This window comes from Bos javanicus, chromosome 15, assembly GCF_032452875.1.
Source record: "Bos javanicus breed banteng chromosome 15, ARS-OSU_banteng_1.0, whole genome shotgun sequence".
Lineage (NCBI taxonomy): Eukaryota > Metazoa > Chordata > Mammalia > Artiodactyla > Bovidae > Bos > Bos javanicus.
The window spans coordinates 1,393,412-1,454,359 of record NC_083882.1 but is presented as its reverse complement, the minus strand read 5'-3'; the positions used below and the strand labels follow the sequence as shown (position 1 = coordinate 1,454,359).

Sequence of the window (60,948 nt, the reverse complement as noted above, 5' to 3'; positions counted from 1 at the left end):
GATATGTGAGACAGCCTATTTCTCCATAGCCTCACCATTAGAATTTATTGTCAAGCTTTTGATTTTTTTGCCAATCTAGTGGATGAGCATCTCCATATAATTTTAGTTTGCATTTCTGTTATGAACCTGTAAATATATATATTTCAGGGCCATCTTTGGTATATTGCTTGTTCATGTATTTAACCCCTTTTCCTAAGATGTTTAGTTCTTCCACCCCCACCAATTAATAAAAATACTTTTATGTTAAGGATATTAGCCCTTTGTCTATAATGCATTACTTTCTTTTTGTGCTCTTAGTTTCATTTGTCCACATTTAGATCTCTGATCCACTTAGGGTTTGCTCTTGTGTAAAGTTGTAAAGAATAGATTTAATTTTCTCTTTTACAAATGACTATCCAGTTGTCTGTCCATCATTTATTAAAGCTGCCTCTTTGCCCCAGTGATGGGCTAGGTTTCCATATGTTGTATGGTCTATTTCTCAAGTTTGTTCCCTTCCATTGGTGCTCTTCATGCACCAATAGCACAAAGTTTAAATATGAAGACTGTATAGTATGTTTTAATGTGTAGTATTAAAGACTAGAGATCTCTTCAAGAAAATTAGAGATACCAAAGGAACATTTCATAGAAAGATGGCCACAATAAATTGGACAGAATCATATGGACTAATAGAAGCAGAATATATTAAGAAGAGGTGGCAAGAATAGAACTGTACAAAAAAGATCATGACCTAGATAACCATGATGGTGTGATCACTCAACCTGGAGCCAGACATCCTGAAGTGAGGAGTTAAGTGGGCCTTAGGAAGCATCACTATGAACAAAGCTAGTGGAGGTGATGAAATTCCAGCTGAGCTATTTCAAATCCTAAAAGATGATGCTGTGAAAGTGCTGCACTCAATATGCCAGCAAATTTGAAAAACTTAGCAGTGGCCACAGGACTGGAAAAGGTCAGTTTTCATTCCAGTCCCAAAGAAAGGCAATGCCAAAGACTATTCAAACTACTGCACAATTGCATTCATCTCACATGCTAGCAAAGTAATGCTCAAAATTCTCCAAGCCAGGCTTTAACAGTACATGAACTGTGAACTTCCTGATATTCAAGCTGGATTTAGAAAAGGCATAGGAATCAGAGATCAAATTGCCAACATCTGTTGGATCATTGAAAAAGCAAGAGAATTCCAGGAAAACATCTACTTTTGCTTTATTGATTATGCCAAAGCCTTTGACTGTGTAGATCACAACAAAGCGTGGAAAATTCTTCAAGAGATGGGAATACAAGACCACCACCTTACCTGCCTCCTGAGAAATCTGTATGCAGGTCAAGAAGCAAGAATTAGAACCAAACATGGAACAACAGAGTTGTTCCAAATTGGGAAGGGAGTACATCAAGGTTGTATATTGTCACCCTGCTTATTTAACTTATATGCGGAGTACATCACACGAAATGCTGGACTGGATGAAGAACAAGCTGGAATCAAGATTGCTGGGAGAAATATCAATAACCTCAAATATGCAGATGACACCACACTTATGGCAGAAAGTGAAGAGGAACTGAAGAGTCTCTTGATGAAGGTGAAAGAGGAGAGTGAAAACCTGGCTTAAAACTCAGTATTCAAAAAACTAAGATCATGGCATCCGTCCCATCACTTCATGGCAATAGATTGGGAAACAATGGAAACAGTGACAGACTTATTTTCTTGGGCTCCAAAATGACTGCAGACATGAAATTAAAAGATGCTTGTTTCTTGGAAGAAAAGCTATGACCTACCCAGACAGCATATTAAAAAATAGAGACATTACTTTTCCCACAAAGGTCCATATAGTCAAAGCTATGGTTTTTCCAGTAGTCGTGTATGGATGTGAGAGTTGGACTGTGAAGAAAGCGGAGTGCTGAAGAATTGATGCTTTTGAACTGTGGTGTTGGAGAAGACTCTTGAGAGTCCCTTGGACTGCAAGGAGATCCAACCAGTCCATCCTAAAGGAGATCAGTCCTGGGTGTTCATTGGAAAGACTGATGTTGAAGCTGAAACTCCAATTCTTTGGCCACCTCATGCGAAGAGCTGACTCATTAGAAAAGACCCTGATGCTGGGAAAGATTGAGGGCAGGAGGAGGAGGAAACGACAGAGGATGAGATGGTGGGATGGCATCACTGACTCAATGGACATGAGTTTGAGCAGGCTCCTGGAGTTGCTGATAGACAGGGAGGGCTGGCATGCTGCAGTCCGTGGGATTGCAGAGAGTCAGACACGACTGACTGAACTGAGCTGAACTGAGCTGAATGTAATAGGGCTCATTACCCCTCATAGCTTTTCATTTTCAATGTTTTCCTAGGTATTTTGTGTTTGTTTTTCCAAAGTAATTTAAGTATCACTTTTGTAGCTTCAACAGCAACAAAAACTGTTTTGGTATATTTTTTTAGAATTTTATTAAATTTACAAATTAGGAAGAACTGATATCTTTTAAGGATATCCTATCTAAGAACAAAGACTAACATTTATTCAAGTTTATTTTATGCGTCTTAAAAATGTTTAAAATGTTCTTCATAGAGGTTTTGAACACTAAAAATCTAATCATCAGTATTATTTCATCTTGTCATGCTGGTACTGTGATTATAGTTTTTCTCCTCCATTATATCTTATAACTTGGTATTATTTTTATATATGAATCTATTTGTTTTTGTATAATAATTTTATATCCTGCTAATTTGATGAATCCTATCACTTAAATTTGTTTTATCTTTGATACATTTGGCTTTTTCAGGTGTAATTTTATGTGATCTGCCAATGAAGATATTTTTAGGTCTTGTTTCAGTTTTTATGCCTTTAATGTTTTTTGTCTTATCTAAGTGCACTGGCCTCCAGTGTAAATATATCAAAAAACTTCAAAGTACAGACAAGGAACATAAAATTTTAGCTTCTTCTCCAAATTTTATAAATTTAGCAAATGATAACTTCATTCAAATGGGCTCATACAGTGTGTACCTTTTTTTGTGTATAACTTCTTTTTCACAATGTGATATCTGAGCTACAGCCATGTTGCAGCATTTCCCTACTTTTTCATTGCTTATAGCAGTTCCCACTCCCACCAGCCACATAGCATGGTCCATGTCCTTATAAAATACTTGATATTTTCACCCTTTCTCATTTTAGTCATTCTGATGGATATGTAGTACTGTCTTCTGTTTTTATTTTCATTTTTCTGATAACTAATGATGTTAAGAAACATACATGCATATTTTTTTCACAATTTTGATGTCTTTTGTAATATATGTATTCAAATATTTTGCCCATTTTTGAGTGAGTATTCTGCTTTTTTTTTAAACTGATTTCTGAGATGTATGTTTTATATAATTTCTTTATTGTGTGTATGTATTGAAAATTCTCTCCAATGGCTTACCCTTTCATTCTGTAAGTGATGTTTTGTTGAAAAGAAGTTCTTCATTTCAACAAAGTTCAGTTTATCAGTGATTAACGTTTTTGTGTCTTATTTCTCTATCCTAAGATCTTAGGATCTGGAGGTTCATCTGTGTTATCTCCCAAAAGTTTATCTGATTTGTCTTTGACATGTAACTCTACAGTCCAGCTGGGCATTTATTTTTATGTGTGGTCTGAGATATGAATCATTTCATTCTACTCCACATGGAGACGCCCTTGCCCCAACACCATTTGTTGATATCACTTGTCATTTTCCCCTGCAGTGCAGAGCTCTCTTAGTCATTAATTAACAGACCACATATACATATGTGGATTTATTTCTGACCTTTTTATTCGGTTCCATTACTCTGTTTCAAATTCATTACTATACTTTTATAATGAGCTTTTCATCTACTAGAACATGCCTTCCCTCTTTGTTTTTTATTTCCCCAAAAATATCTTGGTAATTCTTGGCTCCATAAATTTTCAAGTAAATTTTATAATCATATATACTGCTTGTGAGTTAATATAAGTTTTTAGCAAAAATACTTCTGTAGTTTCAGTTTGGTTATAATTTTTTAATTGAAATATAGTTGATTTACAATGTTACGTTAACTTCTCCTGTACAGTAAAGTGATTCATACACACACACACACACACACACACATTCTTTTTTCTTTATTCTTTTCCATTATGGTTTATCTCAGGACATTGAATATAGTTCCCTGTTCTACATGGTTGGTTATAATTCTTAACTGTTATCGATTGTAGTTTATTTAATTCAAACTTTGATCTTATTCCCAGACTTGACATTTCCTTTGATAGTCAAAGAAACCAATTTGGGTTGCTAAGAGCTAGCTAATGTTTGTGACATTAAGAAAATATCCTATTCTTGCTGTTATTTTTCTGTTTCTTACCTGAAATGTTACCAACCTTGTTTACCTGGCCTAATGTTCCTTTGCCTGTTGGTGACCTAGCCTGTCAGGAGAGAGTAGTAATGATTCCCATGCCCCAACCTCACCCACCTTCCTTTCTTCCAAGCTGTGTAAGCCAGGTGGATTACCCTCCTCTCCCGAGACCCTTTGTTCATTTACAAAACAGCCAGTCCAGGCTTTCTGCCAGTTCTGACCCTCACTATCCAACCCCCTCTGTCTCTCCAGCTGTTGGTTTCCTTCCGTCTTCATGTCCACTCCCTACGTGACATCCCCTTGTATTCTGCAGGGGTCCCTTCTCCCCAGGGGTCACACCAGGGAATGAGGAGCGGTGGACGATGAAGGAGAGTGATGTTCATTGAGTTGCCCTTCCCTGCCAGGCCCAACTGTGTATGAAAGTGTTACTCGCTCAGTTGTGTCCAATTCTTTTTAACCCCATGGATTGTAACCTGCCAGGCTTCTCTGTCCATGGAATTCTCCAAGCAAGAATACTGGAGTAGGTAGCCATTCCTTTCTCCAGGGGATCTTCCCAACCCAGGGATCAAAGCCCGGTCTCCTGAACTGCAGGCAAACTGTATCGTCTGAGCCACCAGGCTTCCAGGTGTGTATATGCGCACTCATTATTCTCATAACACTAAAAGTAGGAATTATTACCCTTTTTAAAGAGCATAAGATCACAACAAACGGGAACATCCTTAAAGAGATGAAAATACCAAACCACCTTACCTGCCTACAGGGAAACCTGTATCCAGGTCAAGAAGCAACAGTTAGAACTGGACATGGAACAACAGACTGGCTTAAAATCGGGAAAGGAATACATCAAGGCTGTATGTTGTCACCCTGCTTATTTAACTTATATGCATCATGTGAAATGCTGGGATGGATGAATCAAACAAGCTAGAATCAAGATTACCAGGAGAAACATAAACAGTCTCAGATATGCAGATGACACCACCCTAATGCCAAAAACCCAAGAAGAACTAAAGAGTTCTGATAAAGTTGAAAGAGAGTGAAAAAGCTGACAAAATTCAGCATTCAAAAACGAAGATAATGACACCCAGTCCCATCATTTCAATGGCAAATAGATGGGGAAGCAATGGAAACAGTGACAGTGATTTTATTTTCTTGAGCTCCAAAATCACTGCAGACATTGACTGCAGCCATGAAATTAAAAGACACTTAACTCCTTGGAAGAAAAGCTATGAAAAACCTAAACAGCATATTAAAAAGCAGAGGTATCACTTTTCTGATAAAGGTCTGAATAGTCAAAACTATGGTTTTTCCGGTAGTCATGTATGGATGTGAGAGTTAGAGTATAAGGAAACTGAGCAATGAAGAATTGAAATTTTTGAACTGTAGTGTTGGAGAAGACTCTTGAGAGTCCCTTGGACAGCAAGGAGATCAAACCTGTCAATACTAAAGGAAATCAGTCCTGAATATTCCTTGGAAGGACTGATGCTGAAGCTGAAGCTCCAATACTTTGGCCACCTGATGTAAAGATCTGACTCATTGGAAAAGATCCAGATGCTGGGAAAGATTGAAGGCAGGAGGAGAAGGGGACAACAGGAAGACATCATCAAGTCAATGCACATGAGTTTGAGCAAACTCTGGAAGATGGTGGACAGGGAAGACTGGAGTGCTGCAATCCATGGGGTCACACATGGAGTGAGGCGTGATTTAGCAACTGAACAAGATCACACAGCTAGTAAATGAAGAGCTGAGATTTAAATCCGAATCCATATCTTGTTCTTTCTGTATGACCACACTGCCTCCCATGAAACTGAGGCATGTCCTGACTTAACAACCTAAAACAGTAGTCTCAAATCCTGGTGCATCTTTGAACAGAGATTATATAAAAAAGAAGGGCAAAGTACAAAGGAAACTGTGAGCTGGATCTCATGTTGGTGACTGGCCCAGACAGAGTAAACACCCAGAGGAGAGCTTTCCCGTGGAGAGAGACTTTTCAAATGGTTACAAGGATTCATATTAAACAATAAGCAGTAAATATGGGTGACTCATTGACCAAGTTCTTGTGAAAATTGAAAAGTAAATGGTGTCCAGTTGGGTCAGATAAAATCTATAATAGATAATAGATTATAGAATGGGTGACCACTGGGATTGTCAGGATTAATTCAGTTAGGTTTAATGTGTCCAGCAACTAAAATTATTTAATAATTTCCTATGGAAATTTTTCTATTTTTTGGTTTTCTCCCCAAATCACATTGATTATTTTTTTCTGATTATAAAAAAATTGGAAATATATAATTAATATAATAAATATATATGTATTTGTGAATATACTTTGTTTCTTTAAGATAAATTCTTAGACATGAACTTTTTGAATATAAAGTGTGGTTACATTTTAAAGACTTGGTAAAAGCTAACAAATTCCCTTGTTGAATGGCCAGAGGACATGCATTTTAAAGTGATAGATAGGAAATGCAAATAGCTAATAAGCCCAGGACGTTATTAGTAATTAAATTAACCTTAAGGGACATGTCATTTTTAACTGTCAAAATAGAATTTGTTTTATTCATTTGATACACACACACATATATATGTGTATGTATATATATATATTTATATTTGGCTTCAGGACATGTTTAATTACTCCAGTTACAGATAGATAGCACTGAGGCTACTGCCCTAGCCTTGAGGATTCAGTGGAACACAGACTCTTTTTCAAATATATTTTTGAATTTTTACAATGTTGTGTTGGTTTCTGCCATACACATATCAGCCATAATTATGCAATACATCCCCTCCCTCCTTAGCCTCCCTCCCCTCCCCACATCTCATCACTCCAGATCATCACAGAGCATCAGGCTGGCTCCCTGTGCTACACAGCAACTTCTCACCAGCAGTCCCTCTTACACCTGATAGTGTATATATGTCAGTGCTGCTTTCTCCATTCGTCTCACTCTCTCCCTCCCTGACTGTGTCCACAAGTCCATTCTCTTCATTTTCATCTCCATTTCTTCCTTGCAAATAGGTTCATCAGTATCACTTTTCTAGATTTCATATATATGTGTTAGTATACTATATTTGTTTTTCTCTTTCTGCCTTTCTTCTCTATATAACAGGCTCTAGATTCATCTACCTCATCAGAACTGACTCAAGTTCATTCTTTTTTATGGTTGAGTAATATTCCATTGTATATATGTACCACATCTTCTTCATCCATACATCTGTTGATGGACATCTAGGCTGCTTCCATTTCTTGGCTATTGTAAACCATGCTGCTATGAATACTGAAGGTACATGTGTCTTTTTCTGTCATGGCTTTTTCAGGATATATCCCAGTAGTGGGATTGCTGGGTCATAATGGTAGATTTATGCCTATTTTTAAAGGATTTTCCATACTGTTTTCCATAATGGCTATATCAATTTACATTCCTACCAACAGTGTAGGAGGGCTACCTTTTTTCCATATCCTCTCCAGCATTTATTGTTTGTATATTTTTTGATGATGACCATTCTGACTGGTGTGAGACAATACCTCATTCTAGTTTTGATTTGCATGTCTCTAATAATGAGTGATGTTGAGCATCTTTTCATGCATTTATTTGCCATCTGTATGTATTCTTTGGAGAAATGTCTATTTAGGGTCTTCTGCCCATTTTTTGATATGGCTGTTTTTTTTTTCCTGATACTGAGCTGTATGAACTGCTTATATATTCTGGAGATTAGTCCTTTGTCAGTTGTTTCATTTGCAATTATTTTCTCTCTTCTGAGCATTGTGTTTTAATCTTATAGTTTCCTCTGCTGTGCAAAAGCATTGAAGTTTAATTATATCCCATTTGTTTATTTTTGTTTTTATTTCCATTACTCTAGGAGGTGGGTCACAGAGAATCTTGCTGTGATGTATGTCAAAGGATGTACTGCCTATGTTTTCCTCTAAGAGCTTTATAGTTTCTGACCTTACATTTAAGTCTTTAATCCATTTTGAGCTTATTTTTATGTATGATGTTAGGAAGGGGATATTGACTTTTCATTAAGAAAATAGACCATGTATTACTAATACAAAGTCACTGCATTTTTCAGGCAAGTCAATTAGACAAGCTCCTCCTTGAAAAAAGATAAGTAGTTCTCAGGAAAAAAAAGGAGCCATCATTTCTCTGAACCACCCATGAGCATTCCAAAGACGAGGTAGAGAGAGAGTTAAATTCTAGAATGGAAGGTAGGCAGGAGCTAGGCCTTCACATAGGTGGTGATGTTCAGCAGAAATGCCACAGGAGCCCCAGGCATCCCTGGTCCTAGCAGAATGCTCTGGACCAGAGGTCTGTGAGAAAGGCCAAGCCACACCTCCAGTTCTCACAGACTGACTGGCCTGCATCCGGCCGGCCCTGTGCCCTGTTCCAGCTATACAGAGGATGCCTCCCTCTGGGACTCAGTACACAGGGGCACAGAGCAACTGGGGCTTCTCTTCTCACACCAGCCTGTTCACCAGCATCAGGGAAGAAGCTGCACTCTCCCTACTAGCTGAAGCCACAGCATCCAAGTCAGGTGTTATATTACAGGTATTGGTGAGGTCCAAACTCCCATGAAGTGAATCTGGGGCCAGGCAGCATGCATGAAACACTCTGGTGGGTCCCTGCACTGTCCCCCAGAGCTGGGTGGTGTCCTTGAGGGCAAGGACATAGGCCACTGGCCATAAACTTCCCCAGCCTCTGACAGAGAAAACACCCTTCATGTTCTTGGTAAAACTTCTGGCAATATCCCTTTCTCTACAGAGCTTCTCTCATTCGTACAGTGAGGACCTTGCTGCTCTGAATCTGCAGATGAACAGCCTCCAGGATCAGTGAGAGCAGCTGCAGGCTTGGTCAGGACCAGAGTGAGCTAGAGGGCCTGAGGCTCCGCAATACAAGGGTCACCTCCCTCCTGCTGTCAGAGAGACTGACTGGAGACCCATCAGGGCTGTACTCCTCACCCTTCCTCATCTGAGCCCTCAGGCATGGGTTATTGAGTGCTAGCTCTTCACTGGACACTAAGTGAAGGCAAAACAACAGCAATAACAACAAACAACCACCCACAATAGACATGACCTCATGGGATTTTTAGTCTAAAATAGGCATTTTTTTTAACTATTTGCCAGGACCATGCTAAGCACTTTATAAATATTATTACATCTAATCATCACAAAACTCTATGTGGTATGTATTTTTATCTACTGAATGAGGAAGCAGATGTTCAGAGACTGACTCACATATCATGGGGCTACACAGGCTAAGGATTGAATCTCAGCCTTGACTGACTCCAAAGACCTCACCGTTAACTTCTGGGTGAAGAGGATTCTTTCAGAGTGCATTTCAAACTATCGGTTCAATGACTGGGTGTTGGTTAGGGTGAAGGAAAATGGGGCTCTCCTGTTGCTCATGGGAGTGAAGATGGATGAATGTTTTCAGCAAAGCAATCTGGCGAGATATCATAATCCATCAAGAGCTTTCATCTTTACCCAGAATTCCATTTTTTAACATTCTATCCCAAGGAGAGAATCAGAAATGTGATCAAAGATTTATGTACAGACATGTGAGCATGTGTGCTAAGCCACTTCAGTAGTGTTTGACTCTTTGCAACTCCATGGACTGTAGCCTACCAGGCTCCTCTGTCCGTGAGGATTCTCCAGGCGAGAGTGGGTTACCCTTACCATGTCCTCTTCCAGGGGATCTTTGTAACCCAGGGGTCAAACCCCTGTTTTTTGACTCCTGTATTGGCAGGTGGGTTCTTTACCACTAGCACCACCTGGGAATCAACAGACATACCTCAGAAATATTGTGGATTCAGTTCCAGACCACTGCAATAAAACGAATACCATAATAAAGTGAGTCACATGAATTTTTTGGTTTCCCAGTGCATGTAAAAGTTATGTTTACACTATACTGTAGTCTATTAAGTGCGCAACTGAATTATGTCTTTAAAAAGTACATTCCTTAATTTAAAAATACTTCATTGTTAAAAAATGCTAACTGTCATCTGAGCCTTTAACAAGTTGTCAGTCTTTTTTTTTTGGTGGAGGGTCTTGCCTTGATGTTGATAGCTGCTGACTGATCAGTGTTGTAGTTCCTCAAAGTCGGGGTAGTTGCTGTGGCAATTTCTTAAAATAAGACTAGTGAAGTTTGCTCCATTGATCGACTCTTCCTTTCAGGAGCAATTTCTTTGTAGCATGCAGTGCTGTTTGACAGCATTTAACCCACATAGAACTTCTTTCAAAATTAGAGTCAGTCCTCTCAAATCCTGATGCTGCTTTCTCAACTTAGCTGATTTAATATTCTAAATCCTTTGTTGTCATTTCAACAACCTTCACAACATCTTCACCAGAAGTAGATTCTAGCTCAAGAAACCACTTTTTTTGCTCACCCATAGGAAGCAACGTTTCATCCATTAAGTCTGTATCACGATATCACAGCAATTCAGACATATCTCCAGGCTCCACTTTCAGTTGTCTTGCTGTTTCCGTCACATCTGCGGGTACAGCTGCCACCGAAGCCTTGGACCCCTCAAAGTCATCCATGAAGGCTGGAGTGAACTTCCAAACTCCTGTTCATGTTGATATTTTGGCCTCTTCCCATGAATCCTGAATGTTCTTAATGACGTCTAGGATAGTGAGTTCATTCCAGAAGGTTTTCAATAGATTTTGCCCAGATCCATCAGAGGAATCACTATGACAGCTATAGTCTTATAAAGTGATGTTTCTTAAGTAATAAGACTTGATAATCAAAACTGGAACCCCTGATGACTCAGACGGTAAAGAATCTACCACCAGTGTGGAAGACTGGAGTTCTATCCCTGGGTCAGGAAGGTCCTTTGGAAAATGAAATGGCAACACACTCCAGTATTCTTGCCTGGAGAATCCCATGGACAGAGGAGCCTGGTGGCCTACAGTCCATGGGGTCACAAGGAGTCGCTTCACTTTCAGTCAAAACTACTCCTTGATCCATGGGCTGCAGAATGGACCTTGTGTTAGCAGGCATGAAAGTAACACTAATCTTATTGTATATCCTCATCAGAGCTCTTGGGTGACCAGGTGCCTTGTCAATGAGCTGTCATATTCTGAAAGGAATCTTTTTTTTTTTTTTTTTGAGCAGCAGAATCTCAGCAGTGGACTTAAGACATTCAATAAAGCATGTTGTAAATAAATGTGCTATCATCCTGAACTTGTTCCATTTGTAGAGAGCAGGCAAAGTAGATTTGGCATAATTATTAAGGGCCCTAGGAATGGTAAATGGGCATTCACTTCAACTTCAAGTTACCAGCTGCATTATCCCCTGTCCTTTGAAGCTTTGAAGTCAGGCATTGACTTCTCTCTAGCTATGAAATTCCTAGATGGCATCTTCTTCCAATATTAGGCTGTTTCATCTACATTGAAAATCTGTTATTTAATGGTGCCACCTTCACTAACTATCTTAGCTAGATCTTCTGGATAACTTGCTGCAGCTTCTACATTAACACTTGTACTTTTATGTTATGGAGATAGTTTCTTGCCTTAAACCTTATGAATCAGCCTCTGCTATGAGACTTTTCTTCTGCAGCTTCCTTACCTCTCTCAGCCTTCAGAGCATTGAAGAGAGTTAAACTTTGCTCTGGATTAGGCTTTGGCTTAAGAGAATGTGGCAGCTGGTTTGATCTTCTGTCCAGACCACTAAAAACTCTCCATATCAGCAATAAGACTGTTTCTCTTAACCATCTCTGTGTGTTCACTGGAATAGCACTTTTAATTTCCTTCAAGAACTTTTCCTTTGTATTCACAATGTGGCTAACTCTTTGGTGCAAGAGGCCTAGCTTTCAGCCTCCCTCACTAAGCTTAATTATTTCTAGCTTTTAAAGAAGAAATGTGTGACTTTTCCTGTCACTTGCACACTTAGAGGCTTATAATTGGCCTAATTTCAATATTGCTATGTCTCAGGAAATAGGGAGGCCCAAGGAGAGAGAGAGTGATGGGGAAGGGCTGGTTGGTGAAGCAGTCAGAACCCACGTTTATCAATAAGTTTTGCCATCTGTGTGCATGGTTTATAGCACCCCAAAACAATGACAATAGTAACATCAAAGATCACTGATGCCAGATCACCATAACAAATATAATAATGATGAAAAAGTTTGAAATGTGAGAGCAAAATATAACAGAGACACAAAAGAAGCATATGCTGTTGGAAGGACAGCATTGATAGACTTGCCTGATACAGCATTGGCACAGAACTTCAATTTGTAAAAAAAAACACAGTATATGCAAAGTACAATAAATGAAGTGCCATAAAATTTGGTATGCTTGAACAACTGATTGGATATTTGATTTTAAAATTGAGTATATATTATACTCTAACAATATGTATTATTATAAAAACATAATATATGTAAATACATAGAATATATGGAATAATTTATTTCATAAATAAAAGTAAATTACATCATAATAGAATGTCTAGAATTTGCCTTAAAACAATTTGGACCAGAGGAAGGGAAATGGATTGGACCTGGCTAATGGATACATGTAAGTGCATTATATCATATTTCTATATAAAAAGGCTTAAAATATTTATGTAAAAGATGATTCCATCAAGCATTATTTATTGCAGTGAAAAATACACTGTAGTATGGTATTCCTTGAGGCAAAATATATGCAGCTATTAAAAGGGATGTTTTTGAGAAAAATATAGTAACATGGAAAATGCTCTCAGAATGATGTAGTCCAGACACAAAACTGATAAAATTAAACTTCAATTATTTTAAAAATGTAAAGGAAACACCAAAAAGTTAATAGAAAGATTGTGGTGATTTTTTTTATCTTATTTATATGTTTTTATATTATTTTATAAATACCATTTATACTCAGAAAAAAAGAGAGTGATGTATAGAACAATGCAGGCAATCTTTACATCTAACAGGTCCCTTACTATTGTCACTGTCAGAGACGGGTTATTGGTCTCATCAGCCAACTGAACCAATGTGACCTGGGTGACAGGTTTTGGTTACATGTAAGGAGGCCGTTGGAAAGGAAATAAAACTACTGGCTTTATAAGTTACACCCTGTACTTCTGCAGGACACAGCCAGTTGTGTTTGTGAGAGACAGTTCCATTTTCAAGGAGTGATGATGAACAGCTCTGCTTTAGTTGTATGAATGTTTGGAGTTTTTTGTCTTTAAAAACACTCTATTGATGTTTTCATATATAGATTCATTAAGTATTTAGTAAGAGCCTGCTCTATGCTAGGTACCATGCTAGGCATGGTTTAAAAGATGAAGAGATACACCCTGAAGAAACCAAAATTGAAAAAGACACATGTACCCCAATGTTCATTGCAGCACTATTTACAATAGCTAGAACATGGAAGCAACCTAGATGTCCATCGACAGATGAATGGACAAAGAAGCTGTAGTACATAAACACAATGGACTATTACTCAGCCATAAAAAGGAACCCATTTGATTCAGTTCTAATGATGTCAACAAACCTCTATAGAGCCTATTATACAGAGTAAGTCAGAAAGAGAAATGTGAGTATTGTATACTGATGCATATATATGAAATCTAGAAATATGGTACTGATGAATTTATTTTCAGGGCAGCAGTTGAGAAACAGACATAGAGAACAGACCTATGGACACAGGGGGATGGGAGGAGGGTGAGGGTGTGATTTATGGAGAGAGTAACATGGAAACTTACAATATCATATGTAAAATATACAGCCAATGGGAATTTGCTGTATGACTCAGGGAACTCAAACAGGGGCTCTGTGACAACCTAGAAGGGTGAGATGGGGAGGGAGGTGGGAAGGAGTTTCGGGAGGGAGGGGACATGAGTGTATGGCTGATTCTTGTTGATATATAACAGAAAACCACGAAATTCTGTAAAGCAATTATCCTTCAATTAAAAAAAATAAAGTGAAAAAAAAAAAGATGAAAAGAGCAAAGTGCCTGTATCTAAGAAAGTTCAGTCTAATAGGAGAGGCTGAGGTAAATAGTTGTTACACTGGATAGAAAGGCTGAGGTAGGGCTTCCTAGAGGTTGTCTGGGGGTTGAGAACCCACCGGCCGGTGCGGGGGCCACGGGTTCAGTCCTTGGTCGGGGCAGATCTCACAAGGAAGCACCTAAGTCCATGCACTACAACGACTGAGCCCATGAGCCACAACTACTGAGTCCACGTGTCTGGAGCCTGTGCTCCACAACGAGAGAAGCCACTGAAATGAGAAGCCCATGCACCACATGAAGGGTAGCCCCCGCTCCCTGCAACTAAAGAAAGCCTGTGTGCGGCAGCAAAGACCCAGCACAGCCAAAAATAAATAAGGAAAAGCTGAGGCAGAAGTAAGCTCAGGATGAACCATCAAACCCACGCTGAGGATCCACACGCTCTTCCGAACTCACTTGCTGCTAAGATCTTTCACTTAGCAATTAAACTTTCAGGTATAGAATAAATGGTAGGGTCTTTCTCATCTCACAATTTAGATTACATATTACTCTTCTGCCCTTAATGTCAGGCTTTTATGGTATCCTTAATGTGATTTTTAAAAATAATCTGACTGATTGCCCAGGATCTGACCTTTACATTATGATCTAACATGTTTATTCCATTGCAAATAGTTTCTTCTTCAAAGATGTATGATCATCATATTTCAAACACCACAAACCTTCCTTGGTTCCCTCGACTGCAAGCTGAATTTTCAATTGTAATTACTAGAATTTGTCTTTATCATGGCATGAACTTTATAAAATAAAAGTCAATGTAAAATTAATATGAGAAAAGAATTTTTTTCTGGTGCTCAAAACCAATGGCTTCATTGGTAATTCAAAAAAAAAAAAAAAAGTCTTATTAAAGCATTTTTCAAAGTGTATCAATGATAGCTATTACTTATATCCTGTGAAAATAAGTTGCAGATCCAGTAATGCTTTCTAGAAATAACTTCACAAAATTTTCATTTGGTATTGCTATAAGAAAAAAAACTAGTCATCATTCCTCCCTCTATAAAATGTAAATTAATAAAAAGGCTTAAATATCAGGCTTAATTATCCTCTTTCACTTTGTGAGGATCTGGTTTGAAACAAAGCGCACAGCAGAAGTAAAAGAGAAAGAGGAAAAAATAGCTCAAGAGCAATTAAGAGCATAGAATTAGAGCTGGTGCTAAGAACATGACTCAACCTGTAGGATTACAGAAAATCTCCTTGTAACATCCATTCCATGGCTCTACCAATAGAGGAACTGTATCTTTTTCTCTTTGCCTCCTCAGAGATTTACTGAAGAAATCCTCATTTAAGTGGTTAACCATCAGTAGAACCAGAAAATATAGTTATTTTCATAGAAAGTAGACTTTATATTGAGTTCAGAAGATACAGTTTGTATAATTTTAAATGATTAAAATGTAGCTATGTCTCTGAACCCTACTAGATAGAAAAAGGAGTATTCAGAAAAATTAAGGCTTGCATCCTGGGTTGTCTGATTCCAAGTTCAAAATCTCTGCTACAGTTCTGCTCATTTCCCCTATCTGGGTCCTGGGCTAGGGTCTAGGAGGTAATAACAATGAGATACACAGAAGAGCTGACAATCAGAAAGACAGATAAATTACAAATTGACAACCACAAGGTAAAGGAGACGTCAGAGAACAGACAACATGGTATGGGAGCAGTTTTAAATGAGATCTGAGGGCACAGACTCTGCTTGTTCTGAGATGGTGGCAGTCGAAGGGGTCGGTGAATCTGACGAGAGAGCCCTTGAGCTGGATCTTAGAGAAAGAAGAGATGTTTCCCTGGCTCAGGGGTGGGAGAGGATGATTCCAGACAGGGAAATAGTATCTTCAAATACATAGCATCATGAAATTGGTGGGCTGCGATAAGACCCCAAAATTCTATCCATAGTGAGCCGTGAAGAAGAAAAGGGGCAAGTTTAAGAAAATGAGGGAAGAGTAGGATATGTTTAGTTTAAAGCTGGTTGAACTCTAAAGGCATGTGGATATTCCAGGTGGAAATGTCCAACCAACAGTTGAATATATAGCATTGATCTGGAGCTTTCAACAAAAGTGTAAGAGGAGGTATAATTCGGAAAGAATAGTGAGTGATGGTTCAACCAGTAGAGATGGTTGAGATCACTCTCGGATGTTTAATTCAAAAGGAGCAGATAACAGAGGATGGCACCCTGGATCACCAACACTAACTAGCAGCCCTGTGGTGGTTACAACAAATGCCACCATTTATCCACATCATGGTTTAAATAGGCTGATATGAGTTGGTTCAGTACCAACACCATTTATTTATTTGGGGGGGGGTACAGTTTATTTTTTATTTTTTGTGTATGTTTTATTTTTTTATTTTTAATTTATTTTAACTGGAGGCTAATTACAATATTGTGGTGGTTTTGCCATACATTGACATGAATCAGCCACAGGTGTACATGTGTTCCCCATCCTGAACCCCCTTCCCACCTCCCTCCCCATCCCATCCCTCTGGGTCATCGCAGTGCACCAGCCCTGAGCTCTCTGTCTCATGCATCGAACCTAGATTGGCGATCTATTTCACATATGATAAAATACATGTTTCAATGCTATTCTATCAAATCATCCCACCCTCGCCTTCTCCCACAGAGTCCAAAAGACTGTTCTATACATCTGTGTCTCTTTTGCTGTCTCGCATATAGGGTTATCACTACCGTTTTTCTAAATTCCGTATATATGCATTAGTATACTGTATTGGTGTTTTTCTTTCTGGCTTACGTCATTCTGTATAATAGGCTCCAGTTTCATCCACCTCATTAGAACTGATTCAAATGTATTCTTTTTATGGCTGAGTAATATTCCATTGTGCTTTCTTATCCATTCGTCTGCCAGTGGTCATCTAGGTTGCTTCCATGTCCTGGCTATTATAAACAGTGCTGCGATGAACATCGGGGTACATGTGTCTCTTTCAGTTCTGGTTTCCTCAATGTGTATGCCCAGCAGTGGGATTGCTGGGTCATATGGCAGTTCTATTTCCAGTGTTTTAAGGAATCTCCACACTGTTCTCCATAGTGGCTGTACTAGTTTGCATTCCCACCAACAGTGTAAGAGGGTTCCCTTTTCTCTACCCCCTCTCCAGCATTTATTGTTTGTAAACTTTTGGATAGCAGTCATTCTGACCATTGTGAGACGGTACCTCACTGTGGTTTTGATTTGCGTTTCCCTGATAATGAGTGATGTTGAGCATCTTTTCATGTGTTTGTTAGCCATCTGTATGTCTTCTTTGGAGAAATGTCTGTTTAGTTCTTTGGCCCACTTTTTGATTGGGTCATTTATTTTTCTGGAATTGAGCTGCAGGAGTTGCTTGTACATTTTTGAGATTAATTCTTTGTCAGCTGATTCATTTGCTATTATTTTCTCCCATTCTGAAGGCTGTCTTTTCACCTTGCTTATATTTTCCTTCATTGTGCAAAAGGTTTTAAGTTTAATTAGGTCCCATTTGTTTATTTTTGCTTTTATTCGCAATATTCTGGGAGGTGGGTCATAGAGGATCCTGCTGTGATTTATGTTGGAGAGTGTTTTGCCTATGTTTTCCTCTAAGAGTTTTATGGTTTCTGGTCTTACATTTAGATCTTTAACCCATTTTGAGTTTATTTTTGTGTATGATGTTAGAGAGTGTTCTAGTTTCATTCTATTTCAAGTGGTTAACCAGTTTTCCCAGCACTGCTTGTTAAAGAGATTGTCTCTTCTCCATTGTGTAGTCTTGCCTCCTCTGTCAACGATAAGGTGTCCATAGGTGCATGGATTTATCTCTGGGCTTTCTATTTTGTTCCATTGATCTATATTTCTGTCTTTGTGCCAGTACCATACTGTCTTGATGACTGTAGCTTTGTAGTATAGCCTGAAATCAGGCAGGTTTATTCCTCCAGTTCCATTCTTCTTTCTCAAGATTGCTTTGGCTGTTTGAGGTTTTTTGTGTTTCCATACAAACTGTGAAATTATTTGTTCTAGCTCTGTGAAAAATACCATTGGTAGCTTGATAGGGATTGCATTGAATCTATAAATTGCAATAATTGTAGTATACTCATTTTCACTATATTGATTCTTCCAATCCATGACCATGGTATATTTCTCCATCTATTTGTGTCCTGTTTGATTTCTTTCATCAGTGTTTTATAGTTTTCTATATATAGGTCTTTTGTTTCTTGAGGTAGATATATTCCTAAGTATTTTATTCTTTTCATTGTAATGGTGAATGGAATTGTTTCCTTAATTTCTCTTTCTGTTTTCTCTTTGTTAGTGTATAGGAATGCAAGGGATTTCTCTGTGTTAATTCTATATCCTGCAACTTTACTATATTCATTGACTAGCTCTAGGAATTTTCTGGTGGAGTCTTTAGGTTTTTCTATGTAGAGGATCATGTCATCTGCAAACAGTGAGAGTTTTACTTCTTCTTTTCCAATCTGGATTCCTTTTATTTCTTTTTCTGCTCTGATTGCTGTGGCCACAGCTTCTAAAACTATGTTGAATAGTAATGCCAGACCACCATTTTAAAAGCTCCTATGTAAACATGTAGAGTGAAATCAAACAATTTACAAAAAAGAAAAACAGAAAAAGAAAAACCTGGAGCCACAAACTGTAGGTTGCTTGTGTGTACTTCCTTTTGCTTATCCTAAATATACCATTTTACCCTATGGCTCCAGTGTATTAGAACTTGGAAGCCAATTCCTTGCATAACATTTCCACTTTTATTGCTTTTGAGATGATCTTCAGCCATGGTTTATATTTCAGCCCTACTTGGTTTATTTGTAGTTTAAGTAACATGACATTCAACTTTTGCCATGAAAACAGACAGATTCTGTGTGACTATCATGTACTGGAAGTGATGCTAAGTGCTCTTTCTTTCCCTCTGCCACTGTGATTGTCACCAGAGAAGGAATGTGGGGGTGATGACTTTTTTAATCAAGTAGGGATTTTCAGGAAACAATATTGGTGTTAAGTGAGCAATTGCTTGTGGTACCAGGAATCTTGGTGTGGTGCAGCTGTCAGAAACAACTTTCTAAGGATCTGTGTGATATTGTTATTCTTTATCTAGTTTTTATTAAAAATATTTGTGAAATGATTTGTTATTTTTCTTTTTGGTTTCAAGTCCATTTGAAATAGTTAAACACTAAACTCGGCTCTCTGGTTTGTTCAACATGTATGACTATTATTAGAGATGAAAATATAATTACTATTTGAAAGATTTCAGAATGAATGTCCCTAAAATATGCCACTTACACTTATTGATTAGTTTGAACTGAAGTCAATTAAGGTACAAAAGACTCGGGAAGAGTTGTTGCTGCTATTGTTGTTTTACCTCCCCCTTAACTGCCTAAAAGAATTCAGAGGGAGAGTCTGGTCCAGGAAGATAGCTTTTGCCAGAGGTAACTAAGAGCAGTGGGCTGTTTGGAAAGCTGGGGGAAACCCAGCAGAGCCTCTCTGTTCAAAGTCCTTTCTGTCCCACTGTCTCTGTGAGGCACAGCAAGCACTGATTGACCAGCATTGGCTCTTGCTGTCTTGCTGTGAATTGTCTTCCTCCCCTTTTAAACTCCAGACACCTATTGCCTTCTTCTTATTTCAGAATATGGCCTCTCAGCCTCAACTGCCCGACTTTCAGGGAGCCTCTCACTATCTTTCTTTGGGCTCCCATATGTATGTAATTAAATGTGATTTTCTCATGTTAATTTGTTTTCATTTGTTTGTTGGTTCATGAGTGCTCAGTCGTGTCTGATTCTTTGCAACCCCATGGATTATAGACTGCCAGGCTGTGCTGTCCATGGGATTCTCCAAGCCGGATTACAGGAGTGGGTTGCCATTTCCTCCTCCAGGGGATCTTCCCAAGCCATGGATCGAACCCGGGTATACTGCATTGCAGGCAGATTCTTTACCATCTGAACCACCAGGGAAGCCCGTTAATCTATTTTATGTCAATTTAATTAATAGACCAGCCCAAAGAACCTAAATGGGTAGAAGAAACTTTTTTGTCCCCAACAGCATGTACTGACTGTACACAGCATCCTTGGTTCTATTCAGAAGGCACACAAGAAGGAGCTGCTTCATTCTGGAAGCTCCGTGTCTTCTGAAGTCTCCTTTAGCTCAGTTCAGTTCAGTCACTCAGTCGTGTCTGACTCTTTGCGACCCCATGAACCACAGCACGCCAGGCCTCCCTGTCCATCACCAACTCCCAGAGCTCGATCAAACTCATGTCCATTGAGTCGGTGATGCCATCCAACCATCTCATCCTCTGTTGTCCCCTTCTCCTCCTGCCCTCAATCTTTCCCAGCATCAGGGTCTTTTCAAATGAGTCAATTCTTTCCATCAGGTGGCCAAAGTACTGGAGTTTCAGCTTCAGCATCAGTCCTTCCAATGAACACCCAGGACTGATCTCCTTTAGGATAGACTGGTTGGATCTCCTTGCAGTCCAAGGGACTCTCAAGAGTCTTCTCCAGCACCATAGTTTAAAAGCACAAATTCTTCAGCGCTCAGCTTTCTTTATAGTCCAACTCTCACATCCATACATGACCACTGGAAAAAACATACCCTTGACTAGACAGACCTTTGTTGACAAAGTAATGTCTCTGCTTTTAAATATGCTGTCTAGGTTGGTCATAACTTTCCTTCCAAGAGGTAAGAGTCTTTTAATTTCATGGCTGCAATCACCATCTGCAGTGATTTTGGAGCCCCCAAAAATAAAGTCAGTCACTGTTTCCCTATCTATTTGCCATGAAGTGATGGGACCAGATGCCATGATCTTCGTTTTCTGAATGTTGAGCTTTAAGCCAACTTTTTCACTCTCCTCTTTCACTTTCATCAAGGCTTTTTAGTTTTTCTTCACTTTCTGCCATAAAGGTCATCTGCATATCTGAGGTTATTGGTATTTCTCCTAGCAGTCTTGATTCCAGCTTGTGCTTCATACAGCCCAGCATTTCTCATGATGTACTCAGCATATAAATTAAATAAGCAGGGTGATAATATACAGCCTTGACCACTGGAAAAACCATAGCCTTGACCTTTGTTGACTAACTAATGTCTCTGCTTTTAAATATGCTATCTAGGTTAGTCATAACTTTCCTTTCAAGGAGTAAGCATCTTTTAATTTCATGGTTGCAATCACCATCTGCAGTGATTTTGGAGCCCCCCAAAATAAAGGCAGTCCTTTTCCTATTTGGAAGTCTCCTTAGTTATAGACATAATAATGCTGCAGAGCCAACAAAGTGTCTGAGGAAGGCTTAATAGTTTAGTCTTAACATGGAATGAGTGGGAGATGTTCTTTCACTAAGCACTGGACTGCTCCATCAGTTCAGGGGAAGTCAACGACAGTGCTGCTGGACTGGGAACTCGGGAGGCCCAATCCTGGCCAACTGGAGAGCTGGAAGCCTGGAAAAGAGAAAGTGTTCTAGAATTTATACCTCCCCTTGGATATAGGGCTTCCCAGGTGGCTCAGCTGGTAAAGAATCTGCCTGCAATGTAGGAGATCTGGGTTCGATCCCTGGCTTGGGAAGATCTCCTGGAGAAGGGAACAGCTACCCACTCTAGTATTCTGGTCTGGAGAATTCCATGGACAGTATGGTCCATGGGGTCGCAAAGAGTCGGACATGACTGAGCGACTTTTACTTCACTTGGATATTGGGGGCTTCCCTAGTGGCTCAGATGGTAAAGAATCTGCCTGCAATGCAGGAAATTTGATCCCTGGGTCAGGAAGATCCTCTGGAGAAGAAAATAGCAACCCACTCCAGTATTCTTGCCTGGGAAATCCCATGGACAGAGGAGCCTGGCGGGCTACAGTGCATGGGGCTGCAAAGGATCGGGCATGACTGAGCGACTAATATTTTGGGTTTTGTGAATACTCCTGACCCCTTCAGAGCACACCGGTCCAAATTCCAACTGCAGCCTGAGGGCCTTCTCTGGCTTCTGAGGCTCACTTCAGCCACCCACTTGGCAGGCAGGAAGTAGAGGAAAATTATCACACCCCTGGGAGCAGCCTTCAACCCGTAGTTAAAGGAGGTGGTGTGTAGATACTCCGGCTCTCTCGCAGAGCTTGCACAGCTGCTATGCATGCTTTGTATCAGCTTCCCCAGCAGGACTACGCCCAGTCGCCCACAATGGTAACTGGTCTAACAATACGCTCTTTATCGGCCACCTTCCTTTCCTTGTCTCGTTTTTCCACCTTTCCCTACTCCTGTTTGCTTCCACTTCCCTAGTAAACTTGCATTAAAAACTTTGTCTCAGGATTTACTCCTGTGGAAAGGTAAGGACTGAAATATGTCACCTCATCTTTCAGAAAAAGAGTTTCAGGCCTCCGGCACAAATGCTGTCACATCCACAAGGTGGGCACGGCAAGCAGGAAATCACCATGAAGGCATGAGTGCTCCAGACTAGTGTGCGGTCCAGAGCACCAAGCAAAGTACTTAGATAACAGAGCTCAGAAGGCAATGCCTATCTTGGGTTTCTTTCTCTGTGCTTGATGCTGACTAGCCTTCTTCTGCCCATACCTCTTCCTCAATGCTGAGATTAATTCAATTAACCAGGGTTCCGTTTTCTAAGCCACCATCACATTTGAGCCTTGCCTCCCTGTAATACTGGCAAGTCATCTTGAGATACTGGCAAGCATCCAATCTACCTGGGCTCTTAAGTTGCATGTTCACAGGCAGTCTCTTGGTTTTTTTCCTGATATTTAGATTCCTAAGTATCTATTATCTCATCAGTCTGGCACCCCTGTCGCTTCTCCTAGGATCAGTTACATACTCCCCTATTCCAACCACATGACTCCATGAGACCCACCAGGTCCATCAGCAGAATCAGAGGACATCTGCATATCAGCTTCTGCTCCCAGACATAGTTGTTTACCAAGGGAATGTAAAGTGATGAAATAAGAGTGGACCTCTTTGAACTTCTGATAAAATAATGGAGAAAGGTAGGCTAAAAGCTCTGGGAGGGAGCTAAGGTCCAAGGAGGATCTTTTGTGTTTCTTGTATTTGACCAAGAATGTGGCAATCATCCTTGCTTCCCCGCTCCAGTCTCTGTCAACCCTGAGCCCCACCTTGCTGGCACCAGGATCCAGGTCTCCAGTCTGCTCCTGAATCACTTGAACAGCCTTCCCTCTCTATTTTCCCGTTGCCAGAGTGTTCTTTCTAAAATGCAAATCTGATCTTATCAGTCTCTACTTGTAGCCATTCTGTGAATTCCTGTTGCTCTCTGGAAATCATTCAGATCTTTATGAGGATTTCAAAACTGATGGGACCCTTTTTGTCTGGCCCCCTGCCTACCTCTCCAGTCCTCTCTCTCCACTCAACTCTTCAGGAAAAAAAAAAAATGTTGCCTGCCATTTCAGCAAACAAAGACTTGTCTGCCATCAAGCCATAGCCACTAAGGAGCATTCAGAATGAAGAAGAGGATACTGGCCCTAGATAGTTAAGATGTATGTCAAAGGAATGATTTCAATGAGCCCAGACTCTTGCATCTTCCCATACATAGAAGAGCACGAAACTCATTAACTTGAGATGTCTGTTTTCTTGATTAGCAATCATCTTTTGATATTTGACAACTTGCTTATTTGTTTTTATTTAAACAAAAACTCCTATGTATCCTGGGCTTCCCAGGTGGCTCAGTGGTAAACAGTCCACCTGCAATGCAGGAGATTCAGGAGATGCAGTTTCAATCCCTAGGTTGGGAATATCCCCTGGAGGAGGACATGGCAACTCACTCCAGTAATCTTGCCTGGAGAATCCCATGGACAGAGGGGTCTGGAGGGCTACAGTCCGTGGGGTCGCAAGAGCCAGACACGACTGAGCACTCACCACTACCACCACCTATATATATATCCTGCCCTCTCTTTCCTCTTTGGAGCAGCTTCTCAGAGCCATCTGAGAGTCTGTATCCCAGGCTATAGTCTTCAATAAGGTCCCTGAATAAAGCATAACTGGCATTTTCTAAGTTGTACGTTTTCCTTCAGTCCACATCTCTTTGCATAACACTCAAGCGCTTCCTGCTCCTGCAGTTGAATGAGTCAGACTCACAGTCATCTCCGTGCCTCCGCATGTGCCACACAGAGACTCTCTCCTTATGGAATTCTCCATCTTCTTCCCTCTGCCTCCTCCATGACCTAATGACTCTTGCTGGTCCCTTGGGACTGAGTTGAAGTGTCACTTTCTCTGAGAAGACTTCCCTGATTTCCTCTCACGTAGATCAGGGCACCTTGTACTTTACTCTGGTGACACTTAATCAAACTATTTTCTATTTGCTTATTGACCTGTGTCCCTGGAGCTCAAGGGGGTACAGAAGCTCATGTCCAAATTTCCTAGAAAATTTCCAAAATGAGAGGTGGCTAGGCTTTCCCTCAGTGAGAAAAGAGGACTTGGGTGGGAGGAGTCTGTTCTCCAGGGATTGGGTAAGACAAAGGATTTCTCCTGAAGGAAAGGGACATCTCAGAAGGGACCTGGGCTTGAGTCATTTGATGGAGACCTAAGGGCACTTCTCAGCAGGGCGCCATTACAAAAAAAAGTCTGCTTGGGCTTTGCCAATAAAACAAGCGAGGGGGCAGTTACAAGTAGTCAACCAATTACTACATACAGAGCCCAGAGCAATGTGGTGGGGTAGCCCTGTGGGACTGAAAACTCCACATAAAGGAAAAGGAAAGCTTTCCACTAAGGCCAGAAAAGTGAAGCAACTTGCTTAAGATTTCAGAGCTAGGTTGCTGCTGCTGCTGCTAAGTCGCTTCAGTCGTGTCCGACTCTGTGCGACCCCATAGACGGAAGCCCACCAGGCTCCTCCTTCCCTGGGATTCTCAAGGCAGGAACACTGGAGTGGGTTGCCATTTCCTTCTCAGAGCTAGGTAGGACATGACAACACTAGGATTTGACTCTGATTCAACAGGATTGTATGGAATGGATGGCAGGGCAGGAGTGACTTGGGTGGGTGTTTGTGTGTGTATGTGTGTGTGAAAGACCAGGTGAGTAAAATACCAAGATTTCGTGGAGAAGTAGGTGGGAACAGAAAACAACATGCATAACATCCCTTATAGATACAGCTTCAGAAACGCCCATGGCAGAAAACTCCGTTACCCAAGAAGTGGGCACAGAGCTATTTACCTCCTTTGATTCCTGGATCACACCAGGAGAATTGCTTTGAAGTGTTTCCTGGAAAAACAAGCCCACACCCCCCATTAAATCTTAGTGAAGGGAAGGAAGCGAAGTCTAAATCTTAGTGAAGGGAAGGAAGCGAAGTCTGGCCAGCCTCCCAGGACATCTTAAGTCTGGTCACCGAAGACGCTAGGAGAAAGTCTACATCGATTTCATTGTTCACATTGTGCCAGAATCCCCAGGGCCCAGGGACACACCTCAACCTGCAACCTGCCAAGACTGACACTCAGACAAGATCAGAGCAGCCCCAGCGCGGAACCAGGTGCTGCCTGGAGCAGGCACACCCAGTCGCTGCCGCGCGCCCTCCGAAACCCCAACTGCCCCGGGGCGCATTCCTCCCGCTTCCTTTCAGACGGCTAGGCTTAAGCAGAAGGCAGGCGGATACGAGTCTTTAGCGAAACAGCCCTGAAGCCCAACTGGAGTTTTATTTCTAGAGCCAGAGCGGGCTGGGGCAGGGGGTGGAGAGGAGCTCGCCGAGCCAGAGCGCGTCACCGTCGCCCGGAGAGACGCCGCGCCGCGCGATCTGCAGAGGCGCTCGTTCTCCCGCAGCCGGAGGGCGTAGCGGAGACACGAAAGTGGCGCGGGCGGCCCGGAGCGCGCGATCGCGGGCGGGAGGCAGGCGGGGAGGGGCCGCCCACCGAGCGCGGCGAGGTCCGGGGTCCCGGGACGCACGGCCCACGCGCTCCTCTCCCTGTGCCCGAGCGCACGTGCGCGGCCCGCGGGGCGTCCGGCCCGGCCGGCCCCGGGCGCGGGGCTCCGGCAAAGATGACCCCTGGCTGGGTGCTGCTCTGCCTGCTGCCCGCGGTGCGGGCCGCGGACGAGCGGAGCCCTGGGGCGGCCCTAGCGGGCCCCAATGCCTCGCACTTCTTCTGGAACAACTACACCTTCTCAGACTGGCAGAACTTCGTGGGCCGGAGGCGCTATGGGGCCGAGTCCCAGAACCCCACGGTGAAAGCCCTGCTTATCGTGGCTTACTCTTTCATCATCATCTTCTCGCTCTTTGGCAACGTTCTGGTCTGTCATGTCATCTTCAAAAACCAGCGGATGCACTCGGCCACCAGCCTCTTCATCGTCAACTTGGCCGTCGCCGACATCATGATCACGCTCCTCAACACCCCGTTCACTTTGGTGAGGCCGAGGGCTGGGCTCTGTCTCCCTGGGTCCCCTCCCTCTCGCCGCCCGATTTCTCCCTTTTCCCGTCTGTTCCCTTCTCTGCCTGTCTTCCTGCTTCATGTTTCCTAGTCTCTCTCTCATCGACTCATCTTTCATCGCTCTGCCCTGCTGTTTGTCTTTTAGTGTGTCTGTTTCTGACGCTGTCATTCCGTGTTTGCCTTTCTGCCTGCCTGTCTCTCCAGCATCGTCTCTTTCCTCTGTCTCCGGTTCTCTGTGTCTTCATCTATTTTTTTCCTGCCTGTGACTCTCTGCCTCTGTTTGTCTGTCTCTATCTCTCTCCTCATGCTTATCCTTAACACTTCTTGTCTGTCTCTCTAGCCTTGTCTTTCTGTGCTCTCTCTCTCATCACCTAAGCCAGAGCTTCTGCAGCTCTTGGCACTGGGGTCAATGATTCGAGTGTCTGCAGCCAGCTGTGAGTCAATGACCATTTCCTGTGTAATGTCACTGACCGAGAGTCTGCATGATGATGGAGCAGTAAATCAAAGCCCTTTGAAATGCCAGCATAAGATTGTTAGGTCACCCCACTCCCATTAAATATAGCCCATTAAATGTCCCCCCACCATGGGATGCTGCTTGAAGCCATCTGAAATATGAAACAGTTGCTAGTTGTTAATGGAACCTTGGGTGCATTTTCCTAGACCACTTAGTTAAATTGCATTTCCCTTCTGTGGTTTGCCAGTGAGGTGGTGTATGAAGTCTGTGTGGTTGAGGACATGCGGGTGAGGTGGGCTTGGGACCCAGGGCAGGGGTGGCCTGGGGGCACTTGCACATGGGTAGAGGGAGAGCCCCTCCCACCCCGCCTCTCTTCCCCAACTTCCACTGAGCCCCGACTGCTGAGTTCTAGTGGTGTCACTTCTCTTCCGTGTCTTGGGACTCTGGTGCCCATGGATGATCGAAACTGGAAGAACTGTGACCAAGCAATCATCATGACAGGAACACCTTCTATTTCTGCAGCATGAGTTAGGCTTTTTTCCAAGTTATGAACAACCTTATTGATACTTGAGTTATTACCAAACTCTATCTGTTCATATGTCTTTCTCTCTCTTTCTTACACACACCACTCACACTCAACCAGAAATAACAGACAAGCAAAAAGAAGGTGAATTCACACAAGCCTATACACGTGTGTGAACATCCTTTCAAATCTTATATTTAAAAACTGTGTCCTCTGTCTTGTCTTTGCTTATGAGAGCATCACTCCCATTTGGCAGATGAGAAAACTGTGGTACAGAGGTTCAGTCCCTTGTCCAGGTCGCTTGGCTGGTAACTGGCAGAGCCAGCATGAGAATTTGGTCCTCTGACTCAGGTACGGCCAGAGGTCTGTCCATGAAGCCACTTAACTGGGGGTAGGGGGTGGGACCTCTTGGACCACTGCTCTCAACCACGGACTTTTCCTGCTCTCCTTTCTGCCCACATTTACTGGATTCCTCAGGATGCCATGGGCAGTAGCCAGGGGCAAATAGACTTCCAGATACCTTCCCCCTACAACACACACACACACATCCACTCCCCACCGACTGCCTTAAAGCACAAGAAGTGCATATCTGGCTCCTCTTGGCTTCCCCTTAGCTTCTGACTTGACCGTCTGCAGTCCTGGGGGGTGGGCTGGGCCGCCCAGAATAGGAGCCCCAGGGCACAGCCCTCTGCTGCTGCCCAGAGCAGGGTGCGTGGCTGGATCTGCACACAGGGCAGGTGGGGGGAGGGGGAAGCCAGACTGCAGATCGGAGCTGAGAGGATCTCCTGCAAAAGAGGGGGTGTCAAGGCTTTGAGGACCCAGCCCCTGCTCCAGGTTGATCCAAACCAGCTTGGCCTTCAACCTGACCCATGCAGCCACTCCAGTCCAATTTCCTATCAGAGCTTCCAAGGAGCTGGCAACCAGGGTGAGTGAAAGGGTTGAGGGGAGGGTCTTCTACACCTCAGCTGGGCTCCTCAATGGGTAAGAAATCCTGTCCTTGGGCTAGTTGATGTCAATATCCCTCCTCCCTGGTCTCCCTTCCTGTCCACTTTACATACTATGGTCAGCATGAAAACCAGTGCTGGTCGATGAGAGAAAAGCAAACAATTATTCACAATTACTGTGGCAGAGGTGGGCACAGAGTGTGGTGGAGCCAGGAGTCAGTCCTTTATTTTGATCTGCCAGAGTCCCATGGGCGGGTCAAAGGAGACTTTTCAAAGAACTCGACATTTCAAAGGGGCTAGGATGAATAGGAATTTCTCAGGGTGAGATGAATGTTCAGTACAGGCAGAGACTGGAGAAGACAAAGGCAGGGATGTCCAGGTTCGTGGTGTGTTGAGTGCTCACTGCAGCTGCAGCGTCAGGGCAGGAAGCACCATGGAGGAGCTGCGGGGCAGGAAGAAGCAGAGGCGGCCAGGGGAAGGCGAGCCGGCTGTGAGCAGCATGGATGCTTGGAGGGTATCTGGCTCCGTCTTGAAGGCCGTTGATGATTCTAAGCAGAAAGGTGACAGTAACCTGACTTTTGGTTAAGAAAGTGCTGTCAGCGGTGTGAAGGCTGAATTACAGGGGGGCAGACTGGAGGACTAGAAAGCTGACTGGAGGCTGTGATAATCCAGGTGAGAGATGAGGGGGCTCCAGGAAGGCCGTGGCCTGGGGGCTGAAGAAGAGGGAGTGGATTAGGAAACCCTTCAAGCAGCACTGCTTGGCTTTGGTTTTGCATTGACCGTGGGAGGTGAAAAGCGGGGTTACCTAAGCATTTCCTGCTGGGTAGTGTCACTGGGCTGCTCACATCCCCATGGAGCTCCTACCTGCCTATTCCATAGAGAATAGTGTCCATGGTTTGTGTACCAGGTTCATGATCAGGTTAGACTTGTCCCCCGTGTTTCTCATGCACATACTCTAGTCAAATCATTCCAACCCTTATTCCCCAAACAGCTCCTGAGATTCCTGACTTTGTGCCACGCTCTTTGTTCTTACCTGCACACGGGCAAATCCTACCTATTCTGTAAAGTGTTAGTCGACTCTTTGGGAACCCATGAGCTATAGCCCTCCAGGCTCCTCTGTCCATGGAATTCTCCAGGCAAGAATACTGGAGTGGATCGCCATTCCCTTCTCCAGGGGATCAAACCTGGGTCTCCTGCACTGCAGGTAGATTCCTTACCATCTGAGCCACCAGGGAAGCCCATTCTGTAAAGCTCATCTCAAATGTCTCGTATCTTATAATAATGGCAGCTAGTAGTTAAGTACTTGCTATGTACCAGGCAGTGTTTTATCTGGTTTACTCATGTTATCTGCTTTACAGGTACTTGATTTTTATAGTAATCATGTGAATAAGGGTTAGCCCAGGAAAGTGAGGCTCACTGGGCCTAAGTGCCTTGCCCAAGGTAACAGCTATCAGTAGCAAATACGCTGCTGTAAATCACTGCTCGACATTCTTCCTGTCGAGCTGACTTGCTCCATTTTTTTGTGTCACCTCTCTCTCTCTCAGCCTCAGCCCACTCCCACCCGCCCTGGTGGCCCTTTGGGCCTTCTGTGGGGCAGGGGTCCCAACCCCTAGGCCACGGACCAGTACCTAATGGGACCCAGGCCCCACAGTAGGTGATGAGCGGTGGGCAAGTGAGTGAAACTCTGTCTGTGTTTACCTGTAACCTTCACGTGTTACCTCCTAAGCACCTCCTCCTGTCCATCAAGGCAGCATTAATTCCCCTTGGAGCATGCATCCGACTGCACTTGAATCATCCTGAAAGCCTTACCCCCCATGAATTATCTTCCATGAAACTGGCCCCTGGTGCCAAAACAATTGGGGATCCCTGCCATAGGGCATTGAATATTTTCTATCTTGCATCTGAGATACCTGAGACCTCCTCTTCCCAAGTTGGGAGCTCCTTGATCAGAATCAATGCCTGATCCTTTTTGGGTGTGGAACATCACTCAGGAGCTCAGGCACTGAGTGAGCAAAGAGCTGTGGAAGATGTGGGTTGAGGCCTCTGCCTGCTCCCTGAGCCCCACACACCCTGAGAGCTGGTCTCCTCTCTCCGCCCAGACCCTGGCCCCTGCTCCCACCTCTGCAGATCCCTGGATCTCCTTCCCAGATGACGTGTCTCAAGGCCTGCTTAGTCAACATTCCAGGGCACAGCCCACACCCTATGTTGTGACTCTGTAGACATGTCTCCTCTGTGAGTTTGAACTCATAGGAACCAAAAATGAATTTGGTTATTATCATAAAAATAGCTCCTATTTATTTCTAATCATATCTTTCTAGCAATCTGCCAGATATTATATTCCATGCATTGTAGTCTTTCTCTGAAAATAAAAAAAAAAAGCTAATCCTTAAAATAAGATATATTAGAAATAAGACTCATTAGAAAAGACCCTGATGCTGGGAAAGATTGAGGGCAGGAAGAGAAGGGGACGACACAGGATGAGGTTGGATGGCATCACAACTCTATGGACATGAGTTTGATTAGGCTTCAGGAGACAGTGAAGGACAGAGAAGCCTGGCTTGCTGCAGTTCATGGGGTCACAAAGAGTCGGACATGACTGAGCAACAGAACAACAAAAGAGATTTTTGAGCCTTTTTTTTTTTTGCAAATGAGGAAACTGAGGTTCAGACAGATTACTTACCTTGCCCAAGGTCACACAGTTCAAAAACATTAGAGGCAGGAAATCTGACTCCAGAACCCATGTCCTTCCCACTCTGTCCTGGCACCTAGCAGGGCCCGGCCCCAGTAGTAGGATCAGAGTCTGCTGAATTGGGTGATGGAGACTGAGTTATGCTGGAGAAAAGCATGTGAGACCCACAGTCCAGCAGTGCAGAGTGGAGCGAGGCAGGGAGAGGCCTCCTGTGGGACGCTGCCCAGAGACACAGGGTGGGGGAATCAGGGGCCAGAACCGTCTGCCTCCTGACTCCTGAGGGTTCATCTGCAGGTCCGCTTTGTGAACAGCACGTGGGTGTTCGGGAAAGGCATGTGCCACGTCAGCCGCTTCGCACAGTACTGCTCCCTGCACGTCTCTGCCCTGACGCTGACGGCCATCGCTGTGGACCGCCACCAGGTGAGGGCCACCCCCCACCCCCCGCGCGCCCTGCCCTACCGCCCTGGCGTTGCTTACCAGGGCGCTCAGGACAGTGCTTCAGCCCATTTATTTTTAAAGACTGTTTCTGATATGGACCGTCTTTAAAGTCTTTATTGAATCTGTTACAATATCTCTTCTGTTTTATGTTTTGGCTTTTTGCCCGCCAGGCATGTGGGACCTTAGCTTTGTGACCAGGGATTGAACCCGCACCCCCTGCATTGGAAAGCGAAGTCTTAACCACTGGACCGCCAGTAAAGTTCCCTAGACCATTTTTCAAAGATCCTATTTGTCTTCTTACTGACCAATATGAGCACTAAATTAGGCATATTAGGTCGTTTGTGTTAGAGGCTGCAAAACATTACTCCCCATTTGTTATTCCAGTGAAGACTCCCTGCTGGCATTCTGTGCATCAGAAGTGACTGAGCTTGTTTTCGGGGGTAGGAAGGCAAATCTGGAAAATGACAGATGAAAAGAGAGTGGCAGATAATTGCAAGTCAGAGGCAAGGCTGCTGGCTGGGAGATGAGGTGGATATTCCTGGGCCTGGTTGTAGAAGAGGTACACCTGGGGTTGCAGACAGGGAGGTGTGCAGGCGCAGGAGTCCAGCGGGGTGCTGAGGCACTGCTCACTGTCCTGCCCCTTCAGGCGCACATGGGCAGGTATGGTGAAGGGAGCCGAAAGGACCTGATAGCACCTGTCATGGAGAAGGGTGGTTCCACACAGATGCCTGGCTTATGCTGATTCAGTGAACCTTGGTTATAACACTTGGGTCTGTGCAGAGTCACTGATCGCAGATTCAGGGAAGGGCATCATCGCCTGCACAGCACCATATGCCTGGTGACTGATGAAGGGAGGAACAGCCTTGAGGCATGAGGCTGGCTGCCTCAAGGCTGGCTGCAGGCTCATGCTCAGATTTCTAGAAGATCATTAGTCTGCTCTGAGAAGACACAGGGGCACCTTCAGGCCAGTATCATAAGGACAATCAAGACAAAAAGAGGGAAATTTAATTCTAAAGAGCTCCAAGAATTACAACAACAGCCAAGGGATAGGAAGCTTCTAAGGTACAGACTCATCAGGGAGAATCCTCAGTGGCTCAGCAGGTAAAGAATCTGTGTGCAATACAGGAGACCCAGTAGATTTGGGTTCCATCCCTGATTTGGGAAGATTCCCTGGAGGAAGGCATGGCAACTCACTCCAGTATTCTTGCCTAAAATCCCATGGACAGAGGAGCCTGGTGGGCTACAGTCCATAGTCACAAAGAGTTGGACATGACTAAAGCAGCTTAGCACCCATGCACACTGTCCCTTTGGCATTTATGTTAAGATGTTTTGGTGCAAAATATCAAAAGGTTGCATACAAATATTTCCTGCCTTTTCTTGACCTTCTCCCCTAATTCAACAAGAAGGACTCTGGATCACCTTTACTTGGGCTATACCTACTTCACTTAACACAGCTAACTGAGGGTCCACCCTTGGACCAAAGGTGGGTCTGAGGAACAAGGGGGAGGTCTTGCACACACTGGCCACACTACTGTGATATAAACCCACACATGGGATCCTGTCCCAGAGGCTACAGGTTCTTGGAGCATCCAAGGTCTCTGACCCAGGCTTCCACTCCCTTTATTGACCTGAGCCATGAAGGAGTGTGAGAAGCAAGGATGGCCGAGTCCAGAATGGAGATGTGCTGGGCAGCTTCTGAAGCCTAGTCCATTCCTCCGATAAACCTTAAGAGATCAGGAGAAGACTGTGGAAGAACACGGTAGAAGGTCCAGTGTGTCCTGGGATGGCATCCTGAGGTGGTGGCAGCTCTTTATGACCTCTCCTCCTGACCCAAACACCCCAAACATCTTTTTCAGGAAATAATGATTCTAATCTAGCCACCTGGGTGTCCATCAACAGACAGATGGATAAAGAAAATGTGGTGTGTATATATATATACGGAATACTACTCAGCCATAAAAAAGAATGAAATTTTGCCATTTGCAGCAAGATGGATGGATTTGGAGGGTATTATGCTAAGTGAAGTATGCCAGATGGAGAAAAACAAATACTGCATGATATTACTTATATTAGAATCTAAAGTAATACAGCAAACTAGTGAATATAACAAAAAAGAAGCAGACCCCCAGACATAGAGAACAAACTAGTGGTTACCAGTGGGAAAAGGGAAGGAGGAAGAGGCAATGTCTGGGTAGAGGATTAAGAGGTACACACTACAGGTATAAAATAAGCTACAAGCATATATTGTACAACACAGGGAATATGACCCATATTTTACAATAACTATAAGTGGAGTATAACCTTTAAAATTATGAATCACTATATTGTATACTTATAATTTATATATTATACATCAATTATATTTCAATTTAATAAAAAGAAATAATGATTCTAACCTTAAAATGAGGCTGCTGTGAAATTCTCAAGTCTTTATTTAAACCTTTTAGGAGAATTGATTGGCATATAGTAGCAATTGGTTCTAAGATGCTTTTCAGCCCAAAGCTTCTAGCACTGGTTTTATTTGGGGCTTGGGAAAGCTGGGCCCCACTGCAGTTTTATTGGATTGGCCAGATAGTTCGTTCAGTTAATGAGTATGTTGTTCAACACAGTTCTTGGTGAAAATGAAAAATATGTCTTTTATTAGTACTTAAAGCCAAATGAATTTTTTGGCCAGCTCAGTAGAAACAACTTTCAGAAACAGCAGTGACCCCCAGATAAAGGTCGATGCAGCTTCCCACAGTAATTGGTAAGGACCTCACCCTGTGTGTGTCACCTTCCGACCCCTCAGAGCCCTTCATAACCTAAAGGATCTGGGCAGACGGAATGAGGCCCTGAGGTGGAGGCTGACCGTGGCTGCCCCTCTGCCCACTCTGCTGTGAGTGTCATGGGGACAGACCTCTCCCTTCACTGCTCCCTGACTTTCTCACTGCACGCTGCTTCGGCCAGGCATGACCTACCTGCATGAGCCATTTGAACTGCCTGGAGTCTCTGAGTCCAGATGGCATCCTCTTTCTACCCCTAGAGCTGGGCGGTAGGGTGGTGTAACCCAGGGGCTCTACAATGAATTAAGGGGTACTTGATTTTGTAAGTAGGACCTACCTGCCTCGTTGTGACAAGTGAGCCACATCATCTGGATTTCTCATTTGCTTCAAGCTGTATTCTGCCAATGATGCCCAGTTTTGTGTGTTTTCCAGGTCATCATGCATCCGTTAAAACCCCGGATCTCAATCACAAAAGGTGTCATCTACATCGCAGTCATCTGGACCATGGCAACGTTCTTTTCACTCCCACACGCTATCTGCCAGAAATTATTTACCTTCAAGTACAGGTGAGATGGACTAGTAGAGAGCAGCCCGGGGGCCTGGAGGACTTTGACAGATGGAAACTTGAGCCTCCTCTGAATCTCAGAGTTACTAGCACCAAGTTACTGTGCCAAGCTGGTCTCTCTGCTTCCTTCCCATCCTGTTGCTTCCAGGCCTGTGCCTATCCTCTGAACTTTTTTTGTTTTGCTTTTTTTTCCTCATCGTTTCTTCTAAACACTTTACAGCTCTTCTTTGTTATTCTCTGTCCCTTTGTTTGCAAGGTCAAGGCAAGAGCAATCAGCTTCTGCCACTGGTGACATATACTCACCCAGACTGAAATTCAGAATCACCTAGTCCCTTTTTAAAATGATGAGGTTTAAGTTCTCTTGCACCACCTACAAACAAACCTGTATATGTCTAAATTTCTCAGGCAGGATGCTGTCCCCACACACACCTCTCATTTATCGTATGCTTTGTCTTGTGCTCTTCTAGAAAGGAAAGCACTCAGTGTCGAAATTTAAGTACTTGTGCATGCTGCTAGCTCGTTAAAGGTGACCTCCCCTGTTAGACTGTGAGGTTGGGGGGAACTGGCTCCATTTCTGATTTTGTCATCTTGCTGTCCCTAGCATCTAAATGACTGTCTCCACATCACAAGCTCTCAGTACATATTTGCTGAATGAATGAATGAACGTAGAGTGATCTTTATCAGTTCATAGTTGTTTTAGCTGAAGTTCTATAGAAATATATCCTGAGATAAAGGAAGATGCATGTGCCCACGGGTTTTAAGAAAGTGCTCCCAGGGGACTTCCCTGGTGGTCCGGTGGTTAAGAATTCTCCTTCCAATGCAGGGGACATGGATTCGATCCCTGATTGGGGAACAAGATCACATGTGCTGAGGAGCAACTAAGCCCATACTGCAACTACTGAGCCTGCTTTCCACAACTAGAGAGCCTGCATGCTTCAGCTAAGACGTGACACAGCTGAATAAATAAATGAAGTGCTGGACTTCCCTGGTGGTACAGTGGATAAGAATCCACCCACCAGTGCAGGGGTCACAAGTTCGACCCCAGGTCTGGGAAGATTCCACATGTCGTAGAGCAACTAAGCCTGTGTGCCACAACTGCTAAAGCCTGTGTGCCCAGAGCCCAGGCTTGGCAACAAGAGAGGCCCCCACCATGAGAAACCTGCACATTGTAGTAAGAGCAGTCCCTGCTCGCTGCATCTAGAGAAAGCCCATGCACAGCAACAAAGACCCAGTGCAGCAACAACAGAATAATTAATTTTAAAAATACCAATAGATTTCTACATACTTAAAAAAAAAATCACCCTTAGAAAAATAAATAAGTGAAGTGCTCCCAGGGGTGGTAGATACTGGGTGGAGAAGCAGGACAGCAAATGGGGAGAGACCGAGGGAGGGCCTGGCCTGCGGGGGGCGCTCCGGGACAGACTGTAGCTGCGTCTGCCGGCTTGGAGGCGCCGGAGCTGCGCTCTCATATCCTAGGAAACTCCTGGTCACTTCTAGCTCTTAGTGAATCTGGAGAAAGTGTCTGTAGCGGCCTTCGGGTGGTCCTAGGCTCCTGGAAGTCTTGGGTACCAGCTGTGTCTTGTGGGGTGGGCAGGAGCTGGGGCCCAGTGCTTCAGACCAGCGAGGGGTGCCCTGCTGATGGGTCTTCCCCTGTGCTGCCTCACCTGAAACATACATTTACACACACTTCTGTGATGTAGGAGGGCACCAAAGAACACGCTCTGAAGGCCAACTTGAACTAATTTTTGAAGGATCCGTGCCTGAATTCTAGGATACCAAGTGAATCATGTACCCACCCTTCCTGAGCATTCAGCTTCCCCATCTGTCTTCACATGTGGAGGGCTGTTTCTTTTTTCTGATAACAAAAGCAAAGAGAGTTTTCTTTGTTTCACTAGTGACAGCCACTTGTATGTACTGATATTACAAGATCAACGAGCTACATGGTATGATGAGAAAGTAGCAATTTCGAGTTGCTGCTTAGAGATTTTATAGGATGAAACCCCTGCTGGCATCAAAAGTCTGGATATTTAAATAAAGACCCGAGCTTAGGTTTCCTGCCACAAGTTCCTGCCTTGCTTTTTCCAGAGCATCTTTTAAAATGTTCATTCAGAATTGAGCCTGTGAAAAATTAGTGACCTCCACCCCAACCAGCTTGTAAGTAACAGGTGCTTGCTGCCTGCTCTCTCTCCTGCCCATTGGAGACCTGGGAGTAAGGATGGCACTTCTCCCAGCTCACAGCACCCCCAGCTGGGATGTAAGTAATAGTCTTGTGACTTCCTTTGTGTGAGTAGGTTAAAACTGCACCTTCAGTCAAAATGGCCCTGGGGTTTTCGCTTCTCCAAAATTGAAAGGAAGTCCTGAGGGAGCTCCCTGCTGCCTCGTTCAGCAGGTCATAATCTGCATGTTCTTCATCCACCAGCTCCAGGTTTTCCAATACACATAGGTGTCCTTAAAGAATTTGAAGAGGACTGGGTACATTCCATAGAAAATAAGTATTTTTGTCTGAGTGGCTGAAGGTGTATGAGTTCCAGCATTGCCACTCACATTCTTAAAACTCATCATTTTTCCCCCCATTCCTTGGATCCCCTCTGGAATGAGAGTAGGTTGTGAAACAGAAATTCCAAGATTTCCTGAATCCATTGTGCTTCCAGGATGAGTTAATTCTAAGACTAGGCACACCAGTGCATTTATTCATTGAATAAATATTTATTGGGCCTCTATTCTGGGCTAGGAATAATACAAAGTAAACACACAGAGTAATCTAGGTGTATTTTTCTTTCTTAAAAATTGAAGCATAGTTGATTTGCAGTGTTAGTTTCAAGTGTATAGCAGACTTTTTTCTCTTACAGGTTATTACAAAATGTTGAGTATAGTTCTCTGTGCTATACAGTAGGTCCTTGTTATTTATTTTATATATTATAGTTTTTATATGTTAATCACATCAGTCAAATATTAACAATTTATAAGTTCATATTCATCAGTCCTAAATATTCATTGGAAGGACTGATGCTGAAGCTGAAACTCCAATACTTTGGCTACCTGATGCAAAGAACTGACTTATTTGAAAAGACCCTGATGCTGGGAAAGACAGAAGGTGGGAGGAGAAGAGGATGACAGAGGATGAGATGGTTGGATGGCATCACTGACTCAATGGACATGAGTTTGAGTAGACTTTAGGAGTTGATGATGGACAGGGAGGCCTGATGTGCTGCAGTCCATGGGGTCGCAAAGAGTCGGACACAACTGAGCAACTGAACTGAACTGAATGTTAACCTCAAACTCAAAAATTACCCTTCCCCCTGGACCTTTCCCCTTTGGTAACCATGTTTGTCTTCTATGTCTATGGGTCTGTTTCTGTTTTGTATATAAGTTCATCCGTGTCATTTTTAACATTTTTAAAAAATTTTTGTATCATTTTTTTAGATTCCACGTATAAGCAATATCATACGATATTTGTCTATCTCTGTCTGGCTTACTTCATTTAGCATGATAACCTCTAGATCCATTTGTGCTGCAAATGACATTATTCATTCATAATTATTATATTATTTCATTCTTTATGGCTGAGTAGTATTCCACTGTATATGTGTACCGTATCTTCTTTATCCACTCATTTGTCATTGGACATTTAGGTGTTATTCTTACCTTTATAGAACTCCCAGACTAGTGGGAATGCTGGAAATGTAGTCAGATAATCAGGCTGCTCATCATCTATGCTTTAACGGATGGATGTACCAGGAACCCAAGGGAGAGAGAGGCCAGTGTTCCTGGGATGGGGCTTTTCCACAGTAACCACACATTCTCCTTCTCCCTCCCCTGTCCCCAGTGAGGACGTTGTCCGCTCCCTGTGCCTGCCAGACTTCCCTGAACCAGCCGACCTCTTCTGGAAGTACCTGGACTTGGCCACTTTCATCCTGCTTTACATTCTGCCCCTCCTCATCATCTCCGTGGCCTATGCCCGTGTGGCCAAGAAGCTGTGGCTGTGCAACACCATTGGCGACGTGACCACGAAGCAGTACCTGGCCCTGCGGCGCAAGAAGAAGAAGACCATCAAGATGCTGATGCTGGTGGTGGTTCTCTTTGCCCTCTGCTGGTTCCCCCTCAACTGCTACGTCCTCCTGCTGTCCAGCAAGGTCATTCGCACCAACAACGCCCTCTACTTTGCCTTCCACTGGTTCGCCATGAGCAGTACCTGCTACAACCCCTTCATCTACTGCTGGCTCAATGAGAACTTCAGGGTTGAGCTGAAGGCGCTGCTGCACATGTGCCAGAGGTCGCCCAAGCCTCAGGAGGGGCAGCCACCCTCCCCTGTGCCCTCCCTCAGGGTGGCCTGGGCAGAGAAGAGCAGCGGCCGCAGGGCTTCTCCAGCCAACAGCCTCCTGCCGTCCTCCCAGGTGCAGTCTGGGAGGACAGACCTGGCATCCGTGGAGCCCATTGTGACCATGACTTAGAGGAGGAGGCAGGGAAGGGGTAGGGGTAAGGGGCTCTGTCTGCTGAGGAGGATGGCAGAGCGCCTGAGAACACGGCCTGGAAAAGAGTCTGTCCTCACACATGATGAACTTCACATGCCAGAAACAAGTTCCTGCAGAAGCCCGAGGGCACTTGAGTTCCCACACGACTCTGTCCAGCCTCTTGGCTCCATTAGAGAAAACAAAAAGGCAACTTCCAGCTCAACACATACCGGTGAATTTCTTGTCTGAGACATGCTGGTTCCCCGAGCCAGAGGACCCAGAACAGCTTCTGCTCACGTGGGGATTGAGTTAGGCAACTGCTCCCAGCAGTCAGGTAGCTGCTTTACAACACTCCCTACCACTGATCACTTGTGACGGACCCTGGAATCAGACTTGGGGTGTGCACAACCCAGGGGCACAGCACTGCTTGAGACAGGACCATTGGCCAGTGAGAGGTTCGCCAGCCAGAGCCGGTGTGGAGCTTTGAATGCCTTGCTTTCTGAAGTCGCTGGAGCAAGATGAATCCCAGTTCTACGGAGGCCCAACATGTGACAAGAAAGGGCTGACTGGCTTCTTTACTTTAGTAAACAGGAATTACCGAATTTCCTTAAAACAAAGAAAAACTCTCACTGAAAGTTTGAAACATTCAGAAAAGCACAAAGAGGAAAATAAAAACTACCCCCTTCTCCCACTAACTTGTGATAAGTTCTGTCAAAATGCTCTGGATTTCTTGGCAACTTTTTTCTGTATGTGTGTGTCAGTGATTTTCGTTTCATGTTGAATTACAGTTTTCCATTTAGAAATAAATACAAGCGTAGCCAAGAACTCCTGAACCCCTCTCCCAGGAGTAATATCTACTGGAAGAGTGAGATGAGATGGGAGAAGAGCCCAAGGAGAAAACTGTCCCAGAGCAGACAGACTGTCTTCATTCTGCAACCAGTGGTAGGAAGGGCCTGGTTAAAGGACCTCTCTTGGGATGGTGGCCATTGTGATAAACCAGAAACAAAACTCATCCAAAGGATACTTTCCTCCTCTCCTGCAATCTCACAGAACAAGATGCGATGAAATATTGCTCTGCTTTTGCAGGAGATGAGAGAGCAGGCTTTCCAACATGCTCCCAAGCTAGACTGTCCAAGCTAGACAGGCTATTTCTCCTCTGTGTTGTCTGAATAGTAAGACTTTTTCACACCAATTTCCACAAGACAGCTCACTTTCAACCTTACTCTGGTGGCTCACGTGTTACTTATCAAAACCTATGGCATCATGATGGTCCTTAATAACTCAGCTTTCCAGAGAAACCTCATTCCAGAGACGATGAGTGTTTTCATCATCTTCCGTCTGGTCCTGAGTGAGTCACAGTGTCACCCAGGAGAGAGATGCCCCAGGCAGAGGAGAGCTTCATTCACCAGCCCTACGCAAGTGCTGCTCTCATGCTCGTTTGAGGTTTCTTTCTAGCAACCAGAGAGATTCTGAAAGCAAACAATAGCCATGGAGCTGAGTGGAAAACTGAGGCTCAGGGAGAAGGGGTTTGTCTGAGGTTCACTTAGATCTCTTGGTTGTTAACTGGACTTTGTCATATCATCTGCATCCCTAAAATGAATCCTGGGGGTTCATTATTACTATTCTGTTTTGGGGATGTTTGAAAATTTCAAGCTGTAAAGTTTAAAAAATCATCTTCTGAACAGTGGGTAAAAAAGTGACTTTCATGGGACGTGCATGCTATGTTGCTTCAGTTGTGTCTGATTCTTTGTGACCCTGTGGACTGTAGCCTGCCAGGCTCCTCTGTCCATGGGATTTTCCAGGCAAGAATACTGGAGTGGGTTGCCATTCCCTTCTCCAAGGGATCTTCCTGACCCAGGGATCAAACCTGGGTCTCCTGCACTACAAATAAGTTCTTTACCATCTGAGCCACCAGGGAAGCCCATAGGTTCCACCTTCATGGGAGAGAGGGAGGCTTTTAGGCCCATAGGGATACCAGGCGGGTTTTTTCCAGCCCAAATGGCTCCCAGGCCTGAGCCTATTGTCTTTTAATGCTGTCATGGTATCCTTTGAATCAGAAAGAGAGCAAGTGGCAGAGCTATGAAAAGTTTGTCCTGCTCTGAAATCAGACGAAAAGTTTGCCTTCGCTTCCTCCTCTCTGAGGGCCTGTAGAAATGCTGCCAAGTCACAGGGAAGGTCTTTCTCTGGTGGAAGTCCCGCCCCACTAAGGTCTGGGTCTGCTGTCAACTCTCCGTCTCCCATCTCCCTCCACTTCATCGACCTTCCCTATGTGTCTCAGAGCAAAAAGTGCTTTGTGTTTATGAAAGTGACATGTGTCACCCTGGAACCTCTGCACTGTGCTGTCGTGAAGACTTGACTGTAACTTGTTCCAGTGTCAATAAAATACATAGTGGCTGTGTGGCCTCTGCTTCCTGGACTGGTGATTCCAGTTGGTGACCTTCAAATAGGGATTCACGTGGATTAGATGAAGAGTGTGTGGAGAGCTTCAGCCTCACCTCTGCATCTTACAGCTGAGCAAACACAAACTGAGCAGGTCAAGAACCAGTTGAAAGCCTCTGGGTAGCACTTCTTCCATCACACTGGCTGCAAGTCCCTGCTTTTGTGATTGTGAGTCTGTGTTGAGTGAGTTAACCTGGGGCTCCATCTGCTCCTTGGTGATCCCAGAAATGAAGCTGCCACTCCCACACGCAGGGTGCAGTGGGTACTGCATTGCTAGTCACAGGATTTCTGCCCACCCTGGACCGAGGCTCCCCTTGTCCGACCAAGTAAGCTGGGTAGGAGTCTCTATAAGCAGCTCTTTGCAGGAAGCCCCTCTCAGCAGGCAGCCCCTTTTCCTGTCACTTTAGCATAAAGCTGTATTGTAACTAACTTTTAGACCAGGTACCCCCATGCTGTACTCACCTCTGGCCCAAGCACAACTTTCAAAATTTTAATGACACAATACCTTGCCTCGCTTGTCGGTTCTTTCTGTAAATCAAAGAAGTAGAAATGAAGAAGTAATTTACAGATGACCAGATCTCTTCCCTGGCTTCCCCTCCAGTAATCTTGTGAACAAGACTTAACACCTAGAGGAAGATCACGAGGAGCCAACAAGCCTGCACACAGTGGGGCGTGGTGACCACTCTGACCCCCCATCTCAGGGATTAACTGAGATGACTTCCCTCTTTCCCTTCAAAACTTCCCTGGCTGAGCAACGTCTTCAGAGCCGGTTTTTGGGATACACTGAGTCCACCATCTCCCCAGATTCCTGCCACTTTAATTAAAGTCACCTTTCCTTTCTACCAGCATTTGTCTCTCTCCCTTTCTCTCTCTCTCATGTTGATTTTTGAGCAGTAAGCAGACAGACCTGATTTGGTAGCACTTCCACTGCATACATAATTACCCTGATGCCATCCAGAGCCCAGAAAATCAGTGTTAAATAATGACCCAGAAGGGAATTTATTGTACCTGGGGAACATTTGAAAGAAAATGAAAGGCAACGGAGAAGAGAGGAGAATTAGGACCTGCTGACAGCTCCTGTGTGAGACACCTTGCTGAATGTTTCTAAGTCCATAGACTCATTTTCCCCTCAGTATTTCTCCAAGGTGGGCATTATTATTTCTACACTGAAGGTGAGGAAACTAAAGCTCAGTAAAGATCCTACAGCCTAATCTTAAGGTTAGGTTCTAAGAGGCCATGTAGGAAAAGAACCTGACTTTGTTTTTAATTTAATGTTCTATGAATTTCCTTGCTTATAGGGCTCTTTGGGGAGTAAAACTTGTTTATCCCAAAACCAGTGCTTGAGTTACACGCTTTAGGAAATGATTGACTACCATTTGGTGGGTCCCAGGGCCCCTTGTAGCCCCGTGGTCAGTGAACTCATGCTCGCAGAGCAGGGCAAGTGTCACGCTGCCTTGTGGCACCTCCCCCCCAACCGGTTAGAAGCATCTTCCCAACCAGCTGTGAGCCACGGCTGAGTGACCTGGCCCTGCTTACGGACTGTGGCGGGTGGACGGGGGTAGCAGCTGTCTCACAGCCGGCCTGGGTCTCAGGGTCCGCAGGCAGCAAAGGCAGAGCCTGGCTGGACCCTTGCTGCTCCAGGCGGGCTGGGAGGTTCCCCTGGGTCCCTAGAGTAATGGGAGCCATGCCAGAGTGTCTGGGCCGGAGCCATCCGGGAAGAGGGGCTCTTGCGACATCCACTGGGTAAAGATGCTTGTCCTAGAGCATTGCCCACAGGTAGAAGATGCTCCTAGTGCTGTGGGGTCAGGACATCAGCACCTTCTTTTGGCCTCTGTGTATCCTCCCCACCCCCTCACCCTGCCGCCTCACCCCTGCCCTCCTCTCTCATGTCAAGGTGTATACACTTAGTAAAGGAACAAATACAGTACATGCAATACTGGAGGCTTTGAGGGGAACGAATAACCAGTGGTATTTAGTGTGAGAAAGCCCTGGGGTTCAGGTTTTAGAGCCTCTCTTGCCGAGACTAAACCATTTGCTGCTTCACATGGACAAAGTACTTGACGTTAACAGCTCCTCCTCGTCTCCTGTTTTCAGCCTAGCAGGGACTCTGTACTCAGACTGGTCATGAATTTAAGTTGCTCAGCTTCCATATGAGGCAAAGGAATCATGAACACAGGGTTCAGGATATGGTTATCAGGATATGGAGGAGGGGTAGGCATTGGCAGGTAGGGTGATGGGAACTACGTGGCTGTAAATAATCATCAAGATTCTAACTTCAGTCTGGGGCAGTGGGTTCGTGGGTGCTTATTACTTGCTTAAAAATCACCAAATAACTAACCTAGTAGCTAATAGCAGGTCACAGCTGGACCAGCATTAACAACGTGCCATAAACCCAGAGCTATGATTCATTCAATTCTGTGTCTCTGCAGTCTATACACAAACAATAAGCCAGTAGAAATGGAACCCAGAGGTCCACGCCTTCACCTTTCTTCCCTGCATCCCACCAATCAAATTGCATCTGTATTTGTAGCATTAGAACATGCAAATTGAGTTCACTGCTGAGACAAGTAGAACAGGACAACTACATTTATTTTTTTAAAGCAATCTTGTATTTTCAGATTTAAAACTTGCCTCCTCGTTTCTTTGCTTTTGTTTTCTAATCCGTCACTCTTGCTAATTCTGTCCCAATTGTTCAAAACAGTTAAAGCGCCATTGTGAGGTGGCCACTCAGTGCCCCTCACCTCACCTGCTGTGCTGCTTCTCCCGGGCTAGCTGATTGTATGTTTACCTAATTCTAGTCAGCAAAGCGGGGCTTCCCTGGTGGCTCAGTGATAAAGAATCCTCTTGCCAATGCAGGAGACAAGGGTTTGATCCCTGAGTAGAGAAGATCCCCTGGAGAATAGAATAGCAACCCACTCCAGTATTCTTACCCAGAAAATCCCATGGACAGAGGAGCCTGACAGGCTACAGTCCATGGGGTTGCAAAAGAGTTGAACACAACTTAGTGACTAAACAACAACAATTCAAGCCAGCAGAGAACCTGCTTTCCCAGGACTCACCTTCTCCTCTCCTTAGTGGGTAGATATTCCAACTTCCTAGATCTGTTTATTCCTCATTTTCCATTTACTCCTTTACTTTGGAAGCTACATATTACAGCTCATGTTCAAGAAAAGAAAAATTTGTTTTGAGACCTTGTATGTTCTGTGAGTCTGTGCTCAGTCACTTCAGTCCTGTCCAAATCTTTGTGACCACATGGCCTGTAGCCGGGCAGTCTCCTCTGTCCATGGGATTCACCAGGTGAGAATACTGGAGCTGTTCACCAGTTCTTCCTCTAGAGGATCTTCCTAACCCAGGAACTGAACCTCCATTTGCAAGTGGATTCTTTACTAACTGAGCCACCAAGGAAGCCCTGTATGTCCTGAGATATGTTTAATTCACACATAATTCAAATTGTGGCTGACTGAAAATAGCGTCATAGATTGAAAATCACTGTCTCTCAGAATTTCAAAGGTATTTTATTAGTTTTCTGTTGCTGCCATACAAATTATGATTGCCTTAGTGGGTTAAGGGCTTTGCTGATGGCTCAGTTGGTAAAGAATCTGCCTACAATTCAGGAGGCCTGGGTTTGATCCCTGGGTTGGGAAGATCCCCTGGAGAAGGGAAAGGCTACCCACTCCAGTATTCTGGCCTGGAGAATTCCATGGACTGTGCAGTCTATGGGGTCACAAAGAGTCGGACAGGACTGAGCGACTTTCACTTTTACTTTAGTGGGTTAAACAGAACAAATGTATGCTGTTACACTTCCGTGGGCAGGTCAGAAGTCAGACACAGGTCTCAGGAGGACAAAAGTAAGGCTCAGGCAGGGCTCCATTTTCTTGTGTGGGCTCTGGGTCTGATCATTTCCTTGCCTCTTCCAGCTCCTGAGGCCTCTCACACTCTGTGGCTCATGGCGCCTTTCTGCCAGCTTCAAGGGTGGCTGCGTGGCACTTCTCTGATCTTCTCTAGTCTTGTTTCCCCATCTCTCCTGCTCCTCTCCTACACTTTCAGGACCTTTGTGATTACACTGGGCCCACCTGAGTAGCACAGGGTACTCTCCCCTCTTAGTCAGCTGACAGCAGTCTTGATTCCAGCGGCAGCCTTCATTCTGCTTTGCCTGATGCGTTCACAGGTACTGGGGATGAGGGCATGGACATCCTTGGGAGGCCATTATTCCACCGACCAGCACTGCTCGTCTGCCTTCTAGCACTTCTGCTGAGAAACTGGAGGCTTTTCTGACTCCCAGTCCTATGCATGCAGCCCAAGATTACCTACCTTATGTAGAGGCCAAACAAGGGGTCAAAGACTGTAATAAGAATCACTGCTTCTGCTCCGTCAAGTATTTAATATAGGCACCAACCTGTGTGATCCCCCCAGGCAGGTGATACTGCTTTGAGATTTTCACCAGGAGGATGAGCTTCAGGGGCTTCCACCAACACTGCTGTACCTATCGTGTGTTGGTTCTGCCGGTTGCTGAGTGTTCTGACTGTATACTTAGGTACTCAGGACTTAACCACAGAATAACCTCATGAATCCAGTATGAGTGGGACTTAAGCGACAATGCTATTCATAGATGAGAGGGGAACTTGTGACTTCCACAAGTCCCCCTCTTAACTATGAATCACAATGTCTTTTTTCATGTCTAAGAATTGGTGGCCCAAAAGCCAGAGTCCAGTTATCTCCAAATGTGGACAATGGCCATTGCACAAGCCCCTTTGGAGAAAGGCCAGACCATTGACTAATGAGCTGACCCTGCTGACTGTAACAGTAACCATGCTTTCTGTGCCACTAGGAGTGAGTTACTATGTGGCTTCTGCCACCCCAGAATCCAATCCCATGAACCTCATGGAATCAGGAAACCTATTCCTAGGTAGCATCCTCACATTCATTTTTAATGCTCGGAAGAAATCCACTTTGGTGGTTTTACATATGCCTGCGTTTCCATCACTGGTGTGTTTCTTTATTTCAAGGAGAGGTCTGGGCCCTCTCAGAGGATGTATTTAGGGTTGAATGCATGGGTCACACCTCCTAAATTCACTTCAGTATTACCATCTCTCAAAGTCTTTGCATTACTCTTTCTAACTTTTACTATATAATATCTCAAGTTCTTTTTGGCATAGACCACTATTGAGACCATGGACTTCCCTGGTGGCTCAGTGGTAAAGAATCCACATGCCAAGCAGGAGATGCAGGTTCCATCTCTGGAGCAGGAAGATCCTTTGGAAAAGGAAATGGCAACCCATTCCAGTATTTTTGCCAGGGAAATCCCATGGGTAGTGGAGCCTGGTGGGCTACAGTCTGTAGGGTTGCAAAAGAGTCAGACATGACTTAGCAACTAAGCCACCATCACTACTGAGCCCAGAGATAATAGAAACTCAGAAAACAATTAAAACTATTCTCAGGGCTACAAACAGCTAAAAATTATCTTAAAAAGTAAGAACAATTTTGGAGCTCTTATACTTCCTGATTTTAAAACTTATTACAAAGTTATAGAAAAAAAAAAAAAACTGTGATACTGGCATAAAGATAGTCATACAGATCAATGGAATAGAATAAACCCTCACATATATGATCAAGAAATTTTCAACCAGGCTGCCAAGACCAAAGAGGAAAAGGAGTCTTTTCAGCAAAAGGTGTTAGGAAAACTGGATATCCATATGCAGGAGAAAGAATTTGAACCCATGCAAGATGGATCAATTACCTAAAGAGCTAAAGCTATAAAACTCTTAGAAGAAAACATAGGGGGAAAAAAGTCTTCATAACTTTGTATTTGGCAATGATTTCTTGGACTTGGCACCAAAAGCACAGGTGACAAAAGTTAAGAAGTTAAAAATTAAAAGTTTTAGTCAAAATTAAAAGTTTCTATTCATCAGATGAAATAGCAGAGTAAAAAGACAACCTTTAGAATGGAAATATACTTGCAAATCATATATTTGAGAAGACATTAATATCCAGAATATACAAAGAACTTCTACAACTCAACAACAATAACAACAAAATCCAATTTTAAAACAGTCAAAGGACTTGAATAGACATTATTCCAAAGAAGATACACAAATGGCCAAAAAACACATGAAAGAAATTTCAAGATCACTTATTAGGGAAATACAAATCAAAATCACAGTGAGATAACATTGCACACCCAGTTAGGATGGCTACTATTAAACAAAAAATGGAAAAAAGAACACCAGTGTTGGTGACAATGTGTGGAAACAGTAACTGTTTGACACAGCTGGTAGGAATGTAAAATGGAATAGCTGCTGTGGGAAACAGTATAGCAATAACTCAAAAAATTAAAAATAGAATGCCATATGATCCAGAAATTTCACTTCTGGTTATATACCTAGAGGAACTGAAAGCAGAGTTTCAAAGAGACATTTGTACATCCATGTTCATAACAGCATTTTCCACAAGAGGCAAAAGGTAGAAGCAACCCGAGTTGATGAATGGCAGAAAAATGTGGTATGCACACACAAAGAAACGTTATTCAGCCTTTAAAAAAGAAGGAAATTCTGACACATGCTACAGCGTGGATGAAACTTGAGGGCTTTATGCTTTGTGAATAAGCCAGTAACAAAAAGACAAATCATGTATGACTTCATTTCCATATGGGTACACAGATTAGTCAAATTCAGAAGAGAGTTGTTTAATGGGTGTAGAGTTCAGTTTTGCCAGATGAAAAAAGGTTCTGGAGGTTGGTTGTACAATATAAATGTATTTAACAAGACTTAACTATACACTTAAAAATATGGTAAATACTGTTATATGAATTTTAACCACAAGTGTAAAAAAAGCATATAAGTTGCATGTGAAAAATAAAAAGTCATTCTTGGTAACCTAAACTTAATCCACTGACTCCAGAATCTCTGGTGTATATTCCCATGTTGATAAACTCAACCTCATCTACATTTTTATTTCTCCCTCCCTCTTCTAACACTCTGATAATCTATGCTCAGATATGTTACCTATGTATTTGTAGATTTCAATTATTTAAATCACGCAATTTGTTTGGTATGAAATATCTCTCCTTTGAATTTGGTGATGTCAGTGGCCCCTGCAGCCCCTGGGATCTACAGGCAAATAGGAGTTAATAGGGGTGGGACTTGAAGAGGCTTGACATTTCATTTCAAGGAGTCCTCTTGATGAGGTTAGTACGTAAGCAGAGTGGACCAACCTCAGCAGGTGGAGAGAGGAAATTGCTTCTTCATGCAAGAAAGGCTCAATGAAGTTTGGAATTATTGAAGTGGTCTGAATTGCCCACAGATACACCTGCTTCAGTTTCAGGGTGCTGCCTTTCCCCTGCAAATGCCTTTACTTTTACATTAGAGACCAAGTGAGGCTGTCAATTCAACCGATGTACTTCAGCCGGCCACTATGTTTGATTAACCACTGTATTAGCTACATGAACTCTGCACTTTTGAGAAACAAAAAATTCTTTTAGGGCAATCGTGGAATATCCCTCATCCTCTGATATAAAGTTTTCAGTCTGTCATTCTCTGTAGAAACTGTTATAGCTGAGTTAAAAGCAACCGTCCCATCTCACAACTTGTCTACTTCTTATGTTCATTATAATGGTCAATCTCCATAGCCACTGAAGCTCTGCCTTCCATAGGCAAGCCGTTCCAAATGACTGTGGTAGGCCATTTAAGTGACCGCTCAGCCAAAGCATGCTCTGGAACCCCTGAGCCTCTTCCTGTGATGCTAAGCCATCTTCACTGACTGTAAACCTAGGAAACTCGATAATGAATTCTGGATTCCCATTCCTTTGAAAGTCTATAGACCTGTCAATATTTCTGGAACAAAAATTGTTTTTTGATTCAAGCATTAAATTTTTTTTTAGTTGAAGTATGGTTGATTTACAATGTTGTGTTCATTTCTGCTGTATAGTAAAGTGACTAAGTCATGACATACTTTTTCATTTTCTTTTTCATTATGATTTATCACAGGATACTGAATATAGTTCCCTGTGCTATACAGTGGGACCTAGTTGCTTACAAATTCATTACTAATCTTTGTTACAGAAAATGAAGCCACTCTAGCTAGTTTAAATCACTGGGAGGGGTCTTTGACCTTCACACAGCTTCTACATCATATAGTTCACTTCTCCTTCCATGTCCGACTGTGTCTACTTGCCAGAACCTAGGTCACATGAAGATTGCTAATTGCAAATGTTGTAGTGTAGGTAATTCTTAAAAAGCATTCCAGGCTTTGTAGTATAAGAAAGTTGGAATGGATGTCATATGAACCAGCATGATGTAGCTCATGTAGCAAAGATCCATAGGAAGTAATCTCTCTGTCTTTGAAAGTCTGAAAATTAGTTCATTATCTCTCTGAAATGATAGTTTAGCTGTGTAAAGAATAAAATAGCAGGTTGACTGATGTTTTCCCAAAACATTTTGAGGATGTTATTGTTTCTGGATTCTATTGTTATTGATAAGAAGAGTGTTCTGTTTGTATTTTCTTTGTGGGTAGCTTTAAAGATTTTAATTTTTGAACGTTTACTACCATATCTGGATGTATATTTGTTTATATTTATTCTGTTTAGAACTGCCTAATCTCTCATCAAAAGATTCATATCTTTTTCCAGTTCTGAAAAATTACCTGGCAATATCATATTAAATATATATCCCCATTTTCTCTTTTTCTTACCGTGTAACTCTTTATTTGCCATTCATTAAAGCTTCTTGTTTGATGCTCTTTTCATACTTTTCATCTTCTTATCTCTGTTTTCTAGATTACATGCTTTCCAGAGATCTTTTAATTCACTACTTCTCTTTAGCTGAATCTAGTCATGTATTAATTGATTTTTAAAATTTGAATGACTAATTTCTTTCATTGCCAATGTGACCATGTGCTCCTTTTTGAGATAGGCCTGCACTTTTCTCTTAATGTCTTCTCTTTGTATTATGTACCATTCTTCCCTTTATCTATGTGAACAGTTTATTGATTCTTATGGTGAAGTCCCTCAGGGATGAAGCTAATGTCTGTATTTCCTTGGCTGGAAATCTTCCTGTTTGTTTTACCTGCTAACTCTCCTTTATGAAGGTGGATTTCCTTATGTGTTGTGTAATTTTTGCCTATGAGCTCATATTTGGTAGGTGGTGTTTTCTGGAGAAGTACTGTGGAAATGCCAGGCATATGCATTATTCTGAGGAAGGGGATAGTATTTGCCTCTATTGATGGCCCCTGAATTTTGGATGAATTGTTTCATTGTGGTTTAATCAAACTTTATTTTTTGACTCTATCATAATTTTAAAATGCATTCATTGATATGATAATCCCCTATCTTTAGATGAAAGTTTGGAAAGTCTCTATGTCTTTTAAAAGTAAGCTTTTATCTTTTAAAAATCAATTCAGTTCAGTTGCTTACTTGTGTTCGACTCTTTGAGACCCCATGGACTGCAGCATGCCAGGCTTCCCTGTCCATCACCAACTCCTGGAGCTTGCTCAAACTCATGTCCATCGAGTCGGTGATGCCATCCAACCATCTCATCCTCTGTTGTCCCCTTCTCCTTCTGCCCTCAATCTTTGCCAGCATCAGGGTCTTTTCCAAAGAGTCAGTTCTTCACATGAAATGGCCAAAGTTTCGGAGCTTCAACTTCAGCATCAGTCCTTCCAACGAATGTTTGGCACTGATTGGCTTTACTATTGACTGGTTTGATCTTCTTGGAGTCTGAGGGACCCTCGAGAGTCTTTTCCAACACCACAGTTCAAAAGTATAAATTCTTCAGTGCTCAGCCTTCTTTTTTTTAAAAAAATTAATTAATTAATTTTACTTTACAATATTGTATTGGTTTTGCCATACATTGACTTGAATCCACCATAAGTGTACATGTGTTCCCCATCCTGAATCCCCCTCCCACTTCCCTCCCCATCCCATCCCTCTGGGTCATCCCAGTGCACCAGCCCTGATCACCCCATATCATGCATCAAACCTGGACTGGTGATTCATTTTACATATGATATTTTACATGTTTCAGTGTCATTCTCCCATATCATCCTGCCCTCGCCCTCTCCCACAGAGTCCAAAAGGCTGTTCTATGCATCTGTGTCTCTTTTGCTGTCTGGCATACAGGGTTATTGTTACCTTTTTCTCAGTTCCATATATATGCGTTAGTATACTGTATTGGTGTTTGTCTTTCTGGCTTACTTCATTCTGTATAATAGGCTCCAGTTTCATACACCTCATTAGAACTGATTCAAATGTATTCTTTTTAATGACTGAGAAATATACCATTGTGTATATGTACCACAGCTTTCTTATCCATTCATCTGCTGATGGACATCTAATCAGCCTTCTTTATAGTCCAACTCTCACATCCATACATGACTGCTGGAAAAACCATAGCTCTGACTAGACGGACCTTTGTCGGCAAAGTAATATCTCTTCTTATTAATATGCTGTCTAGGTTTGTCATAACTTTTTAAGGGTCTTTTAATTTCACGGCTGTAGTCACTGCAGTGATTTTGGAGCCCCCCCCCCCCCCTGCCAAATAAAGTTTGTCAGTGTTTCCATAGGTTTCGATTTACAGAAAAATTAGGAGAGTACTCAGAGTCCTCTTCTACTCCACACCTAATTTCCCCTATTAGAAACATCCTGTATTTGTATGGTATATGTGTTACAATTAATGAACTAATACTGATACACTGTTGTTAACTAAAGACCATGCTTATGCTCAGCCACTCATTCATGTCAAACACTTTGTGATCCCTATGGACCATAGCCCACCAGGCTCCTCTGTCCATGGCATTCTCCAGGCAAGAATACTGGAGTGGGTTGCCATGCCCTCCTCCAGGGGATCTTATAGACCCTGAACTAAAGTCCATACTTTATTCAAATTTCCTTAGTTTATACCTCATCCCACCCAGGATAGCATATTATAGTCACCCTGTCTTGTCTCCTCTAGAATTTAACAGTTTCATAAACTTTCCTTGTTTTTGATGATCTTTACAGTTTTGAGGAAGACTTTTCCCCTCAACTGAGATTTATGTGATGTTTCCCTTATGATTAAACTAGGGTTTGGGAAAGGAGGAAGGTGATATTTTTATCATTATCATATCAAAGATGCATATTATGAGCATGGAAGTCACCAGGTACAGACCTTGAAGATAAAGTAGCTGCATGAATTATTTAGAATTCTGTTTTGTAGGAGATCTGTCTCTCCTCTTCCATTTATTCACTTATTCAACCATTTTTTAACATCATGGACTCGTGGATATTAATTGTACACTTTGGATTACCATTTATTTATTTATATTGTTTCCCAAATTATTCCAGTTTTGGCCATTGGAAACTCTTCCAATTGACTTCTGTATCCATTTGATATACCCCCATCAATGTGGGATTTTTTAAAGTATTTCCTTACTTTCTGTCACTGTAAGATATGCTAGGATCAGCTTGTTTAATTCTTGCCCCAGGTTTAGAATCTGCTTTTCTTCAAAGTATTTTGGTTCCTTTCCTTTGGGTTCCAAAATCACTGCAGTGACTACAGCCATGAAATTAAAAGACACTTGCTCCTTGGAAGAAAAGTTGTGACCAACCTAGACAACATATTAAAAAGCAAAGACATTACTTTGCTGACAGAAGTCCATCTAGTCAAAGCTATGGCTTTTCCAGTAGTCATGTAGGGATGTGAGAGTTGGACTATAAAGAAGACTGAGCACTGAAGAATTGATGCTTTTTGAACTGTAGTGTTGGATGTTTTTGAACTGTGGTATTCTGGTTCCTTTTTTTTGGAGAATGGTATTAGAAACCAAGTATTGGGTGCTAGAGGTACCCATTGTTACTGGATTGTCTTTAGAAACTTCCAGAAGACTGAAGAAATATATACATGTTTATTAACCTTGTGCATGCACACATATCTGTAAATATTTCTGTATGTAACTATCTATTCCTTTATTAAGGTAGACATGAGTCCATACTGATATCTCTAACTTTAATCCATTGTCAAATAGATCATTTTAACCTCCTCTCCTTGCATATATCCCTTGCATTGTGAATTTCCACTCCAACAGTGAGAAACCTATCTGAAACCATTTGCTATCCTTCGACTTAACTGTTCAATCTGATTGTATATGTAGAGTAGTAGGAGAGATAAGAGTCCTACTTGATGGGGTGACTTCATCCTCTCTGGTATGGGCAGGTGGTTAAAGCCAACTTTTTCTTCTAGGTGCTCTCAAGGGATCTGCAGGGACTTTTCAAGGCCCCAACAACCATCAGTCACAATCCTCAAAACAAAAGAGATGCATTTGATTCTCTGAAACTCTCTGCCCTCAACCTTGAGTTCACATTCTGTACTTGAAGCTCTTCCGCATAGCTCCAGCCACATGCTCTTTCTCCCACGTGATCTATGCTTTGTTCACAGAAAACACTGGTACATCTTTTTCCATGTGCTGTGCTGTGCTTAGTCACTCAGTCATGTCCACCTCTTTGAGATCCCATGGACTGTAGCCTGCCAGGCTCCTTTCTCCATGGGGATTATCCAGGCATGGGTTGTCTACTGGAGTGGGTTGTCAAGCCCTTCTCCAGGGAGTCTTCCCAACCCAGGGACTGAACTGAGGTCTCTGGCATTGCAGGCAGATTCAGTGTTTACTGTCTGAGCCACCAGAGAAGCCCAAGGATAGTGGAGTGGGTAGCTTATCCCTTCTCCAGGGAATCTTCCTGACCCAGGGACTGAACTGGTGTCTCTGGCATTGCAGGCAGATTCTTTGCCAGCTGAGCCACCAGGGAAGCCTGTCTTTCTCTGTACATTAGAGCCATGCAGGCTCTTGTGGCCTGGTGGTCTTCTGTTGGCTACACCACCTAGCAATGTCAGTCCTTATCCTTCCTTCCGTGATGGCCTGAAATCAGACACCTGTCCACAGTACCCCCAGGCTCCAGAGGACTCATATCAGGCTCTCAAGGAAGCTCCTTCATTAGGCTTGAGATAAGAGAATAAAACCTCACTTCCTATCTGAAGCTGCAGTCGGGGGTGAAGGGGAACTAAAAGGTAACATCTCTCTTCAAATAAATGTTTTCCATAAATTTCTCTCCCTCTTCAAATCCAAGTCCTCCCTACATCCTTGATTTAGGAAGAGAAAGTATGGTTTGAGCTTTGTTTCACATTCACTTTAGTGTCCATCTGCTAGCCATGGAATTGGTCTCTCAGCGAAACTAAAACCAGAAGTGTCCAACTTTATATATAAAATAAGAATCAGAGTTTCTGGTAATCAGAGCCTTCTACCCTTGACAGGGCACCAGTACTCGATCCAGACATAGTCACTTCAAAGAAAGCACTATCTCTGAACCAAAAAATGCTACAGGTATGTTTAGATCTTAAATAGTCAAAGTAATCTTACCAATCAGAGATTTGGTTTTCTTTCTAGGTGAGCTAAATCTCTTCTCTCCTTTATTTTACAAAGTTTTGCTGATGCACTTTTTCTCACCTAAATTTTTGCTTTATTAAAGTTTATTTTTTACCTCTGTCAGACCCCAAGTATTTGTTAAGTCTTTGGAACTTGTTCCTTCTTATACATCTAAGCTATAGAAAACAGAAAATAAATCTTTTTAAATTGCACTCTCATCCTACAACCATTCTAATCACTAATTCATTATATATATATATATATGTAATAGATTACATTATATATAAAACATATGAAAGATTATATTATATATATTACATATATACAATAGATGCTTTAGGATTGTCTATGTATATGATCATGTCATGTGCAAATAAAGACAGTTCTATTTCTTTCTAATATATATGACTTTTACATCTTTTACTTGTCCTATTGTACTAACTAGATTTTCCTGTACAATCGTGAATAGAAGTGGTGAGTATGTATTTCAGGCATTGTATTTTTCAGTTTTAAAATTTTCACTTAGTTCCAGATTTTTGACCATTCATGTGAGTGTGTAGTGGTAACTCATTGTTGTTTGAACTTGCATTTCCCTGATAACCAATGATTTCAGCATCTCTTCATATGCTTATTTTCTGCATGCGTATCTTCTTTGGTGAGGTATCTACTGAGTTCTTTGGCCCATTTTTAAATCACATTGTTTTCTTATTGTTGAGTTTTAAGAATTTTAACAGTCCTTCATCAGATATTCTTTCCAAATAGTTTCTTCCAATCTATGGCTTGTCTTCTTAGTCTCCTGACATTCTCTTTCACAGAGGAGAAGTTGTTTTTTTTATTTTTAAAAAATATTTATTTTAGTTCCATTTTAATAATTTTTATCTTCAACAGCAATTACCAGAGCTTTTTATGCCACCAGTATAGAAATGCCATTCTTATTTTATTATTTTTTATAATTTCTATTCATTTGCTGAGATTATCAATCTGTTCTTTCATTCTGCATATGTTTTCTTATAAAATATTTGAATAGTTATAATAACAGTGGTTTTCAATTTCCTTGTCTGCTAATTGCAGCATCTAGGTCATTTCAGCAGAGAAGGCAATAGCACTCCTCCAGTACTCTTGCCTGGAAAATCCCATGGTCATTTCAGAACTGGTTTCTATTGTATGATTTTTCTCTATCATATGGTTTACATTTTTCTGTTTCTTTTCATTCCTACTGATTTTAGATTGATTACACACTGGATACATAATGCTGTGTTGAAAAGACGCTGCATTTTATGCTTCTCTGAAGGATTTTATCTTTCTTATTTTGGGCTGCTGCTGCTAAGTCGCTTCAGTCGTGTCCGACTCTGTGCGACCCCATAGACGGCAGCCTACCAGGTGCCCCCGTCCCTGGGATTCTCCAGGCAAGAACACTGGAGTGGGTTGCCATTTCCTTCTCCAATGCATGAAAGGGAAAAGTGAAAGTGAAGTCCCTCAGTCCTGTCTGACTCTTAGTGATCCCATGGACTGCAGTCTACCAGGCTCCCCCGTCCATGGGATTTTCCAGGCAAGAGTAGTGAAGTGGGGTGCCATTGCCTTCTCTGCTTATTTTGGCCTAGCAGCCAGTTAACCTTGATATCCCATGAGGTGTGCAGCAGCTGAAATGTTTTCTCTGTCCCTCCGACTTCTACCCACCACCTATCACCTGGGGCCTCCCTGAAACATCTATAGTTTAGTGGGCTGCCAACAAGTTTGGCTCAGTTTATGTTGTGGTTTTTTGGTTCACCTCTTCTGTAACTTCTCTACAATTTCTCCCCCTAACTTTCTAGCTACTCCACAAGCCCTGCCCTTCATCTTGTGCCATCTTACAGAGTAAGGCGCTGGCTTTCTACTACCCCAAGTTTCCTCCACACTGGGGAATGTCAGTAGACAAAGAGCCTCACAAATCACACTATTTGTAATTGTTGAATTTTAAGAGTGTACTCTTGTACATTCGGTGGCAGCAATGGCACAGAAGTGGGGCAGCAGCGATGGCACATGAACGCGGCCGAGAGGAGCTACCCCAGGCCAGTGGTCAGGGGCTGCCACCTAGAGGAGCTACCCCCTGTCCGAGGTAAGGAGCAGCGGCTGCGCTTTGCTGGAACAGCCATGAAGAGAGACCCCACGTCCAAGGTAAGTGAAACCCAAATAAGACGGTAGGCAATGAGAGAGGGCATCAGAGGGCAGACAGACTGATAACACAATCACAGACAACTAGCCAATCTGATCACGTGGACCACAGCCTTGTCTAACTCAATGAGACGAAGCCATGGCATATGGGGCCACCCAAGACGGACGGGTCATGGTGGAGAGGTCTCACAGAATGTGGTCCACTGGAGAAGGGAATGGCAAACCACTTCAGTATTCTTGCCTTGAGAACCAAATGAACAGTATGAAAAGGCAAAAAGATAGGACACTGAAAGATGAACTCCCCAGGTTGGTAGGTGCCCAATATGCTACTGGAGATGAGTGGAGAAATAACTCCAGAAAGAATGAAAGTTTGGAGCCAAAGTAAAAACAACACCCAGTTGTGAATAGGACTGGTGATAGAAGCAAGGTTCGATGCTGTAAAGAGCAATATTGCATAGAAACCTGGAATGTTAGGTCCATGAATCAAGGCATATTGGAAGTGATCAAACAGGAGATGGCAAGAGTGAACATCGACATTCTAGGAATCAGTGAACTAAGATGGACTGGAATGGGTGAATTGAACTCAAATGACCATTATATCTACTACTGTGGGCAGGAATCCCTTATAAGAAATGGAGTAGCCATCATAGTCAACAAAAGAGTCTGAAATGCAGTACTTAGATGCAATCTCAAAAATGACAGAATGATCTTTGTTGGTTTCCAAGGCAAACCATTCAATATCATGGTAATCCAAGTCTACGCCCTGGCCAGTAATGCTGAAGAAGCTGAAGTTGAACTGTTCTATGAAGACCTACAAGAACTTCTACAACTCACACCCCAAAAAAGATGTCCTTTTCATTATAGGGGACTGGAATGCAAAAGTAGGAAGGCAAGAAATACCTGGAGTAACAGGCAAATTTGGCCTTGGGGTACAGAATGAAGCAGGGCAAAGGCTAATAGAGTTCTGCCAAGAGAATGCACTGGTCAAGCAGACAGCCTCTTCCAACAACATAAGAGAAGACTCTACACATGGACATCAGCAGATGGTCAACACCAAAATCAGATTGATTATATTCTTTGCAGCCAAAGATGGAGAAACTCTATACAGTCAGCAAAAAGAAGACCAGGAGCTGACTGTGGCTCAGATCAAGTACTCCTTATTGTCAAATTCATACTTAAACTGAAGAAAGTGGAGAAAACCACTAGACCATTCAGGTATGACCTAAATCAAATCCCTTACGACTATACAATGGAAGTGAGAAATAGATTTAAAGGGACTAAATCTGATAGATAGAGTGCCTGATGAACCATGTATGGAGGTTCGTGACACTGTACAGGAGACAGGAATCAAGACCATCCCCAAGAAAAAGAAATGCAAAAAAGCAAAATGGCTGCCTGAGGAGGCCTTACAAATAGCTGTGAAAAGAACAGAAGGGAAAAGCAAAGGAGAAAAGGAAGGAAATATATAAGCATCTGAATGCAGAGTTCCAAAGAAGAGCAAGGAGAGATGAGAAAGCCTTCCTCAGTGATCAATGCAAAGAAATAGAGGAAAACAACAGAATGGGAAAGACTAGAGATCTCTTCAAGAAAATTAGAGATAGCAAGGGAACATTTCATGCAAAGATGGCTCCATAAAGGACAGAAGTGGTAGGGACCTAACAGAAGCAGAAGATATTAAGAAGAGGTGGCAAGAATACACAGAAGAACTGTACAAAAAAGATCTTCATGACCAAGATAATCACAATGATGTGATCACTCACCTAGAGCCAGACATCCTGGAATGTGAAGTCAAGTGAGCCTTAGGAAGCATCACTACGAACAAAGCTAGTGCAGGTGATGGAATTCCAGTTGAGCTATTTCAAATGCTGAAAGATGATGCTGTGAAAGTGCTGCACTCAATAGGTCAGCAAATTTGGAAAACTCAGCAGTGTCCACAGGACAGGAAAAAATCAGTTTTCATTCCAATTCCAAAGAAAGGCAATGCCAAAGAAAGCTCAAACTACGGCACGATTGCACTCATCTCACATGCGAGTAAAGTAATGCTTAAAATTCTCCAGCCAGGCTTCAGCAATACATGAACTGTGAACTTCCAGATGTTCAGGCCAGTTTTAGAAAAGGCAGAGGAACCAGAGATCAAATTGCCAATATCCGCTGAATCATGGAAAAAGGAAGAGAGTTCCAGAAAAACATCTATTTCTGCTTTACGGACTATGCCAAAGCCTTTGACTGTGTGGATCACAATAAACTGTGGAAAATTCTGAAAGAGATGGACATATCAGACCATCTGACCTGCCTCTTGAGAAACCTGTATGCAGGTCAGGAAGCAACAGTTAGAACTGGACATGGAACAACAGACTGGTTCCATATAGGAAAAGGAGTACGTCAAGCCTGTATATTGTCACCCTGCTTATTTAACTTCTATGCAGAGTATGTCATGAGAAACGCTGAGCTGGAGGAAGCATAAGCTGGAATTAAGATTGCGGGGAGAAATATCAATAACCTCTGATATGCAGATGACACCACCCTTATGGCAGAAAGTGAAGAAGAACTAAAGAGCCTTTTGATGAACATGAAAGAGGAGAGTGAAAAAGTTGGCTTAAAGCTCAACATTCAGAAAATGAAGATCATGGCATCCGGTCCCATCACTTCATGGCAAATAGATGGGGAAACAGTGGAAAAAGTGCTGACTTTATTTTTCTGGGCTCCAAAATCACTGCAGATGGTGATTGCAGCTATGAAATTAAAAGATGCTTATTCCTTGGAAGGAGAGTTATGACCAACCTAGACAAAGCATATTCAAAAGTAGAGACATTACTTTGTCAACAAAAGTCCATCTAGTCAAGGCTATGGTTTTCCAGTGATCATGTATGGATGTGAGAGTTGGACTATAAGGAAAGCTGAGATCTGAAGAATTGATGCTTTTGAACTGTGGTGATGGAGAAGACTCCTGAGAGTCCCTTGGACTGCAAGGAGATCCAAACAGTCCATCCTTAAGTCCTGGGTATTCATTGGAAGGACTGATGTTGAAGCTGAAACTCCAATACTTTGGCCACCTGATGCGAAGAGCTGACTCATTTGAAAAGACCCTGATGCTGGGAAAGATTCAGGGCAGAAGGAGAAGGGGACGATAGAGGATGAGATGGCTGATGGCATCACCGAGGCGATGGACATGGGTTGGGTGGACTCCGGAGTTGGTGATTGACAGGTAGGCCTGGCGTGCTGTGATTCATGGGGTCGCAAAGAGTTGGACAAAACTGAGCAACTGAACTGATCTGAACTGAACTTGTCTAGTTTCTATATACTTTTTGTCACTTTCCAATGTTTTCTTACAAATGTTTTAAAATGTTTTCCCAGATTTTTATTTGTTACTAAGAAAGATGAATCTAACTGATATATAATGCTATTATGATTCTTAATGAGTTTTTAATGTTGTTTCTCAGCCTGGGCTTTCCATACCCCAAGAGCAGTATGAATTTGGCCCCACATCCAAGTGTAGAACTGGCTTGGATCTCTGATTTCTTGTGAGTAACACTATTTCCCACCAATGGTCCAGGGTAAATGGAA

At 42.9% G+C, this 60,948-nt stretch overlaps 1 protein-coding gene and 1 pseudogene across 1 annotated transcript; one reads left to right on the top strand and one right to left on the bottom strand.

Moving 5' to 3' along the window:
* Positions 1-8,446: 8,446 nt before the first annotated feature.
* Positions 8,447-10,856, bottom strand: LOC133261596 (nucleoside diphosphate kinase 6-like; annotated as a pseudogene).
* Positions 8,972-41,815, top strand: GPR83 (G protein-coupled receptor 83). Its single transcript, XM_061440050.1, has 4 exons — positions 8,972-26,565; positions 31,493-31,618; positions 34,831-34,964; positions 38,790-41,815. Exons 1-4 carry the CDS (start codon positions 26,203-26,205, stop codon positions 39,412-39,414), a joined length of 1,248 nt encoding a protein of 415 aa, XP_061296034.1. The 5' UTR covers positions 8,972-26,202; the 3' UTR covers positions 39,415-41,815.
* Positions 41,816-60,948: the final 19,133 nt, after the last annotated feature.

Bases quoted from the DNA above. Each gene is read 5' to 3' on its own strand.
- GPR83 (XM_061440050.1), top strand. From the start codon at position 26,203: ATGACCCCTGGCTGGGTGCTGCTCTGCCTGCTGCCCGCGGTGCGGGCC. The intron at 31,619-34,830 runs GTGAGGGCCACC...TGTGTTTTCCAG, and splicing joins TCGCTGTGGACCGCCACCAG to GTCATCATGCATCCGTTAAA. The intron at 34,965-38,789 runs GTGAGATGGACT...CCCTGTCCCCAG, and splicing joins TTATTTACCTTCAAGTACAG to TGAGGACGTTGTCCGCTCCC.